We start from the raw sequence: 64,133 nt of genomic DNA, 5'->3' as shown, positions 1-64,133 counted from the left end.
CAAGAGTTATCTCCCTTGTCTGAGCAGACGGCTTCCTGTGTTGACATGGCAGATCTAGAATTTACAGCAAGAGAGAAAAGAAAGCTCATTCTAGATGATTTTGAAAGGGGTGAGGCTGATGCTAAAGTGTTAGCTTGTAGACATGGTATTCCTCTGTCTACAGTATACAGAACTTTGAAGAATATTCAAACAGGAACCGGGATAGAGCACCAAGCAGGGGCAGGTCGGCCTAGGAATTCAGTGTTGTGGATCGCCGAAGACTTGGGCAGATTGTGAGTAGGGGCAAATTCAAAAGTGTTGAGAACATCAGAAATAAAATGATTAGCAGAGGAAGTCCTCAGGTATGCAATGAAACAGTTAGGCAGGAATTACAGAGACTTAATTGGGTGAAAAAACGTGGAATTCCCTCGCCGTTGATGAAAGATGCACAAAAGGAAAAACGTTTAAACTGGTGTCGGGCTCATGAAAATCAAGATTGGGATAATGTTTTCTTTTCGGACGAAAGTTCTGTTTGGCTTTTCCCTAATTGTGTGAAAATTTGGACCAAAGATACTGTCAAACCTATCTACCAGCGACCAAAACATAGCCCGAAGTTTCACATGTGGGGTGGCATATCGGCTCGCGGAGTGACGCCATTGTGTGTTTTCACGTGAAACTTGACAAAAGAAAGATACGTTGACATTCTAAATGGTCACCTTCTTCCGACAGCACAAACATTGTATGAAGATGATTGGATTTTCCAGCATGATAATGACCCAAAACACACTGCGCGCTACACAAAACAGTGGTTGTCGGGCGAAAATGTTCAAGTTTTAGACTGGCCCAGTTACAGCCCAGACCTAAACCGAATTGAGAATGTGTGGGGAGTCATGAAGGACAGAATAAAACAAAAGGGACTGAGAAATATTGAAGATATGAAGGCCGAGGTGGTCCAATATTGGGATACCCTGTCACACGATTACCTACAAACTTTGATGGGTAGTGTGCCTAGGCGTATTCAGGCATGCATTGCTGAGCGAGGAGGTCTAACAAAGTACTAAAACAAGACTGAGACTGTAAAAGGATGATGTTTTAACATGTTTATGTAAGTAAAATGCCAGAAGTTAATAAACGTAATGAGTTACATGACGCAACATGATTCTCAATAATTTCTGGGAATACTATATATAGTTCAGTTGCCCTGTAACGTACTGCTGAACACACACATGTACGTGAAGGCTATACTGTCAGACAGTGACACGCACGTGTGAATTATGAAATGAGTGAGTGAGTTTAGTTTAACGCCGCACTCAACGATATCCTTGCTATAATCAGTAATCAACAACATGAGCATTGATCTAATTAGGCAACTGAGAACTGATGTCATATGTCAATTATATCAGTGAGTCTGACCATCTCGATCCCGTTAGTCGGTTCTTACGACAAGCATGGGTTACTGAAGGCCAACATTCCAACACGGATCTTCATTGGTGAATCATGAAGTTCATAAGCTAACAGGAAAGGCTGTTCAGGGGAAAGCTTTTGGGGGAGGTGTGTGCGTGCGTGTGTGTGTGTGTGTGTGTGTGTGTCTGTGTGCGTCTCCCTCCGGATCCTGTGACTATAATATCACAATAAATTTTAACATTTCTTTGTAAGCGACCCAGAGAGCAGAGATTAAGTCTAACAGATTAGATAGATGAGTGAGTGAGTGAGTGAGTAAATCTGAGTATTAAAAAACCCGAAAGACCAGAAATTCCGGCCGAAGTGGAACACGAAATTTCATGTATGGTTCCTGTATGATTTATGTTTGTTTGGGTTTTTTTTATAAACAAAATAGTTCAGAAATGTTTTCTTCTTTGTTTTTGATGGTATTTTACCTCTTTGTATACATTTGCTTACTTTCTGAATAACTTTGCGGGCTGGTAAGTTTTAGGCATAGCTATCCGGACTGGCTAGCAAAATGTGGAAACTATTTCGCACACTGCACGGGGACAGCAAACAGTAGAGGCCCGTGTTCCGTTCTTGAATCCAGTTTACAGGAAGGAAGACATGTCTTCACTTCCAGATGGGGATCCTGTGCACAGTGTGGAATTAGATTCATATAAGAGAAGTTATCCTATTCCAGCAATCAGATCATGGTTTCAACTGCAGTAGTGGAGGACTTTCACTGTTTGGTGCGTACAGTTGAAATGGAGGAGGCTCTGTTTTATATCCGAATGTTCCTTTCTTGTTACGGGGCAGTGGAGAAGTAGTTAACGCGTTCGATTGTCACGCGGAAGACCCCGGTTCTAATCCCATTTATAGCCTGATGGGTACAATGTGCGAAGCCTGTTTCAGTTATGTACGTAACTGGGACGTTGCTTAAAACGGCATAAAAACTCATTCACTTACTCATAACCTCTAAGGGTGACATGCACGGGCCATCAGGTTTTCCATGTTTTTTAACTGGCATATAGAAGTTCGTATCTAATGGGTATTATCGCCTAGTAGTTTAAGAGCTGGCTAGTTCCTCTGAGGACCCTTGAGTGGGTGAGCGAGTATGGTTGGTTGGATACAAACTATTTTACCTTAGTACCTGTCTGCATGGACTAATACCGATCTTTAGCAACTCATAACGGACGGGGACGGATATCAGACTGGCAGATTTGGCGAAATTGCGGAGATTCATGTTCATGATATCAATCACTGGATTTTCTGATCCAGACTGAATACTAACCAAACAGACGACTGGATGTATTGAAGCCCTTTAAATCAACAATTTAATTTTAGGTTTTGCTCATCAACACGGTCTGAGATTGTACAACTGTAGTTTTGGGTATTTCCACTTTCCCTTTGTACGACGTGTTGTCGTTTAAATGTAAGTTATGAATGCTCGTGTGTTGAAAGGAAATCACCAATATCGCCATGTTCCGGAAACTTTAATGCACCGGATGTAAATGATATACAGCATGCACTGACATGTCTGACTGTTGCTTAACGCCTCAGCCGCTCACATTAATATTCCAGCTATATCGAGGCGGTCTGTAAATGATAGAATCTAGACCAGACAATTAAGTGATAAAACGCATGAGGACGTTCTTTGAGACGGGGATAAGCTAATGTGTCAACCAAGGCAGCAAGCCTGACCACCCGATCCCGTTAGTTGTCTTTACGATAAGCATGGGTGCTGAAGACCAATTCTAACCCGGAATTTCACGGGTTTAATAAACAACAATGGGAATAAACATTAAGAAATCACTGGGACAGGAAAGGATGGCGTTTCCAGGTCCTCGCACAAATGTAGACTAACAGTCTCTCTATATATATTTGGTAGAAACAAACAATTCCTTCTTAACTGAAAAAAAGTCGTGAAGAGATAGGAGTTAGAACCAGAGGACACCTAAACTATGGTTATAGCGTTGCAGAAGGGTTTGGGTGGAAGGGGAAATAGTGCTGACTGTGAGAGAGACTTACCTTTATCAACAGCCAAACCCAGCGGCTTGGTGACACGTCAAAAGAACAGCGCGTCAGTTAGCCCTGTGCGAGGATTCTTAATTTCGGTCACAGACACCGTCGTTTGTTTTCTGCCATAGATTAATCGAAATTGGGCTTAGAAATTATTAAATACGGCATCTTAGAAAAGAAATACAGTTCGTTCTACCACCATGTATATTGTAATAAAGCACACTTTTGCCCTGAACTATTATCCGAGTGCTTTAACGCTATAATAGTTCAGGGCGAAAGTGTCCTTGTGCCTTAACTATAATACATCAGGGCGAAAGTGTGCTTTACACTATATATGGTGGTAGAACGAACTGTATTTCTTAAGTAAAGGGTGTGCTGTAAAGGATATGTTTGATTCCGTGAGCGGGCTTTGTGTAATCGCTGCAATCGTTATAATTTCTTGCATGTATGCTTGTAAAGTCTTGTCAAGTATATCAGCTGCCGGTTTGATTTGATACAATGCTTTGAAATCCTAAAGTTAGCTTAGATATTAACATTATGTACGGACTCCTGCATATCCGGAGTAGATTAGGTGTTCTGCAACAGATGCTTGCCATAAAAGGCGAATGTGTGTTGTCAGTGGCGACAAACAAGACCAGGTGGTTACGCTTGGTTGACACGTCATCGGCTCCCAGTTGTGCAGATCGATGTTCATGATATTGACCACTGGATGTATGGTCCAGTCTTGATTATTTACCGACCGCGTCCATATAGCTGGAACGTTGCGTCGTAAAAGTGTACACACTAACCTAATCTGTACGACTGCCTTAGTCTGCCACAAACTAGAAAATATCTTTCGTTAAGCCCATTCATTCATTCATTGTATGTTGTAAGCGTTTCAATTAACGTGTAATATGTTTTGCCTCTCTTCATTGTACATTACAAGTACTTTTTTCATGTATTTTTCGTGAGCATTCTTAATTAAAGGTCACATGCAACGTAAAATACAACTTTGCAGATTCTGATACCTTTCGGTATGCACTTACCGAAAAAAATCATGAAAAATGCAAGTTCAACGTATAAAGTTGAAAAAAAACGCGATGACCCCCCCCCCCCCCCCCCCCCCGCGAAATCAGAGTTCAAACGATTCACAAAATTTCCCCCAGCGCTGGGGGGAAAAGTGGTTTATACAGCTGTGCTGCGCTCGTAACGCATGCGCAGTGAATAGGTTAGCGGAGCTTGACACAGTATGCTTGCCCGGATGAGCGATGTGCAGTATTCTAATCTTGGTTGTGTACACAAACAAGTAAATAATCTACACGTTACATAGAAAAACTTGTTGACTGTGGTAAGCTGCTTCTGTCACAGAGAAAGCTTAATGTCTTTCTGTACACACAATGAGCTTTCAGCGTATCAGCAAATGAACCAGCCAATCGGAAGCCGTCGTTACACTTTGGAGCACAGCCACCCGCTATGACTGGGCTCGGTCTCCCGAGGTCTTCGTTTCGAGGGAAGTAAGCCCACGTATAAAATATTGCACCTTTGAATCGCGATTGTACGCTTATAATTTTGTTTATTTGATTTTTACAAGCAGCTAAGTATATTATATGTCATGGATGAGTGATAATTGTGTTTTAATTATATTTGATTTTTTGGTTGCATGTGACCTTAAATTAAGTTGAATACTGTAAAATCATTTATTTTCGCGCGGCTTAATTTTCGCGGAAACAGAAAAAATGACTAATTCGCGCGGTTTAATTTTCGCGCATCATCAAAGTACAGATGGTGACGACTCTGGACTGTGTGGTAGAAAATCCCAAAGTAATGGAGATCTTAGATGGATATGGTCCAGTTAAACCTTGAAACAGTCAGTGATTCGATCCGCTTTTACACGTTTCCGGTAACTGTCATCTGAGCGTGTTTGTTTACCTTGGATGTCCGGAGGTAACTCTAGAACGATCATTTTTGGCAGAAGGTCTATTGAATGAGGAAAAGCCGACATAAAAGACCGCTCGTTCCACTGCTATTGTTAAGGGAGTGGTATTTTAGAGAGAAAGGTTATATATAGAGACTTCAAAATAGACAGGCAAAGAAGTGTCTATGATATAAAGTCCAATTCAAAATTCATTGTTTTTAAGAAACTGTAAGTACATTGGAAGTGATAAACATATACACGCACACTATAACAAAATTTGGTGAATTCTCGTATCAAGTCGTGACTGGGGAGGAAATCCCGAAGTAATGCAGAACCTTAGGAGGCTATGGTCTTTGGAAACCTCGAATCATTATCAGTGGGACCTGCGATTCTACCCACAATTATGAGCGTCCAGTATATCTAACACAGCTCAACGAATTCCCCTCATTTCGGGGCAGTGGGTAGTCTAGTGGTGATCGTCACGCTGAGGTATTGCTAGAATATTGCTAACTGCGGTGTAAAACTAAACTCACTCACTTCTCGCATTCACGGTTATAGTATGGTAGTTGTATGTTTCAGAAATAAGTGTGCGAAGGTGTGGATTTAGGCCCCTTTTAACAATATTCCAGCAGAAGCAGGGCAGGGACACCAGAAATGACCTTCACATATTGTACCCATGTAGGGAATCGAACCTCTTTAACCACCAAGATACTCCAACATCCTTTTGAGAAAGGGATTAAGACGACTTCAATGTAGATGTACAAAATATTGGTCGCAATGACACAAATTCTCATTCAATGTTCTTATTCGTTTCAACAAAGTACAAAGTACACCACACATATACACACATGAAGATATAACATGTACACACTATCAATTTTCTTTAACAATGGCACTCTCCATTAAAAATAATATACAACACAGAAATATCAACAAGACCAGAAACATTCCAAATGTTTTTTTCAATGTAACCAGCTTACAAGAAAGTAACATTTCTATGTTACACATAGAATCCATATTTATCTCGAATAACTGTGTCACTATGATGTATGGAAATGTTTTGGGAATTCACGTCATCTGTTGTTGTAGGTACTGGGTAATTGCCTAACTCTAGTACTCATTACTATGTTCCGATATTGAGCTTCTACTAACAGTTCCATATTGACATTGAGGTGCTCGGTAAGATCTATACGTTGTTCACTGGTCCCCCGGGAACCATGGGTTGATGAATCGCCTCTGCTTATCTACAACAATTCATACCACAATCGTGCTCAGTGACCTAGTTATAATACATGTACCATATATGAGAAGTAGATGACTCTGTTGATTGTTTTACACATGGTAAAATTTATACCTGATTTCTGTTGAAACGTAAAATTTATTAAATTATTAAAAAAAAGCCAAAGAGAAACATATCGATAACATATCAAGTGAGAGTGTTGAAATTGTACAGAGGATAATGAATAGCCTGACACCGAACAGCCAGGTGACAATGGATTTTAAACGCAACGTATACGAGGTAGTTTAATTGTAAAAATAAATGCTTTTTCAATCAAACTAGCAATGATCTTGACAATCAACATCCAAACTTGTCCCCCAAAATCATGTCAAAATAACAGTGATTTACCTCATCATATTATTCATTGAATGAATAAAATATTCCGTTGCGTTATCTATAACCACCGGTATATAACAATACATGCATGTTGTCAATACGCACATTCATTCACACCAATCTACATGGATGTCGTTGAATATCAACAACATGGTAATCACATCAATACTGAGCTGATTCTATGTAACTGCATCAGTATGAGCTGATTCTGTGTAATTATATCGATAATGAGCTGATCCTATGAAGGTGACCTCTCTGGGATGAAGACCAATATCAGCTGACTAGGTTGGCATCTTTGGCCAGACCATAAAACACCCCGGCCTTATCTTCCAGCAGAACCGCGGGTGAATCAAACTCCACGATCTGCCCTGCTGCCAACACCATTATTCTGAAAATGTGAAAAAAACCCGTTAGATTAAGTATGTTTTGTGATAGTGAGATACGGCACAGTACAGACATCTTCAGAAATGAGTCCCATCTAAATTGGCCCTCGATTTCTGGACAAGGATGATTGCGGCTTTGTCTGATTATACAGTATTTTAAATGACACCATCTACTGTAACAAACAGTTTCTCTTGTATATGAAATGTGTTTCTAAAATGCAAGATGCTATACACTTTTTTCAGGATTTGAATCATGAATTTTGAACTCTGACCCAAAATGAACTGTGACCAACCGTCCCAAGAACATTTGCTCCAGCAACGGTGACCTAGAACATGAGCTGCACCACCTACAATGTGTCTTCTGAGCCTCAACCAGTATCCCACCAGCTACTACCAATGATAATAGGGTCGGTAGACTGGCCTTGTTTTTACAGCATTCGCTGAAGACCTGGGTTCAATTCCCCACACTGATACACTGTGTGGAGTCCGTTTTGGTGACGCAGTGATATTGCTGAAATTTCGCTAAATGCAGGGTAAAGTTATACTCACTCACAATGATGATAAGAGTAATTCATTCCTGACTTTGTGGTTCGTTGATCACACTATCAACCCCTGGTCTGTCTGATCCAGACCTGATCCCTGCTGCATAACTCACCTGTCGTAGTCCATGATGGTGTTGAGTCTGTGGGCTATGGTGAGGACGGTGCAGTCATGGAAGGCAGAGCGGATAGTCTTCTGGATGAGCTCGTCAGTTTCCATGTCAACGGCGGCCGTGGCTTCATCAAGAACCAGTATCTTCGTCTTCCTAAGCAAACTGCGGGCCAGACAGACCAGCTGACGCTGTCCAACACTAGGACAAAAATAAATATATTTATCACAGGCTTTTCTCTGACTCTGTCTACTACTGTCATCTTTGACCGTTGGATTTGGAGTGCTAAAATCCCTTGATCCTTGTTCAAATCTAAGGCTGGCTCTGTGAATACACTCTATGTTACCGCAGGTTCTGTGCATATGCTCTATGTTACCACAAGTTCTATGGATATGCTTTGTTACCACAGGTTCTATCGATATGCTGTTACCACAGGTTGTGTGTATATGCTCTGTATTACCACAGATTCTATGGATATGCTCTGTTACCACAGGCTGTGTGTACAAGCTGTGTTACCACAGGTTCTGTCGGTTTGCTCTGTGTTACCACAGGTTCTGTGCATCTGCTCTGCGTTACCACAGGTTCTGTGAGTATGCTCTGCGTTACCACAGGTTCTGTGAGTATGCTCTGTGCTACATCAGGTTCTCTGAGGTTTTGTGTTACCTAAGGTTCTGTCCTCCCTCCTCACATTCATGTTGAAGGCCCTTTGGTACTGAAGACACAAACTCCTTCAGATGAGCTCTCTCTAGGGCAACCCACAGCTCACTGTCAGTGTGCTCCTGGAATGGGTCAAGGTTCAACCTCATTGTGCCGGAAAATAGCACCGGATCCTGTAAAAGAAGCATCACTGTTATCAGTTGTTTAAGAAAGATGTCACCTTGCGTATCCCAGCTGCATAGACAGAACAAGTCGTGTTGACTACAGCAACAGTCTGATGTATGTTTTGAGTCACATAGTGGTGAACAGACTCCAAAAGGTCCTGAACGTGGCAGCTCGCATTGTGAGTCACGAACGAAAAAGATGCCACATAACACCAGTATTGATGTCACTACACTGGTTACCAACAGAAGCGTCAAGCCTGGATCCACGACACAATCTAATATTTTTCAAATCAGGGTGTGAATGGTACAGGTCCAAGCTATCTATGAGAACTTATTGCACCATACTGGCCCCTACGACGTCTAGGGTCTGAAAAGCAATGGCTCCTTGCAGTACCAAACTCAAGGCTAAAATCCTAGAGCAACACATCGTTTCATGTAGCAGCTTCTCAGTTATGGAACTCACTCTCAAATCCCTTGAAATATTTAAAACCAATCTAAAAGCTGTTCTCTTCAGAAAGTTCTATTCCCAGCAACATATTTCTTCCGGTATCACTCTTGTAGCACCATAAGCATGCATCTTTGTGGATGCAACCCAGCCCAATCCTATTACTATTATTATTATGTTTTACAGATTAAGACAGAAATGCAGCAGAGAGGGTTTGGGTGATCCCTAGCACAGTCAGGCTGGTAAAGCTCATCATCAGCTCAGGGCCCTCGCCCCCTCTACACGCAGCCCAGACAGCGAATGGGACTTCTCTTGGGAAACACTGCCTAGTCGAATCCACCAAGAACTTTCCGGAGAATATGAAGGCTCCCCAACACTGCAGCCTTCTGCATTATCCAGATTGTCAGAGGGGCTGTTCTCCTGAAGGAGAACCTGGGTACCAAACCAAGGGCACTGAGAACAATGGGGAGCCTGACGTCAGTGTACTTGGGATGCAAGTGAGACATTTCAAAGGCGAGGTCTGCATATTTATCATGCTTTTCCTGAATCTTGCCAATCACACTGCTGTCAAAAGGGACAGAAAATTCAATGATATAAATAATTTCATTGGCTCTATCAAAAAGAAGATGATCAGGTTTGTTAGTTGGAATTCATCTCAGACTGTATATTGGCCTATTCCAGAGAAGTTTGAAAGCATCATTTTCCAGGACATGTTCAGGGTCGTACCATGGATGGACCTCGGGGTCAAAGCCACAGGCATGGCGGAGACGACAGTAAAAGCAGCAAGCCATTATTATTATTATTATTGATGCTCATACTGTTGATCCCTGGATCGTCAGGTCCAGACTTGAATATTTAGAGACAGCAGCCATATAGCTGAGGGCAGTGTTAAACAGCAAACAAACAAACTTTATGGGATATAAAACAAACTTTTTGCTTTCTCAGTATGCTATATCATATCTTTTTCTATCATAAACTATCAGGAATTCTGTGAATATGTCTCCCCACGTGTGCATAAAGTATGAAGCCCATTTCTGAGGTCCCCCGCCGTGACATTGCTGAAATCCCGCAAAAAGCGGCGTAAAACTAAACTCACGCACAGTAACAGTATGACCACTTCGCCACCAAACCGCATCTTAAATGCAAAATCTAAAATGCACACTTTCTTTCCCAAATATAGACAAGATTGGCCAGATTCTAAGTAAACTTATCCTCAGTGCTTTTCATTACACTTCACTACTGAGTCCAACAAAACCTTATGGGAGGTTGCGTCAGATAACCTTTGAGATTGACCAATCAGAACACAGCTTACCAAATTGCGAAAGTGGACATTCGCACATACTGTTTGAACTTTTTATCTCAAAACTTTTCGTACCCAAACAATTCCGAATGCTATTTAGCACATGCTCGCTTCCGGGTGATGCACACGGCACATGTTACAACCACAACAACGGTGAGTAAATGTTAATAAAATTACCATAGAGCGAAATGAAGCAAGTTTCATAAAATATTGATCCAAACGAACGATGTTTGAAAAGGCACCTAAATACATATTTTAAAAATTCGCTTTATACAATAATTCAAAATGTCTGATCACGTTTTTTCAAGAAAAAAACAAACACTCGAGTGAAATCTTGTTGATATAGTAACGTGAATATCATAAATAGTTAATGGCCGTATTATCAAACAAAACACATGTTTAATTTGGGGTTTGGTTAATTTTGAATACTGATTATTTGTAGGCTCTATAGTGGAGATTCATCGGACCCTGGAGATATCGAGGATGATTTCATATACGTCATTTATATATGGTAAATGGCGACACATCTGTGCTTCCACAGCACATGTTTTTACGTCGAGGCAGGGAATGTCACCTACACTTTGCACGTGCCATGTCGCTACACAGCCTTGTTGATAACACTTGTAAGTCAATTACTGACAAGAAAACGTGATACATGTGCAGAATATGCAAATCGTGACACCTGGCCTCTGTTAGAGTGAGGACAAAGAAATATGTATCGATTTTGCATCTCAATTGTTGGCGGCAGATTCCTGATAATGTTATGTATGTCCCAGATATTTTAGGTATGATGACAACGGTATATTCAAATTTGTTTCCAATTGTATTTGATACTGTAACCATTTTATTCTTATAACAATAATTCTAGTTTGATAAAATATTTGACATTGGCATAAGATTAGAGCCGTAAGGTATATGCAAATTGCTGACTCTACCTACCTTATTTATGTTATCTAAGAAAACAAAATAGAGACTAACTTTCCATGAGCTGACCCAGAAATTTTGAAGGCGAGGGTGTAGGGTCGGGAGGGTGGGGAAGAGATCCAATCTCTCTCTCTCTCTCTCTCTCACACACACACACACACACTACACACACACACTACACACACACTACACACACACACACACACACGTGTGAATCTGTTACCCATGCATTTAATTTTATTGTAACACAGAAAATCTGCATTTCGGTTTCCATACAGAATCTGAAATACAAATTAATTACTCTCCGAATTTAAGTTACTTAAAAATTCTGAAGGACGTCTTACCATTTTGTCATAAATGCCTAAATCACATGTCTGATGCACAGGACATAAATGTCTAACCCACACGAAAACTGTCTCATAACATGACTCATTTGTCTGACCCATTTGACAAAGACACAGACCAAATCACTGACCATCTTGACATATCAGGTTGACTGCATTAAACATATTTTTAGCAATATCACAATGAGGAACACAGAAATGGACACACAGTACCCATGTGGGGGAATCAATCCCAGGTCTTCAGTGTTAAAAGCGAACACTTTCACCTCTAGCCTACCCCACAGCCCCCATGACACATGTGGGACATATTCGGATAGATCTCATGAATAATGAGGAAACACAGATACCGCATTCACGATTACTAGAAGAATTGAATGCCTTAATATGCACAGAGGATGTGATAACTGCACAAGTACATGCTCTGGTTTAAACAACTTGGTGATTTATACCCATATGTGTTATAACTGTTTCTACGCACCTGTGGAAGAATTGTAAGTCGGCTTCTGAGATCATGAAGTCCCATGTCGGCGATGTTGTGACCATCAATTAATATCTTGCCGCTGGCGGTTTCCACAATGCGAAACAAAGCCAGAGTCAGGGACGACTTCCCGGCTCCAGTGCGTCCTACAACGCCTATCTGTAAAATAGAGGTCATACTGAGTGAGTGAATTTAGCTTTATGCTGCTTTTCTCATCCCTAACAGACACAAGGTCGAGTGATACGTGGGGCGGGTCTTATTCCATATAACAGTATTTCAGTCTCGGATTTAAGAGATGCAACGTTGCAAGTGTCTGTCTCACATATTTACATTTTAGTGAAAAGAGCAAGGTCTGGAAGGATAAGAGTGAATCTTCCATTTCAACCCATGACCATAGGATTGTGACATTTCGAAGGGAAGTAACTCTGCACCACAGATTCCTACTTCTAAACGCCTCCGCTTTACTTGTTGATGGATATTGTGTTTATTACTTACAAAGAAACCTTTTCTAATGAAACACCTGCAGTCCACTGCCCAAACGTCCTGACTTACATTCATTTTAGAATAATAATTGATTGAACATTGACCAGAATATGGTGTTTCCTGACACACAAAGTTTCTAAATTTCTTTGCCAAAAGGCTATAACAAGGCTGTTTATCATAAAAATGTTTGACATATTTCATTCTATAAAAAATAAACAAATGCGTTGAAAAATGTTCACATAAGAAAAATTACAACAATATTGACTATTACAGTAATACCTTTAATGACTGAATCGAAAAACAGAATTTATCAGAAACTAATGCTATCTTGCTATCTTTGAAAGGCTTCTATGCTTGAGATAAGGAACAGATTTGTAATGATGTACCTTTTCGCCTGGCTTAATTTTGCAGTTGATACCCTTCAGAACAAGGTCAAGTTCAGGTCGGTACCTGACCTGAAGGTCATCAAACTTGACTTCCCCTTCAGTTGGCCAATCAGAAGGCGGCTTCTTATCAGGGACAGTCCACGCCGCCTGGGGGATGGAGACGCATGTTAATGCTTGTGCAAGCTATTATACAATAGTTATCGTGAATAGGTCTGGTGAAAATCTGAAACTTTAAACGGGCATTCCAGAAATATCCAGCTGATAGTTTGTGCCAATGTTTGGCATCAATATAACTTCATTGTAACTGTATTTTCTGAAAATGTAATTTTCTGAATAAAATTGACACTTTATATATATCCTGACTCATGCTTAATTGCCTATCTCCTCTTCCCTGGCGAAGGTAGTTGAATACCTGAAATCCCTTGAAGTTCCCTTCTAAAAGAAGTGGTCATAAAATACACTCACCCACGAGTACGCTCCCCTTTCCAAAGCAAACGGTCAGCTGACCGACCATGCTTGTTACTCTATCCTTGCAAATCGCCTGCCGCGAGAATTATTAGATTTCAGCGTGCGGGTGAGGGATTGCTGGGAGGGCTTTCGTGATGGGTCAGGATAAGTATAAAATATCAATTTTATTCAGAAAATTAGAAATTTTTCCTTATCCTGTCTCATGTTTAATTGCTTACAGAATCAGACGGAAACGCCAGTGGGTCAGGCCATGCTGCATTCTGCTGGCTGTCAAAATTACATCCAATAATTTACCCCCTTAATGGGAACTTGTAACAGCGATAATTCTGTCCTGTTCTTCTAATATTCATTGGAAATTCTGGGGGGACCACATCCAGTTGAACTTGTCTTCTGAACAAGGCTTCATTGACTGGAACGTGATGATAATATAGTGTCCTGCTAGTGTCTGAAGCAACTGAACGTCAAAATATTCCCATCAGGACTAGTTGCGACCCTTCTTCATGTACAAGTATCTTCATTACAAGTACAGGGTCATGCTAGTCCGTTCAAGGTGTGCGCATGGACTCTCTACCATTATACTCCACAGAGCGTTTGACTTCCACAAGTCACGCAACAAATTGGATGAGTGAAGTCAGCGCCTTCGGGGGACTGTTAGTTGCTGCGCAACTACAAGAGGCCTAAATTGGAGAATGCCAGTGACGTCCTCCATGGCTATGTCTTGTAGGTAATGGGTGGCAAACACTGTGTTTGATTTCCAAAAGCAGCCCCCCATTATAGTTGATAGCGAGCAATTCCCATGTAGTGCTAGTGTAGAGGCCAAGGCTCTGATTTCATGTGGGTTGGAGGATGCATATACATAAACCAAATACCGCATACAACATAAGGTTAGTTAAAGGACCGAAATAGTTCAAAAACTTATCGCCAAAATCGGGACCCCAGGTGCCTCCAGCCGCCCTTGTCGGGCGATAAGGAGAGAGCGACAAGCATGGTCGGTCAGCTGACTGTTGCGTAGGAAAGGGGAGGTTACCCGTGGGTGAGTGTATTTTATGTCCACTTCTTTTAGAAGGGAACTTCAAAGGATAAGCAATTAAGCACAAGTCAGGATAAGGAAAAATAAACGATAAGCATTAATGTCAAAAGTGTTTTCAAAAACATATGTCTTACATTCTACACAAGGAATTGAATATATGAGGCAATGTCTTAAAGACATAGGACATACATAGGAATTACCCATGTATTTTGACAAATGTTTAAGTTTGACTTTAAAGATGTTGTATTTCGTGATCATGTCATCATATTTTTGGTAGACATGAAAAATAAATACTGCAAGTCACAAAATCTTAGTTCAAATCATAATGGCACGATTTGTAATCACTATTCTAATATGTGACAATCTGATGTTACATATTGCAGTTTTGACAATATTTTGCTGAATTAGGTATCTGCAGGATTTATCTGACAAAACCATTCAAGTGTCTAGTACACAGTATCCATTTTGTTCCTGAGCGTGCACTCTGTCAAGTGATAATGAAACGCAACCGATAATCCAGTATCACCTGAGCAGAGTTACAGTCCACTTTAGGTAATATTTCGGAGAACACTAGAAATGGTCAATGTACCCATGTGTGAAGTTAAACATAAAACTTTGGTGGAACAAGCGAATGCTCTAACCACTGCCCCACCTCCTATGTTAAAACAAATGTACCTACCTCGCCAGGAATCTCACTGTACTCTACCATCCTCTCGACAGACACCACGTTGGTCTCCAGCTCGGTAGTAATCTGCACCATGGTGATCAGTGTCCCCGTCATCTGGACATAACATGTCAACATGAATTGTTTTTGGCTTGGTTTGTTGTTGTACGCCGCACTCAGCAATATTCCAGCTATAGGGCGGTAGTCTGTAAATAGTCGAATCTGGGCCATAAAATCCTGTGATCAACGAAATGTGTGTCGATCTATGCAATTGGGATACAATGACATGTGTCAACCTTATTAATGAGACTGACCAACTGATCCTGTTAGTTGCTTTTCACGACAAGCATTACTAGCTGAAGATCTTCATGAGTCCAACACAAATGCTAGGGCTAAACAAAAAGTAAATAAATCATTATATGCTTCGCTGTCAACAGAGAGTTTAGTACTACACCACTTTCCATAAAACTCAAGCTTAAATCAGGGTGGGTGATGACAGAAACATCAATCGCACCTTGAAATAAAACCAGAATCAAAACCGCGTGGAACAAGGCAGCGAATGGTCGAATTGCTGCCTAGTCAAATCGCCCCCTCTACATGCAGCCCAGACAGCAAATGGGACTTCTCCCAGGAAACACTGCCTACTTGAACCCATGAAACACTGCCTAGTTGAACCCACCAAGAACTTTCCAGAGAGTATGGAGGCTCCCCAACATTGTGGCCTTCTGCATTACCCAGAGTGTCAGAAGGGCTGTGTTCATGGTGAAGAAATAGGACACGCTCCTGACCTGCTCCAAGAGTTCAGGAGCTACCAAGCCAAGGGCTCCGAGAGAGATAGGGAGCCTGACAATAGTGTACTTGGGATGCAAGAGAGATATTTCATATTTCATCATTACTGATATTACCTGTAGGGCATAAGTGACAGACAGGCCGACTATTCCGCCTGAGAGTCCTGGCGTGATGACGGCGAAAATGGCGGCACTGAGGATGATGATGTTTCCAAGAAATTCTAGTCGCACTTTCATCCACCTGGAACAGTCCTTGTTATCTTGTCATGCAGGCAGATAATATGTGATTGATGTCAATAATATTTTTTCAGTATATCTGATATGGCGGACAGCATTTTTGTATGCATTATCTTCCACTGAGCAATAAATTAATGAATGTATATGACTGGGAGCTGTCTAAATAAACAAATACGTCTTGTACCTCATTGCTGCAATCGAAGCATAGTGAAAGATGTGGTTTCTGTCCACTAGCTTCAAGGACTCTTCACAGAAACGGTCCACGCCGTCATAAGCTCTGATGGAGCTGGCGCCGGTGATGGTCTCGGTGAAGTGGGAGTAGATGGGGGAGCGGGTGGTGGAGTGGTAACGCCGGAGCTGCCGGGATGTAGGGATGTACATCCTCTGTAACAAAATAGTGCGTGAGTCACTGAGTTTGGTTTTACGCCACTTTTAGCAATATTCCAACAATATCATGGCAGGACAAGATATGGGCTTCACACATTGCACCCATGTGGTGAGTCGAACCTTGGTCTTTGGCGTGATAAACGAATGCTCTATCAATAGGCTAGCCCACCGGCTACTTAAAGCATGTAAACATTGACATGATTGAGCATGTTAAAAAATCGAATAACATTTTTTAGGTCAAAATGAAATATCCCTGCCATCAGATGTAGACACCTATTTCTTCACAGGGTTGTGTTCTCAGATTTCAAACATCATATTTCATGATCACTCACATAAAATATATTTATTCCAACATTTTAAGCACCGCTCGTGGCATATCAAATCATTTCTTGTCTTCATTACCGTTGCCAGCTTCCGAATGGATTGGACGCAGTGGTCACTGGAACCACCAACGTTGCGTTCTCCAAGTCATGGGGCTACCCACCCTTTATGGAGGTGATCCTGACTTGTACTCATGCCAATACTGGTTGTCACACCCAGTCCTACTAGTAAAGTTGAAGGAGGGTGACAACCACTATCGGTATGAGTTCTGGGTACTTCTGAAGACTGTGTCAAGCTTACCTGCACGAAGAAGTACACCAGCAATGTCGGGATAGCCGCGGCCAAGAACAAGGGCGTGCTGTAAGCGATGACTATGAGGACACTGAAGACGTTGAACAGTGTTGCCAACCATTGTCGAGTTATACGGGGAAGGTGATTATCCACGACATCGACGTCTCGAGTAAAGCGGTTCAGTGTTCGACCCGTTGGCGTGGTGTCAAAGAAGGTCATCGACTGCCTGAGGATGTTGTCAAGGAGATCTCTGTGCATGATGCTCGCAGCACGGACCATCTTCCGGTACGTCACCATAACGTACAACATGACGAGGAATGCTACAGGGACATAAATATTTTTGACATTTTGCATGATTGATTGTTCGAGCAGTTGAACTGGAACTGTCACATACACATTATATGTTTCAGACATTCCGACTTAGTCTTCAGCAACCGATGCTTGTTGTAAGAGAAGACTAAGAGGATTGGGTGGCCAGGTTCGCTTACTTGGTTGACAAATGTCATTGCATCTCAATTTCGTAGATCGATGCTCGTGCTGTTGATCACTGGACTGTCTTGTCCAGACTTGATTATTTACACCATATAGCTAGAAGACTGGTGAGTGCCGGGTAAACTAAACTCACCCCCTCCCTTACCCAATAGACTAACTTTTGTGTTCTATGATTCTAGCTATATTATTTATGAAAATGCATTGGCAAAATACAAAATATAAGCCAAATGGACCAACAACAATGCCTAATTTAGACTGGGTGTCCTGGATCTGGACACTGGCACCCATATCTTCATATACAAATCCGTATTGTCTTGATTGATGGGTCATCTGTGATATAAATGTCAAGTCATAAATCTATAATTCTACCATGACTTCAGTAAATACTGGATTGTGATTGGTTAATCAAAGTAATTCAGAGGCATATAATCATGTTATATACCTCTGATTTTCCAACACTTTATGTGTTTGTTTAAAATCTGAATAACATGGGTATGGTAGAATGGGAGATAAACGTAATGTGTTGGAAAATCAGACGCGACGCGTTTGGTTTTAAATCAAATTTATAATTATTATTATATATTATATATATTATATATATTGTTATAATTTCGTTATATACCACTGATTTTCCAACACAGTATGTATATCTCCTAATTGTCTGACGTACGTCTCCTTGTCTTGACAGATCCATCTCATTGGTATGACAAATCCATCTTATTTTTATCACTCACCCATCGCACTGTCATGTCACATCTATCCTATTGGTGTGATGCATCCATCTTATTGGTATGACACATCTACCCCATTGTTACTATTGGTAACAGTCCTGGAACTGAGATACGCAATGCACTGAATAACTGAGAATGCTTACTTCCGAATAATTTATGCTTCACAATTCATATCGTGAATTACCTTGAGCCAATGAGAGGAAGCAATAGATCCCTAGATAATAGTACGAGAGCGCTGATAGGTCGGCATGTGTGGCGTTGGTGGAGAAGGAGATGTTTCTCAAACTGCGGTCATCGGTCCAGATGCTGAGCCAAACATTGGTAAGGATGCCGCTGATTTCGAAGATGAAGAAGAGGAAGAAGATAAGGACGGCTGCAGGCACACCCAGAGCCCGGAAGTAGGATTTGAGGACTGAGAACTTTGCCTGCAACGAGGACATTGCTGTGAACAATGGTTGATATGAGCTGAAAGAGACTGTTAATTTGTTTTCGTAATAAGCCTACGTTCGTAATGTGCATTTCGACTAAAATATACAGATGTGGCCGAGACCAAAAACACCAGTTCATTCTATCCATCAGTTTGTTATGGGTGTGTCTGTTGTAAATGAGGTTTACTCTCTCTGTATTTCATTTACGACATCTCTCTGAAAGAACAGCTCACTGCCAGCTTGCAGTTTGAAATAAGCGAATTTACACATAGCCCAAGCCAGCGAAGTGGTCTTCTGTAACCAGGGCTTGGCTAAGGGGGATCAGGTAGTCAGATTCGCTAACTGGGTTGACACATCATTGCGAAGCTCATGCTTTTGATCACTGGATTGTTTGGTCCACACTTATTTATTGACCTCCGCCAAATAGCTGGACTATTGCTGAGGGTGGATTTAAACAACAAACCAACTAATTAAACAAGAGTCATGAGAAGATGACATATCACCCCGGCCCCCAACATGTTCGAAAGGACAAATCACCTCACTGTTACTCAATGTTCTTTTAGAATACGTTTAGACTTAGACTGAATTGTTTCCATGGAATTCATGAAAATTATAAATGCCATATATCTGTAATCGGCATAGTCACAATTTCAAGCCCATCCCTCCATTTTGAGACTAAGTCTGAAACGTTTCCATGGAAACCAAGAAAATAAGAAATCACAAAAACCTTTAAAAACCAAAAGGCACCACTTTGGGGTCTGCCACACATATCTGCCAAGTTTTACCAACAGATATTAAGAAATTTTGAGTTCTGCTAAGGAAACGAAACACACCTCTCACTTTTGAGAGTAAGTCAAAAACGTGAAACTGAGCAAATAATACATCACTAAAACCTGTAAATACCAACAGGCACCACTATAGGTTCAGACTCATATATCTACCAAGTATTGCAGAAAAATATTGAAAGGTTTTTGAGTTATACTCTGGAAACGAAGCCCAACTCATTTTGAGACTATGTCTGAAATGTTTCCATGGAAACCAAGAAAATAAGAAATCACAAAAACCTGTATATAGCAAAAGGCACCACTTCAGGTTCTGAATGATACATCTACTAAGTTTTGCAGAAAAATATTGAATGGTTTTTGAGTTTCGCTCCGACGCCCACCCTGCCATTAGACTAACACCAAAATGTTCCATGGAAAAACAAAAAAATTATAAGTGCCAAATCTGTAAATAGCAAAAGTCACAACCATAGGCTGAGATTACTTTATCTATCAAGTTTGGTCTAAAAATATGGAGTTATGCTCTAGCAACAAAATGATTGGGAATGGACAGACGGACGAGGCGTCGACTATATCCCCCCCATTACATGCCGGGGGAAAAAACTTACAAACCAACCAACACAACGCCTGCACGAAACAATCTTATCCAATATTACGACTATATTAAATGTATATTTAGCCTTGGATGACACTGACCCTGCCTAGCTCGTATTTTTCATCATCTGTGAGTCTGTGCTCCTCTTTATCATCCTCCTTCTCATCAGCAACAGACGCCGCCTGCTCCTCATTCGGGCCGTCGTTTTCTTCAGTGAGGACGCTAAAATATATCCAAATTGTGACTGTAATACAACTGAGGTGAGGTAGGGTGAAATGGTGAGGTGAGAACATGTGAGATGAAATAAGGTTTCTGGTCTTGTCAGGGAAGGCGCTATACAGGTAGAAAACAGAACTACAATATCAAGCACATCCTCCTCCTGGGGTGGTGGGGAGGCCTACTGGTTAAACCGTTCTCTTCTCATGTTGAAAACCTGGGTTCAATTCCCCACATTGGTACAATGTGTGAAGCCCATTTCTGGTGTCCTCAGCCGTGACATTACTGGAATACTGCTAAAAGCGGTGTAAAACTAAACTCACTCACTCGCTCCTCTTCCTCATCGAACACACATTTGTTTCTTTCATGACTAGTCAAAGGTTGGTGTGTATGTCATGGAAACTTCATAGAAACTCAAGAAACATAGACAGGCCCCCCTAAGTAATTGAAGAAAATACAGCAAATTTGAAGGAATTGCATCTCAAATATAACGCAGCCCACTCGCGAAACAATTGCAGCGATATCGGCAGTTTAGCGGTAATAACAGAAACTTATCGTCCCTATCGGAAGCAATATCGGTAATACTGGAAACACGATCGGCCATCTTCGGAGGTTTTTCGGTCGCGAGCGGAAACTCACGCAGCAAAACATGGCGTCATTGGAAGAAGCATCCGTTGCGGTGAGTTTTGTTTTTAGTTCCTGATTTTACAGTTTTATACTTATCCATCTTTGACCACGCATGTTGAATGCGTTTAGGTATGAGGTGTTGTCTCGGCAATAGCATATGCTTTTAGGAAAAGATTGTCACTGCAGAAGAGTGCCACAAGTCATGCCCCTGGAGGTTGTTTACATCTGAACATGGAAGTCGTGCCGATGATTACGAACGTGTGCCAGATATAACATCATTTTTTTGTAAAGTGTGTTTAAATTTGTCAATTGCACTTCATAGGAAGAAAAATTTTGGCTCATAAACTTCTTCATGGCACACGGCACACGTTCATAATCTTCGGCATGACTTCGATGTTCAGATGTAAACAACCTCCAGGGCCGATGATTACGAACATCAGGAACGTGTGCCATGAAGAAGCATTTTGAGAGAAAGTCGCTGATTGCACAACTAAATCAGATGGCAACCAATCACGAATCTTGAACACTCGCACCATGAAAGAACCATATTAGAACAGAGGTTTGTAGGAAGATATGACAAGTAACCCCTGTGGAAAGAGAATAGGATGGATGCTGACTTCCAAAGGCTCGTATCAGCAGGGATGACGAGAAATGAAATTCACACACTGTATGCATCTAGGGAATCGAAACCGGTTCTAAGCTTGATGTGACCTTTAACCACTTGACTAACCCAGATATGCCAACCTCTACGATTTTATCGTAGTCGCTATGAATTTTCACATCAAACTACACAAATACGATTCAACTAGAAATCCTACAAAATTTGAAAAAAAAATGCATTAAAATTCAGATATAAGACAAGAACATATATTTTCAACGATGAAATACATTTTCGGACTTCACATACCTTCCATTCATCATATATAATGACATATTTGAAATGGAATGACTGCAAGTAACAAATGTGAGCTGATTTCAATACCATGTGCCCATAATATCATCCATTTTTCTCTCATGATTTTGTTTATTTAATTGACTAGTAATTTTATGGTCAAACTACGAATTTTGAACGCTGAAACTACTATTTGCAACACTTTTGGATTGGTATCTCTGCTAACCAACCGCCCATGGCCACGACAAACGATTCCAAGTTGATTTGAGGCATTTCACAGTGGGTTCTTCATCACTGGGCAAGTCTCTGAGGCTCTTATGATTTTATGTTTGAAGACTATGCGTCCCTTATCTCTTACCTTGTAGACCTTTCTCTGTCCAGCGAATTTGGCAGTGACGACATGGAAGGAGAGTTGAGACTGGATGCCAGCGGGCTGAAGTGAGGCGACAGGGTCAAAGGTGATTTTCCTATCGAGGTCACGGAGTCGACTCTCTCGAGTATCTTTGCCCGGATCCTTTGTACTGGGAGGTATAATAAGACCTTCACTACATGTGTACTGTTTGAATTGTTTATTACAATGTATCTGTATCTTCCAGAATATTCTACTGGTGTTCATGAAAACATAAGTAATATTCAGACTTAATCCCCCAAGTAATTATTTAACTCACACACCATTCTACATGCTGGACATGTAGTAAGCTTAGTCGTGAAGGGTCCCGCTCACTATGTGTAGTAATGTCCCTTATGCAAACATGGATCCTATGGCCGTTCGCTTGTACCCCAGATTCGTCTTTAATGAGTTTCCAAAGTCAGCACCCTATCCCAATCAAAGGTCTTATGGAAGTGGTTATTGTCTAAAAATGTAACATTTTCATGGTTTCCTCCAAATTTGAGTTTATAACACCACCGAAATCCAAAGCTTAGTTAATGCAAACCTCCATTCAGTTTCAATCATTTTCAGTGAATGAGTACTTAACCTATGTTTTAATCTCTATCTCTGAGACAGATGTTTCCTATCACTGCTTTAAAACATATCATTATTTTACCATGAAGCGTTACATTTTGTTATAACATATTTCTAATGGCATATTCATTATTAAAACAGTTTTCACATGTTAATCATCCCATCATACATACATTCATCGTCCTCCCCGACATCTTGGGTTCCCTCCAATAGATATGCTTTAAGGAACTGGGCGAAAGCACCATCGTGGTCCAAAAGTTCCTCATATGAGCCAACCTCGCTTATCTCCCCTTGATCCATGACAACTATGACGTCAACCACAGGCAACCAATGAATTCCGTGGGTTATCAGTACCCTAGTCTGCAGAAGAGGATTTCATAGTGTTACATAATCTGCATGAAACTGTTCCTGATTGTTTTTAATGTTGAACGCGAAAACGCAACAAATGCACGAACATGGAAACCTCCAAGAAAAATATGATCACAGGACGCACTACCTTGTCTTTCAAGATTCCTTCGTTACCGATGACGTTTCTGAAGATGTGTTTACCGACGTGGGAATCAACGGCACTGAGTGGGTCGTCAAGGAGGTAGATGTCTCTGTCACTGTAGACTGCTCTCGCAAGAGACACTCTCTGCTTCTGACCTCCGCTAAGATTGATACCCTAATAATAATGATATCGATGGTATAAATATTATCAATGGTGAGTCTAAGCTGGTCTTCATAAAATTCAATCAACTGACATCAGTTTGCACGAGGCCATCTGCCGACCATCAGGTTTGGACGCTAGCAAATAGAACCGACGTTCATTTGTTTTATCCAGAAATTACGGCATTGAATTATTTACCTCTTAGTTCGCTACGGAAGGATAATCCAGCTATCTATAACTCTCTATAATGCTGTTGTTTTGACGAGCAATCTCTCTAAGAATCAATGGAGCACCTTTTCTCCTATTTCCGTGTTCTCTCCTCCTGGAAGTACTTCAAGGTCAGCCTCCAGTGAGCAGGCGTGGATGATATGTCTGTATTTGGCCTCCTCGTATGGATTTCCGAACAAAATGTTCTTCCGCAAGGAGAGGTTCTGCATCCATGCTTGTTGTGGAACATATGCGACAGAACCCTATAAACAGAGCAGGCTTAGGTCATGCTTGTAAAACAGAACACAGCGAACAGAACATGCCATCAATGACCTGAATACATTATATTAACGGGTGTTATCAGGTATGTACGTACATATGACATAAATACACTCAGGGTAAAGGAGGTCGATAGAACCATAAAATCTAAGGCCTATACAATTCACTCACGTATTCTGTGACTCAAGGTCATTATTCGCGACCACTAGAATCGAATATATATGATCGGGATATATAAAGGAGTGTTTTACTTGAACTGGAATATTAATGTACATGTCATTTGGTGATGTGTGGCCCTGTGCATAGCGCGCAGCTTACAAATCACTTGTATGGTCACTGTCCTACAGCAATGTTGTTCAGCAATAATTCAGATATTTAGCGGCGGTCTGTAAATAATCAAGTCTGGGCCAGACAATTCATGGGCATTGATCATCGCAATTGGGATAGGATGACATGTGATTGCAACCACCAAATAAACATACAAACAAAAATACAAACCAATAAACAAGTCGCCTCTTATGACATGAAGTGAGTGTAGTGTTACGCCACTTATTCCAATATATTCCAGCCAATACTATACCGACTGAAGACGTCAAATCCCGAAGCTCAACCAGTAGGTTACAAATGAGACTGACATATCAGTCGTTAAGGCACGTCAAATATAACAGTTTACCTTCATACAGACATCGCCATGGATTTTCTCCATCTCCCCCAGTACCGCCGACAAGAGGGACGACTTCCCTGCTCCGACCTGACCCACAACAGCGATCAGTTGACCTTTCTTAACATTGAAGCAAATGCTGCAAATACAGAAATGAGTCAACCAATAAACGGAATAAAATCATACAAACATGAGTGAGTATGGTTTTATGCCGCTTTTAGCAATATTCTGACAATATCACGGCGGTGGATACAAGAAATGGGCTTCACACACTGTACCCATGTATCATCTGCGTGATGAGCGGACGTTTTAACGACTAGGCTACCCCACCACCCCATAAATATATGAACAAATGTAGTTCTCAGAAATATAATATGATGGCGAACTAATTAAACGAGATAAACACAAAATAAATATAGATGGTTAGAAATAATTAGAATAGATGAATGAACAGAATAATGGCACGGCGGTAGACAAAGACAAACACACATAATAATTTGATAAGAAATGATAAAATAGGTAAAGGCAGGCAAAGAAACACACAGAGATTACTATAGTGATTCGAAACAATTAAAAAACAAATGAGAGAACTGAATAAAGAGATAAAGGCAGACAAAGGGTTGGTTGGTTTGTTGTTTAACACCGCACTCAGCAATATTCAAACAAACCTGTAGAGGTTGCAGATTCTTTGAATAGAGTCCTCCTGGCCCCTGGCCTCGTGACAGCCAAGAGCAGGTAACTCTTAACCTATATCGCAAGCCAAACACTTCTGTTCTGTAACCAATACAGACAGAATGTGGGGAGGTGGGTGGCCTTACCCCAAGGAGGACTCTATTCAAAGAATCTGCAACCTCTACAAGTTTGTTCAATTCTTTTTCATAGAGATCCTCCTTGGGGTACTTATAAGCATAAGACAGACTCCTAAAGACTGATCTTAGGGAGAGGCATTCTGTCTGCTTGTGAACCTGACATAAGATGATAACCTTTATTACAAAACGAAGGTAACAAGGAATCACACTTACCTGGTCATGTCACCGTATGTGCCTTGCGGTGGGGGCGCGGACCAGGGCCAGGCTAATACATGGTCTAACCCTACTATTTCTCTCTGGAAGATATCCGTAGGGTGCCTAAAAAAAAATTGCCCCCCCCCTACCCCCTTTTCTCGTACTGAAAGACGGGAGCCAGGACAGGCGACCGATATTACTGAGTTCCATTCTTAGGCACCAGCCAAGGTGCTAGGGAAAGACTCAAACAGTCTAGGTAAGTAAGCAAAAAAATACCACCACCATAATAGAGCCCATCACCGGGATAAAAGATGGAAAGTATACAGTAAGACACCACCACCAGTGTATTTGTTGCAGCTACAACGTCAAATGATCGTTCTCAATTTGCGAGGTTAGCTCAATCGGCTTGGGCGCTCATACCCTGCTCACTGGTGAGAACTGACTAGCCAAACCGAGCACGCTCGCTTGACAGTCTGTCTAACTGGTAATGACGAATGAACATGCTCGGTCGGCTCCAAATAGAAGCTGAGCAGATCTCTTCAATGGGCAAGGCGGACACGTATGCCTTCGATGTCGCCACAGCCCTAACCGAATGAGCTTTCAAACCCTCGGGGGTATACGACCTGCTTGTCTGCTTGTTCGCCGGAAGGCCAGCCTTGCCACTACCATAACAGCAGAACAATTGATCATTCTTCCTAATGTCTTTTGTTCGTTTGATATAAGTGTTAAGGGTCTTACGGACATCTAAGACATCTAAGAGAGGTACCGAGCGCCGAAGGCTGCGTGAAAGCAGGGAACTCAATAGGCGCCGTTACGTGAAAGGTGCTATCTCTCTAAGGACGGTAAGTATCTGGCAATTGAATGCTCACTCTGTCTTTGTGAAACACCGTTAATTTTGGGTGGGCGGACATAGCATGCATGTCTCCTACCCGCCTGCTAGAAGTTACCGCCACAAGAAAAGCAGTCTTCCATGTCAACAGCTGGAGGGAAAGAGCTGATAGGTTGTGAAAAAGAGGACCAGACAACCAATCAAGAACGACTGGCAAGTCCCACAGGGGACTAATCCGCCGGACAGACGAACGGATTCTGTCCACGCCTGCAAGGAAGCGCTGAACTAGAGGGTGCTGCCCCAATAATGCACTGTCAACAGGAATGTGGAAGGCAGAGATTGCTGGGGAGTAACCGCTAACTGTAGAAGCGGTCAGACCGGCTTCCAGCTTAGATTGTAGTAACTCCAAAATAGATACTAGATTGATAAGGGATCAAGAATCCCCGTCAACACACCAGCGTGCATAACAGGCTCATCTATCCTCATGCTGAACGTTTGTCGAATCCCTCCGCGAAGTCAGAGTTGTGTCTGCAACTGATGCAGGAATTCCTCTCTCATGGACGCGACTCTGGACAGCGGCCAAGTCACCCACTGAATCCTGTGATTGGGGTGTGGCGTTCCGTTCTGGGATAGTAAGTCCGGTCGAAAGGGTATAGTACAGGTGGCTGAGCCAGAAACCTGAGAATTACCAGAAGCCAGCTTTGAGCCGACCAAACTGGTGCCAGAAGCACAAGTAGTCGAACCGGTTGTACGGCCAGCTGTGAGAGGAGTCGTGAGATCAGAGGAACTGGTGGGAACGCCCACAGCACTCTGTCTGTCCAATCGAGCAGAAAAGCGTCGTTGGCTATCACTCTCGGATGCGGTATCCTTCAGCAAAACACAGGAATCTGATTTGTCGCCCCAGAGGCAAACAGATCTACCTGGAACGACCCGAACAACTGGGAAATGATCCCGAATATCCCCCGATGCAGCATCCACTCGTGTGGGACTAGTATACGTCTCGAGAGCGCATCCACACAAACGTTGTCTATGCCCGGGAGAAAGACGGGAAGTACTCGAATGTCGAACTGGTCACACCACAGCAGAAACTGCCATGCCTCCTGAAGAAGGGACGGAGACACTGTGCCGCCTTGCTTCAGGATATACGTCATAGCGGTCTGGTTGTCCATCTCTAGGCGAACCACTTGACCCCGCACTGACTCCAAGAAGCTCTCGAACACCCGGCGGATTGCTCTCAATTCCAACACATTGATGTGTAGGGTGACTTTGTCCTCGGCCCAATGGCCCGAGACTGATAGTTCGCCCAGGACGCAGCCCCAGCCTGTGAGGGAGGCGTCCGTCTGAAGCGAGAGGGAAGGGGTCGGCGTCTCTAAGGGGATCCCCCTGGACAGATTTCCGACTTCTGTCCACCACCGCAGGTGAGGAACCAACCAAGCGGGAGTCTCCAGAACAGTCTTGTAGCTCTCCGAATGGGACCACAACTGGGCTAATGCCTGTTGAATGGGTTGCATCCTCAACCTTGCACGCCAGACCACGTCCACTGTAGCCGCCATAGTGCCCAGCAAATGAAGCCAAGTTCTTGCTGTGGCCCTGGGGGACTTGAGACACTGAAGTACAGTCCTCTGAACTTTGACGATACGGTCTGGGTCCAGGGAAACAATCCCTTGTGCCGTATTGAACCGTGCCCCCAAGGACACCAGATCCTGCATGGGGGTCACGTCTGATTTCTTGAGATTGATAATCCAGCCGAGCTTCAACAGGATGTCCATCACTTGCTGTGTGGCATCATGTGATAACCAAAGCCCGAAGGCCCTCAAAAGCCAATCGTCCAGGTACGGATGACAACACCTGCCCTGTGACCTGGCTACCTGAGCTGGGATCAACATAAGTATGGTGAACACCCTCAGTGCAGTGGAGATGCTGAAGGGTAGAACCCGAAACTGATAACACTTCCCGTCGAAGGAAAACCGAAGGTATTTCTTGAACTCGGAGTATATCGGGAAATGGAGGTAAGCGTCCTTGAGATCAATTGATGTGAGCCAATCCCCTGTCTCCACGGAAGAGATCACTGAATGCAGTGTCTCCATCCTGAAGGACGGAACCTCTATGAGCTTGTTCAGCCCCTTGAGATTCAAGATAGGTCTGAACCCTCCATTCTTCTTGGTCACAAGGAAGTACATGGAATAAAACCCGTCTTCTTGTTTACCTTCCGGAACCATCTCGATGGCTGCCTTGTCCAGTAACGACTGGAACTCGGCACGGAGGACCTCTGCTTTTTCCCGGGAGAACAGCACTGGAGCGTGCCGAATCCCCGGGAGAGTGGAGGTTTTCGCTTCCACTGTGGCATATGGCCATCCCTGACTGTGGACAGGACCCAGGGATTTGAAGTGGCTGCCTGCCATTTCGAGAGGAATACAGACAGCCTGCCGCCTACAGGGACTTCTGGCGCAAGGCAATGTACCCCCCCAGTCGGCAGTTCTCCGCCTGCTTGTGCGCGGGACACCAAAGGCTCTGGACAAATGTTTAACGGGAAGCCGGGACAGGCTTCTCTTTGCCCTGAAAAGGCTGCTGTTGCTGCAGTTGCGGCAACACAGGACCTTTGCCTTTGCCCTTCGCCCTCTTGCTTCGTTCGTGCTGCAATGGAGCAGTCCACTTAGCACCCTCCTTTGCCGGCGCCGAAGGGTACGCTGACAACAAATTGTAGCAGATCGTCAGTCGTGGGATACGTCAACAGTGGAGACATAGCATCAATACGCAGTAACAGCAGCGTCAGCTGTCAATTAAACATGGCTAGGGTGGCAGGACACTGTCCACTGGTGAGAACACGGCTCTTTCACGTGAGTGCATATCAAACCAGTAATGTTTGGGCAGTGCCGATGCAAATGCTTTGGAAGCAGCGACTTCCCTGACTGAGTGCTGCTGCCGAGGCTCCCCCGAGGGTGACCAAAGTGAAAACAAACGCATCCATGACCGATACCAGGAAAAGCGAGTCATCCCTCAGCTGGTAACGCCGAACAAGCTCTGGCAAATCAAAGTGAGGGCGAGTACCAACAAGGAGGAGATCCATCACATCCTGCACCAAGGAAGGGAGAATGCACAGTTGCGTCTGCGAGGGTTGCCTAGGAGCAAATGCTTCCCCCTCCTCCCCCCGGCAGCGGAACTCAGCTGAGTCTGGGCGGCATGTTGGGACTGCAGTCTGGAGAATATCTAGTGCGATAAGCTGACGCACCTCCCTCAAGACCTAGGAAAAGCGGAAAGCCCCCTCAGACTCCATAACTTTCCCGACATCCATAGCCTTGATCTCCAATCCCGAGGCTGAGCCCGAATCCTCTCTGAAAGAGGACCCACATCCAGACCCAGTGGACGACTGAGCCACAGCACCTTCCACTCCAGTCACCGATAGACTACACAAACCCAAGACGCTGGAGGAAGCTCGGACGGAACTGAGTCCTCCGCTCACCGTTGAGGATTCCTGGGGTTCCTGTCCATGCGCCAGAACTGAGAACTTAGAGAGGGACTGGGAGCGAACCTTCCCTCTCGGGTCACCGAGGCATCCGGACCCAAGGCCAAAGGCAAGGGATCGACAGCAACATCCAGGCTAGCTGAGCGAGCAGAGCCTGGCGATCCGCCCCCAGCCCAGAGTGAGTGAGGAACTCCTGCCAGACACCTCCAACCGACTCATGGATAAGGGACTTCACTGAGTCCATGTGCTGTTGAAACAACTGTGTAATCAGAGACATGTCAAAACCATGACTAGACTGAGAAGAAGAGGGCTGAAGACTTAGGTTTTCTGCAGCACACGTGTCTTTACAGTACGGTGACAGCAGAAGGAATGATGATACAGGCTGGGATGCTTACCTGGTTGCCTGCGTATGCACGGCATAGGGGTAACTCCATGTGGTGAGGGGGCTTATAATGAACAAAAAAGATTTTTTGTTTATTGTACAATATTTGATTAAAACATCGATAACAACTGTCATGTGACATTTTCCAGCAGCAGAAAATGTATCCCAGGGACGATCTCTATGAAAAAGAATAAGAACAGTTGAAATCCACAGACAAGACATGTATGGCGTAAATGACGTGATAACTGACGTAATACATCAAGGCCATTATGGAATGTTTCACTTACTTCTTCAGTGTTTTGTCCGAATCTCGGTCCCAGCTAAACTGACCGTGTTCAATGCTTATCACATTATCTGAAAACAAAATTCAAAATAAATCTTAGTTCGTTTTAATGTACACTGTAAAGAATTTATATAAAACGTAGAATAGATCTGATAGCAAATCCAGGATCATGTAAGGGATGCTACTCTGTAACCCATAAAATAACCTGTTACTCATCCAGCAATGCAGTAGCAGTAGATGTCTTCTTTACTAAAATTCCGAACCCAAAACTATACTTTTTGTCCTGTTATAAAACACAGTAATAACAACTTGCATGCATTTAAAAGAATATTCACCGAACCATACAGACGGTTCCTGGGGAGTCTCTTTTCAGCATAAATATCGACAATACATTCCTGTATTAATAAGGCACCAGTCCATTCATATGTTTAGCCAAATGGGAAATACTATCAACCTTTAACACAACGTCGAGCGAAAATCACACTGCATGTGCATGTTGAATGGAGTCGCTTTCAAGTTCAACAAATTTACACAATCTGACGGTTTTATAATACTGATACCATCTGAATCTAGTATTGATCATGGTTTTAACTGCAATATGTCAACAGTTTCATTGTGACGCTCTAATAATTCCACGTGCAGCATGTGGTGACAAAACCGGTTTACACTGATATTTATTTTAATACAACATCAGACATTTTAAGAATTTGTTCTGCTTAGGGATCTTTTATTTCTTGATAAATGATTCATTTTCACGTCCTTAAATATGATGCAGATTTCAAGTGAATTATGAGTCGTTCATGTCGGGTTCATTTTTCTGCATCAGAAGCAGTGTCATTGATTTTAAGTAACTCGTATGCATCGTGTATGTGTTTGTTTGTTTGATGTTGCAGAGAGCAAAATTCAACCTTTATTTTCAGGAACATTCTTTCAAGTGACTGATATCATGAGTATTGACATGGCATACGTCAACATACAGTGACGTCAACCCGATCAACCCGATCCTGACCACCTGATCCCGTTAGTCACCTCTTACTACAAACCGAATGTAACCTGGATGTTTCGGGCCAGTTAACATGTTTAATGGCACATATACTGAGGGAGATAAATAATGGATTACATGACACTACAACCAAGTTACACTTGTACTTAAATGTGATCCCTTATTTTGTACCCTCAGTATATATATAGGTTTGTTGCAGCAATGGCAAGTAAGCGTATGATAAATCAACCTGAATTTACACTAAACAAGGTTGTCAAACCTCAAGCAAAACACAGGACTGAGAAACTGAACAGGATGTAATAATATGATATACATGTACTAAAGATTGTGGATGTGAAACGCTTTCTGGATGTGATCACTGATGATGCAATATCTCTGTTTACCTCACTCACACACTCACTCACTAATGTAGCAGCCTTCCTTCAGACAATTGCAAGGAAGTGATTAATTGGCTATATAATAGATCCGGTCTTGCACGTCTAAATTGAGGTACAACGGGGATGGTTGGAGGTACAATCCAGTGATCAACACTATGAGCATCATTCTACGCATCTGGGACACGATGACACGTCAATACGACACAACACCCGATCCTTGACACTATGAGGAAATACTGTGTAAGCTATATTCACCTTTTTCTGTGGTGTGTTTGACCGTCTCTGGGTCCAGGTCTGGACTGGAGAGGTACTTTGCCAGTCTGTCCAACGAGACGGCGGCCTGTAAGATGAGGATCAGATTACTGACTGCTAGTCTGTATGTTGTTCTACGAGTCTGACAGGAAGCTGGATCTATGCTATTGAGATACAATGGCATGTGTCAAGTTTGTTGTTTAACCCCGCAATCAGCAAAGAATCCAGCAATACAGCTATATTCGAGTCTGGAGAGGACAATCCAGTGATCACAAGAGAGAGCTTCAATCTTCGCAGTTAGGTTACGACGACGTGTGAACCAAGTTTTTGAGCTTGACCACCCGATCCAGTTATTCACCTATGACGACATGCATAGGGTGCTGAAGACCAATTCTAGTCTTTTCGGAGTAAATACACCGCTTACTGTTATTGGTGGGGGAGGGATGTGCAGGGAGGGAGGTAGGGTTGTTATTTGGCCAGATGGCCTGGTTACTTATGGTACGTCACATTGTGACGATATGTGACCTACTGAGAGCCCATAGTGATATAATACATGAAGTCGCCTTGCCACTGACATGACTGATAAAGAATACTTGATATGCATTGTATATCGAGATATAAAATGATGTATCAAGCATCCCTGCAAGCTAAATGGTTAGACATGATAACCTATGATAACCTGTGTAACTAGGCAGGGAGTTCGCAATCTTGTACATTACCAGTGAGGCCATTTTAAACAAAAAGTGCATTATTTTTATATACAGATATTCCACATGTATTATCTTAAATTCTCATACAAAATGATATTTGTACACGAGCCATCATAATCTGGAGATTCTTGTGTCATATCATAATCTGAACATACTTGTGCCAGTCATGACCTGCACATAGTTGTGTCAATCATGATCTGCACATAGTTGTGTCAATCATGGTCTGGATATAGTTGTGTCAGTCATGATCTGGACATAGTTGTGTCAATCATGATCTGGACATAGTTGTGTCAATCATGATCTGGACATAGTTGTGTCAGTCATGATCTGGACATAGTTGTGTCAATCATGATCTGGACATAGTTGTGTCAATCATGATCTGGACATAGTTGTGTCAATCATGATCTGGATGTACCGATGTGGGACATTGAACCTGTGATCTGCACAGTTGTGTCAGTTATGATCTGAATGTACCGATAAGAGGAACTGAACCCGGGCCTTTTGAGTGTAGAGTGAACTCTTCAACAAATCTACTGCACACATTTAAAGACCCTGATGTTATATTGTCACCAGGAGATTTACTTTAGTCTGCATGACCAATAGACCTACTTGCACCATGTTGTTAAAAACATTAGGAAGCGAGTTCATTGGTTCGCGGAGAATGTTGAAAAGCGCCAACGCCACAAAGCCAGTCTGAGAGTCCAGGAAGTGGTGTTCTGACGTCAACACATACGTCACAAAACTAGCCAGCGTCACCTGTTGGAGAGATGGTGAAATAAAACAACCGTCAAGGAGAAGCTTGGAAAACTACCACCCATTGAGCTGATCTCTTATACGTCTACAAGGTTTCATTTTAAAAAATTTAAGTTCGCTGGTGATACTCAAGACATCTAGACCACCGACAGTAAATTTGTGATTCAGTTAGAATGACGTATGAAACACAGCAGCAATTGTGTGATTTCACAGCAAATATTACAAGTAACAAAGAGATTCTTTATTGCAAATATACCCGTTCATGTTCATCATACAGTATGAATTCACACTTAAAATGGGTGTTCAAGGCTTTGAACAAGACTCAAGACTGCCAGTTGTCCAGATGGTATTGTACCTTAAAAAAGCACAAAGCTGTTAAACCCAACAGCTCGCGCACTTACCAATGTTGGAGCGCCGACCCAGCAGAATACGTTAAGGGCGTTCATGATGGCCAGTTTCTTGATGAGTGCGATCTCTCTGCTTCTAACAGCCATTACCTTGTCTCTAAACGAGGATTCCCATGCATACAGCTTTAACACCTGCAACAAAGGAGTGAGTGAGGGAGTGTGTGAATAAGTGTGTGTGTGGGGGTGGGTGGGGGTGAGTGAGTGAATGAGCCAGCGACTGAGTTATAAATGAGTGACCGGGTGGGTGGGTGCGTGAGTGAGTAAGTTTTGGGTGTTTGGGTTGGTGGGTGAGAGTGTTATGTCGTTCTCTCACAATAGCGAGAAACCGAACAATTTCATGATTGTGTGACTGTATACTGAAATCTGATCACTTAGTGCCCCTTATCAGAGTCATGAAATCATCTGGACAGCTCACTGACAAACAGATAACTTCAAATTTTTTGTTGTCTTGTTGCATATTTGAAAAAAAAGTAAGGTCACAACATTCATAAAAAAATGATTACATCACAAAAGAAATATGTTATAGGTTCTTTCTCTCAGTTCTACACACTGGCAGCTTCTGGTGTCCTCACTGATATTTGTTTATTGGTCTGTCATTTATTTGTTAGCGTATACTGAAAATCATATTTTGACATATACAACATATGAACATAAGTACATTTTTCTACGGAAATCGACAAAACAGTTTCTCTAATCAAATCATTTGGACAAAGATCCGTATTATTGAAGTTCCCGTGTGTAAACAAATACCTTAATTCCATTCAGTATTTCGTTCATGTTCTTCAGTCTCTCATCCTTGATACTGAGCTGCTTGTTGTGGAGTTTCTTCATATAGAAGACCAGCTTGTAGTTGAGCGGCGTCATGACGACCATCACTGCTACGCCGGCAAACATGGAGACTCCGATCACCTGATACAGGAAGCAGAAGCCCAGCACCAGACTAAGAGGAGCTGACCAGAGCTGAAAGAGCTGACAGACACATCCTTCCAACCTGCTGCAGTCAACGGACATGAGGTTGACGATGGCTCCAGTCGTGAAGAGCTTTCTGGATTCGTTATTCATCGTCAGGGACTAGAGGAATGAACAAGTAAAAGGAAGGGACAGGTTGAATATCTGAAACATTGACTATGACTGGTGCTTCAGTTGCTACTGCTGCTACTACTACTACTACTGGTGCTGGTGCCACTACTGCTTCAGTTACTACTACTGCTGCTACTACTACTACTGGTGCTACTACTGCTTCAGTTACTACTGCTACTACTACTAAGACTACTGTTACTGGTGCCACTACTGCTTCAGTTACTACTGATGCTATTACTACGACTACTGCTACTGATGCCACTACTGCTTCAGTTACTACTGCTGCTTCTACTGCGACTACTGCTACCACAACTGCTTCAGTTACTACTGCTGCTTCTACTGCGACTACTGCTACTGATGCCACTACTGCTTCAGTTACTACTGCTGCTTCTGTGACTACTGCTACTGATGCCACTACTGCTTCAGTTACTACTGCTGCTACTACTACGACTACCGCTACTGATGTCACTACTGCTTCAGTTACTACTGCTGCTACTACTACGACTACTGCCACTACTGCTTCAGTTACTACTGCTGCTACTACTAGGACTACTGCTACTGATGCCACTACTGCTTCAGTTACTACTGCTACTACTACTAAGACTACCGCTACTGATGCCACTACTGCTTCAGTTACTACTGCTACTACTACTACGACTACCGCTACTGATGCCACTACTGATGCTCCTACTATGACTACTGCTACTGATGCCACTACTGCTTCAGTTACTACTGCTGCTACTACTACGACTACTGCTACTGATGCCACTACTGCTTCAGTTACTACTGCTGCTTCTACTGCGACTGATGCCATTACCGCTTCAGTTACTACTACTACTACTAAGACTACCGCTACTGATGCCACTACTGCTTCAGTTACTACTGCTGCTTCTACTGCGACTACTGCCATTACCGCTTCAGTTACTACTGCTACTACTACTAAGACTACCGCTACTGATGTCACTACTGCTTCAATTACTACTGCTACTACTACTACGACTACCACTACTGATGCCACTACTGCTTCAGTTACTACTGCTGCTCCTACTACGACTACTGATGCCACTACTGCTTCAGTTACTACTGCTGCTTCTACTGCGACTGATGCCATTACCGCTTCAGTTACTACTACTACTAAGACTACCGCTACTGGTGCCACTACTGCTTCAGTTACTACTGCTGCTACTACTACGACTACAGCTACTGATGCCATTACTGCTTCAGTTACTACTGCTGCTGCTGCTACGACTACTGCTACCACAACTGCTGCTGTTACTACTAATGCTGCTACTACTACTACTACTACTACTGCTGCTGCTGCTGCTGCTGCTGCTACTACTACTACTGCTGCTGTTACTACTGACGCTACTACTAAGATTGCGTACTGCTGTTACTGTTACTACAACTATTACTAATATTGTCGTAGCTACCATTTCTTGCAGCGCAATAATAGCTACTGCTGCTGCTGCTGCTATTGCTACTACTACTAGGGGCAGTGGGTTATCCCGGGTTTGATTCCCCACACAGGTACAATGTATGAAGCCTATTCCTGGAGCCCACTGGAATATTGCTATAATCGGTGTAAAACCATGGTCGCTCACGCTTCTACTCCTACCAGTTCTTCACGTACTGCGCTGCTGACCTGGACCATCACTAAGATTACTGCTACTGGTTCCACACCAACGGCAGGGACATCAATAATATCTAATTCCTTTGCGTCACTATGCCACTTTATTAACCAACTACACAAACACTTGGTCTCTTCACGCTGTCCTTTGAGGGTCAGTCCAGCACAATGGTCACTCACCTTTTTGTACACCGCAGCAACCAGACCTGTCCTGACCTTCAGGGAGGTGTTGTGGCTGATGTAGAAGGCCTGGGCATTGAGCAGTGAGACGGAGACGGACACCAGAAAGAAACACACCGAGAGACCATAACCCTTCCACATCGTCTCGGTCTGTTTGTTTTCGATGAACCCGATCATTAACCTGTTAAAAATATTTTAATCAACTTATTCTAATATAAAAGCATTTAGTAATTCTGTACCAGTAGCACCTGCTACTTGCTGCTACTACTACTGTGTCTTCTTCTACTACTACTGTGCTGCTGTCACTACTACAGTTACTACTGCTGCAGCTACTACAACTACTAGCTACTATGCTGCAGCCACAACAAGCACTGCTATTGCTGCTGCAGCTACATCAACAACGGCCACTAGAGTGACTGCAGCTTCAGCAACTACTGCTGCTAACAACATTACTGCTCCTGCTATTACTATTACTGTTGCTGCTACCACTACTGCTACCACTACTGCTACTACTACTGCTGCTGCTTCAACCACCATCACCACTACTACTACAACTGCTACTACTACTACTACTACAAATACTACTACTTCTTCAACCACGACTACTACCACTACTACTACTGCTACTGCTACCACACCTACTCATACTATAACTGCTACAACTACTGCTTCAACAACTATAGAGCCGTCTCCTATTCCCGCGGGTTTCCTATTCTCGCAGTAAACACATTTTCTGCCGAGGTCACCGATGCGTGATACCTAGCGGTTGTTTACATCACTGACCAGTATTTAGGAAGTGGCCCAAGTCTGTGAATTATCAAAATTTTTCAGAGTAACGAATATTTGTGAGTTTTAACCAATTTGGAAAAATCATAACTTTCCCACGCCCTTCCCGATAAGATTCCCCTACCTTACACCCAATAACGTTACTTTCTCGTTATACCACGAGAATAGGAGACGCCTCGAAAAGTCAGTGGTGGACGACCATGTTTTTCATCGAGCTCAAGTGAGATAATACACTTTATGGATCAAGCAGTTGATAGATGCAGATGTTAGAGGTGGAATCTCTTCATTTAAAAACAACAAGCATACATACAAAAAGAACTGTTCATATTATTTTTTCAGCTGATATTTGTAAGTACTGCGAGAATAGGAGACGTCAGTATACTACTGCTGTAGATATCATAAAAACTACTTTCTTTGGAGCAGTATAAGAGTGTGTAAGTAGAAGCTTACTTGAGTAACACTGGATTCAGGAATCGTATAATGTCACAAGCAAGTTTGAATATGTGTGCCCTGCTCAGATCCGGTCCGTATGTCTTCAACAGAGCCTTGAGCACCTGAAAAGTGCTGACTTTCCCCGACGCTGTGATGTCATCAACCTGGGACGTCTTGTATATGACGTCAGGGAGATCATCCTTCTTGGGACGGGTGTTTCCTGGTCCCTGTGATATGTGCTGAAGCTCCAGGAGGCTCTGTTTCTCGGGGATCTTCGGAACATGAGTGGCTCCGTCTGGGATGTTTCTGAGTGAGTGAGATTTAGTAGGTTTACAAGTGACTTTTTGTAGTGAGCGATTGGTAAGTAATCAAATGTACATTAAACAATGCAGTGATCAACAGCATGAGCAATTGGGATACGATGGCATGTGTCAAGCAAGTAAGCGATACAATGACGTTGTCATGGATAAGATCAATAACTGGTTTCTAATGGCTTGATGAGGGAGTGAGAGGGCTGAAAAATAAGTGAGTCGTCGAAAACAAGTGAATGAAATATTTCAATCCAAATAAAACAAATTGTGTTATTTTACTTCCCTAAACACACATGAAAAAATGTCTCGGAGTGCACACACAAATTTACAGATAAATCCTCATAAATTTTCTATTTGTTTTCTTTATTGTTCACAGAAAAGTATTTTTTGTATTTTTCTGGGATATGTACAGTGAGTGAATGAATTTAGTTTTGTGCCGCTTTCACTATTGTCACATAGCTTGAGTGTACCGATGTTAGAAATATAGTTGATGTTCACTTTTTGATATGCTTTCATAAAGAAATAATACTTCAGTAAACATACGGCAAATTGTCGTCTTCATTTGGCGAATATGTGAAAATGCGGACCGTGAAAACATGCGTATCAAATTGATTGATTAGTATTGTGTCACTGAGTTTCTGTGTCTTAAAATGCAACCTATCATCAACGCCAAATTATTAAAATCTAAATATTTTACATATTTAAATACTTACCTTACCGTAGGTCTTATGCGTATTACCTCAAGCTTCGCTAGAAGAGATCAGACAGTTGCTGATTCGCCATTCCCTAGATGGCTACCTCATGTAATCTAAGAATGTAATCACTGAAGTCACGTGATCTCCCCACTCGTGCAAGCGCGAACAATTCAAAAGTACTGGCAACAGGAAGGTCCGAACAGTCCAGAGTGGGGAAGAGCATCCAGCGTTGGGAGGGAGTCACCGCCCTATGGTAAGGTAAGTATTTAAATATCTAAAATATTTACATTTTTTTTTATTTTTACCTTACCTTACCATAGGTCTTATGCATATGGCTTCAACAGATGGCTGGAGGTGTGGACTCCAGAGGACCATCCCTCAGCAACCAGTGCACATGCATTAGGAGACCCAGGAGACCCATGCCAACAGTCGTAGGACAAACCTGGAAACAGGGCAAAGAGTAACCCAAAGGAACTCCAAAGAAAAACCGATGCAGCCTGAGGGTGAGGTTAATTTCAAGACCAACGGTAAGCAAAAGCGTTATTACCTAATGGGCGGCCGGCCAGCCGGGTAAGTTGCTGGGCAACCACCAACGGACCTAAAGACTGTTACCTCTCCATGTCCTCAACCGCTAAGTCCCTCTTGTAGTGGGGACCGAAGACGGTTGACGACTTTCAAAAGCAGCCCTCCATAATGCGGCACTGTACAATTGGCTGTCCAGGGAGCTGGTTCTTGGCTACAAAATCCCACATGAGACCCAAGTGGGCTCGTCCATGCCTCAAACTGAACCTGCGTCAGGGCATGAATTTCACTAACTCTAGCTGCAGTAGCCAAGGCTAGTAGAAAGACCGTCTTTTAAGACAAAAGTTTGAAAGAGGCTTCCTCTAAAGGCTCATATGGAGGTCCTCTTAGATGTTGCAGGACGATGTTGAGGTCCCAAGCTGGAGGACGAAGCTTGACTTTCTGGTCCTCCAACTTGAAGGCCTTAAGTAGCACAATAAGCTCTGGTACCTTGGAAATCTGTTTATCCACTTTAATCGCCAAGACGGAGTTCAGAGCCAACAAGGTACTGCCTCTAAGATGCTTTGAGTTGTGGAGGAACAGGAGGAAGTTTGCCACAAACTAAGGAGAGGCTGTCATCGGGGCTTGAGATCTTTGAGCACAAAACCTCTCAAAAGAACGCCACTTATCGTCGTATAAGGACCTGGCGGATACTCATTGCGCACGAGCTATGACACTTGCCACGTGCAAGGAGTAGCCCTTATCTCTTAGAGTCTTCTGTAAAAGACGCAGCCATGCAGTTAAAACCTCAGCAGGTCTGGATGAAGCTGCCGGCTGTGCCGATGTCGGAGCAGATGTGGCCAGACTGGGAGCTGGAACAGCTCTCCGCTAGCGAGATGTCGTAGGTCGGGAAACCACGGCCTGGCTGGCCACCAAGGAGCAACCAAAAGCAGTCTCAGGCTCTATGTCTCCTTGATTTTGGCAACCACATCTGAGAGAATGACTGGTGGTGGGAATGCGTAAGCGTCCAGACCTTCCCACGACAGGGACACTGCGTCGATCGCCCACGCCTGCGGGACCATAAAGTTACTGAGTGGAAACCCTGTGCTCCCGGGCGATTATCTTCGCCACTTGAGATGAGTACCCCTTGGCCCTCAAGTCTTAAACAGATGGTCCAGGTGCATAGATAAAACCATGCCAGATCCAGGTGCAGTGTCCGATTGTGGGGATGGTGCAGCAATTGGTCCCATTCTGGAAGCCAATTATTTTAAACGTCTCTCGACACAACATATACTCTGTTGGTGATAGACGTAGAGGGCGAGATAAAGCGTCTGCCATGAAGTTGCAGGCTCCTGGTATGCGAGATACTTTTATTTGGAGAAACAGACTGACAATCACGTCGAAGGGTAGAAACGTCAGGTGTAGTAGAGGTTGAGGCCTCGTTGACCCTTGTTTACCTAGGAGGCTACTATTGAGTTGTCCGTATGGATCATCAGTAGCTTGTCTCTTGGTGTTGTCGACAGTGATAGACATGCATCACCACTTTCGTCTCCAACTGGCTGATGTGAAGAGCTAGATCTTCACTCTTCCAGAATCCTACTGCAACCTTGTTGCTTAGATGGGCACTCAATCCTTGGAGGGAGAGATGTGTCTACCTAAAGATGGTTGTTGAATGACGGTTCTAATATGTAAGTTCCTGTGCAAACATTGACAGGCCAGTCTACCATAACAGGTGTGGTCTCAAGACATCCAATGTCGTAAACCTGTCCGGAAATGAAATCATGACCCAGAAACCGCTGTCATAAACGTAATAGTAGATGTCTACGTCTGATCATATCCTGAGGTGACGTGAGCAAATCAAGTAGATATTATCACTGAAATAGTGATAACGGACAGAGTACAACTTGTTTTAAGCATCGTCTTGAATTTCGACCCCCCGAAACTCGGACGGCGATGTGATGAATCAAATCCTGCGGAGTTAGATTCTCAAGTCATCCAAGCTGAGTTAACAGCCTGACAGTGAAGTCCAACTGTAAACTGAGTTGACCTCTTTCAAGATAAGCTTGTATACCGTGAAGATGCATCATTCTTCGACTTCAGATCAACCACGCTGTTCATTATGAAAGTGCTGACATTCCAAGGAAGTCTATTTATATCTGGCTGGCTGTCCGATCAGAAAACTGCCATTCATTGCTGCACGCCTCCTGATAGGCAGCGTTAACCATGCTGTTTGGCGAGCACGTGTCTAGATGAGTAAAGCGCGCGAAAACCCTTCCACCGCTTGAAACTGACGTAGACAAATTATTTTTCAGGTAGATGCGAGTCGAACTTTCCCCGAAGATAAATACCGTCCTCTCTTGTAATCGGAGGTGTATTTAGAAGTGGTACTTTGTTGTTGTCTCGAAAATCTTTGTGACAAGATGAGTAAAGCACGCGAAAGAAACTTTCTCCACTTGAGGCTAATGTAGACAAATTGTAACGTAAGGATCTTCGAGGATGTGACCAGTCCCTCCAAAAGATACCCAGTCTCCCACCTACCGGTGTTGGAATACCCGGTAAGGTGATTGATCCTCGAGACGTTGTCTTCAGACAAGACCCAGACCATCGCCGCCGCCGCTGAGGTAGCTGACGCCAGCGCAGATATCGGCTTAAGTATCTGCTTGAGTTCAGCATTGATGGCCGCCAGCTTAGAATCCTGCACTCTGTAAGAGGACTGCGAGGAGCCGATAACCGCTTCAGATATTCATCCTGGACAGCCCTGTTGTCCGCGAAATCCAGGGTGTGTACTAGTATCTTGTAATCTGACTGCCTGGACTCAGACGCTTGATAGTCGGATTTAATGACAATTTCGCAAAGTCCGCATCTAATAAAGCCATGGTGTCCGCCACCATAGGATGAGGCGGGATGAGTAGCTCCGGGGATAAATGAATTGCTGCAGGGTTGCTGGAATCAGCCGAAGGCAAAGGGCAGTCAGGTACCCTGTCAGCAATCCACTTGAAGAGGGCCGATAAAGGTAGGTAAGTGCCATCACCATCGCAGTTGTTTCCTGCCTCCTCGCCGTAGTCCGGGCAAAAAGCCTGTTCCTCCAGGACACTGAAGTCGAATCACGCCGCTGTGTAGAAGATGAAATCGATGCGCGAGCAGCAGATTCCTTGGACGAGATCCGAGGTGGCTCCGGCGACTGCAAACGCCGAGTTCTAGAGGAGCACCGAGGTGATCTGGACCAGGAGCGCAAGCGACTTCTACCTCTGGTAGTAGAGTGAGAGTCTTCATCCAAAGATCATTGCGGGGACCGTGAGCTAGACCAAGAGCGCCGGCGATGACTACGGTGCGGGGTACGGGATCGCCGACTCCTAGGGGACCTGGAGCGCTCTGCCTCCAAGCGCCGGCTAAACCTCTTCCCTGGACAACGATGCGACACCCTAGGTACACGGTAAGGCACAGGCACAGGGTCCGTCGTCGGAATAGGTGCTGGTGTCGGGATATGTGCTGGCATAGGCATAGGTGCTGGTGTCTGCAGCAGCGCCGGGTGTCAGGAGGGAACGCAGGAGCCTCTGGACTTCCTGATGAGACAGATCCACGAAGGAATCCGAGCAAGGTGGTTCCGGAGACGAGCGTACAGACGTCACGGAGGAGCGCCCCATCCCAGGAGTCGGCACAGGCGTTGACGGCGGTTGTAAGTCAGGGTCGTCCGCCAGAGATCCTGACAAAGACGCTGGAGATGATATCCTTCTCTTCCGCTGTGCAAAATGCTTCCTCTTAGCCACAATTAAAGTCTGAAATCCGCCACTGATAACGCCTCGCAGTACTGGCAGCGTCCGTCAATAGAGCAGGCTAGAGACGCACAATCCGGGCACCAGGGGTGGGGATCCTTAGCCCCTTTCTACCCTTTGCATACACAGTTAACTGTAACAGACAAAAACCTCAACAACCACACCCCCGCACTTAAGTAGGCACACCCGTAAGTGCGGGACAGCGAAGGATAAACAACCAAAATGGCTGCCTGCACAACAAAGCAACGTGGCACGAAAACATAAATGCAGTGAAACATAGCCAGTGATAACAAACGACATGGAAAACCACATGGAGGAAGAACAAACAGCAAGTTATAATACCCCCACAAATGCCATGCCACACTCACACATGACGCGGTCGAAACCACGCCGGAGTAGGAGAAAAAATAACACGAGGTAGCAAGGTAAGTGCAGTTAAATAATTCTTTACCTGACATGCACACTTAAGGGATACAAACCATACCTACCCATCAGGAAACAATTTTATTGAACCACAAAGTAGGTAAACTTAAAGCGAACCAAACACGTCTGAACAGACGAACGCTAGAAGTAAAAGTGATTTTTGGATTGTTCGCGCTTGCGCGAGTGGGGAGATGACGTCACTTCTGTGACTACATTCGGAGATTACATGAGGTAGCCATCTAGGGAATGGCGAATCAACCACTGTCTGATCTCTTCTAGTGAAGCTTGAGGTAATATGCATAAGACCTATGGTAAGGTAAGTTAAAAATTTTGTTATTGTTTTCAACGTCCCCATAGTGTATGTTTAAGACATTGCACAAAAAAGACGCTTCTCTTAAAGTAATAGGGCAGTGGCGATTGGTGTCAAAAATTTAAACACTGCCGAATTGCTCTGACCTTCACCTTTGACCTCAATGTGATAGGTACATTAAATGCTTTATCAAAAATCCCAATTTATAGTGAAGATATATTTCTTTATACACAGCAAACATTTTCTCTGAAAAATAGCATGGATATAATGGAAACGCCCAGAAATTACATGCTGCCCAACACTCGTAAGTCTGGCAACAATGGATTTGGAAAACTGGAGATTCCAAGCTTCATAACAATGCCAAATACACCTCACTATAACTTCACTATAACTTAAAATATAAATGGTTTTCAGATGAACTAATCAATACGTACGTGCGGGACCTGAAAAGGTATTTTTCGAGATTCTTGAAGAACCTCGGGGCAACTTGTTTACATTTCATATGAGGGGGGAGGTCCCAGAGATCCTCTTCCATCAGCGGACGGCGCCAACCCGTCCAGATGATGCTGTGGAGAGAAGGTAAAGCAATCTGTGAGACTGGCCATGACAGTAATTCGAATTTTGAAAATTGGTGAATAAATGAGCCTGGACCTGGAGACAATCATAGACATGGAGACATGGTAGAGTGAGTGAGTGGGTGAGTTTAGTTTTACGTCACACTCAGCAATATTCCAGCTATATGGCGGCGGTCTGTAAATAATGGACTCTGAACCTGACAATCCAGACGTGTGAACCAAGTCAGCAAGCCTGACCACACGATCTGGTTAGTTGCCTCTTACAACAAGCATAGCCGCCTTTTATGGCAAGTATGGGTTGCTGAAGGCCTTCACGGGTCATTGGTAAAGTAATGAGCCTGGACAAATAACATTCCCAAAGAAGGTTCGTGAGTTCGTGAGTGAGTGAGAGAGTGGAGTTTATGCTGAATGGGTGGGTTAGTGAGTTTGACCACAGGAAAATCAGATTAAGAGGTTTGAATCCCAGACAATTACTTTGGCTTGTCTGTACCATACTCACACTGGACAGATAATCTAAGATGAAAATCTGATCTTCATAACATCTCCATACCTAATTTGCCTGTACTTTGTCATTTAACAATAAGTTGATACTCAACATATTATTATGAACATATATTGTTACAAGAGCATATTTTCTGTAAATTGTATTGTTAATTGAGCAATAATTATTGTAGGGCCACAATGTTAAGTGTTTTAAATGATAATTACTATGGGTCACATTTCGTTTCATAAATGTTTAGTGCTATTTGTAATTTATCAGCAGGCTTTTCAGTTAGTTCTCTAGAGTTACCTCCCTTTGATGATGTTTTGAAGTGAACAAGAGGCTGGATGAGAGAATTCTACGTTAGTGGCAATGGTTGCAAGTGCTCGAAAGTTCTTGAATCAATGACTGTATATGAAAAGGTCAACGCTTGACCTACATAACTGCTGCCCGACTGCTCACTGTGTTATATTCAGTAAGCTGTTTCTCACTCTCACACCAAGACTTCGGTGAGTTTACATTATATTTGTGACCCATTACTTTAGATTTGACTTAGCTGCACTGTACATGAAACCTCTGTTGTGAATCTTTTGTATCTTGCTGTTTTTTTTGCAGAATACAAAATATTGAAAATTTCAGACTTCTCAGTGTTATTTTCTCACACATTTTGTCACAGCGATATTTAACCGTAACAATATGTTAATATGTATCCCAACACAGAAGTATCAAACATCTACAAACACAATTAACCATGAGTGAGTGAGTTAGTGAGTGGGTTAAGTTTAATGCCGATCACGTGTCGATTACATATTGGATATATATCAAAATGAAGTTGTCAGTGTGAGAAGTTGAATGCCACAGGCGGATCCAGATGGGGATGCAGGGGTGTGCCCTACACAACCCACCCCATCCCTCCCTCTTCTTTAGAGTGTTCCCCTGACTTATACCTGCGCATCCAACCAAATGTGACCTTCTCCGGGAAAGAAGACATGGTTTCGGGACATGGGATCTGTACAAAAGAAATGCACCGCAACTTATAACAACTGACATACAATATTGACATAAACCTTAATCAGTATACCAAAGACACTAACCTTGGCACCAGCTGTTTCTTTGGAGTGAATGTTGTTTAACGCTGGTTTTAGTAATATTACAGCAATAGTTAGTGAGTGAGTGACAGTGAGAGAGAGAGAGAGAGAGAGAGAGAGAGAGAGAGAGAGAGAGAGAGAGAGAGAGAGAGAGAGAGAGAGAGAGAGAGAGAGAGAGAGAGAGAGAGAGAGAGAGAGAGAGAGAGAGAGAGAGTGTGTGAGTGAGTGAGAGAGTTGAGTTTTACACTGCTTTTAGCAACATTCGCACAATATTACAGCGGGGGACACCAGAAATGGGCTTCACACATTGTACCTATACGGGGAATTGAACCCAGGTGTTCAGCGTGACGACCGAACTCTTTAACCCAAGGCTACCCCTGATCCTGCTTTTAGCACAAACAAAGATTAAAGGTTGATTAGGATACATTATTTCAGTGTATTGTGGCCTTGTTTAAACAGGTCAGCTGAACAATGGGCAAAATTGACAAATATTCAATTTCCGAAATCAACTGTTTTACTGTAACCACGAGATCTTAAACAATCTCTTGGACCATACATCCTCCTTTCGCTTCCTACAGCTCACCTGGGTTGATGAGTGTTGGCAGCGAACAACCTACAAAAGCGTATGTAATGTATCCTACCCTCTTTTCATCGGCTCCTCTGGTAAGTATGATTTGATCACTGTCGGCTATCCAGAACAACGAGAACTCCACCAGAATCACAGCGTACTGGAAGTAGAACACCGCCAGGTCAGAAGCAGGCCGCTCATTCTGGAAAAACAAATGAAACATCCTATGTACACATACACCTGAAAATATGCCAACTGGTCTTCAGCAACTCATGTTTGTATAAGCTGAATAATGGGATCGGGTGGTCAGTTGATGTTCATGCTGTTGACCACATACCCTTCAGTCAACATGGATGGCAAAATCGATGACTGAAACATTGACTATGCAACGCTAAATTTCGTCGCTCTCCTTCAAGCAATATTCCAATATCACGATGTGAGACACAAGAAATTAACTTCACAAAGTGTAACATATCCTGTGATATTCCTTAAATATTGCTAAATGCGTCTCAAAACCTGAGTGAGTCACTCACTACTACGTGCAATTAATGCGTTTTTTATTGTGCAAGACGGTAATGGATACAAACCCACTGCATTGCTCTGGTGTAGAAAGGAACGATGTCACAAAGCAGCCAGAGAAACCAGAACAGGAAGAGCAGGCACGGACTGTATAGCCCCTTCCGTCGTGACATCATTGTCAGACACATGGACAGACACTGTACAGAGATAGGTAAGGTGAAATAAAGTGAGTGAATGAGGTTGACTTACGCCACTCTTAGCAATATTCCAGCAATATCACGACAGGGGGCCTGGAATGGGCTTCACACATTGTACCCATGTGGGAATTCAACCTGTTATCGGCGTGACGAGCAAACGCTTAATACTAAGCAACCCCAAGGTGGAATAAGGGAAACGGGGCATTTAATTAAGGAGCGCCCATGTGACCAAGCGGTTAACTGCAACACTAATGAACTGACAAGTTAAGCATATCATCTATGGGATGACCCCACTCCCTGCTACCGAAACTTACTGACTAAGCACCAGTTTAACATTGATACCCTACTGAGACAAAGTAATACGACTCATGAGCAGTCCTTGAATTGCCCCCCCAAAAATTCAGGCAGGGTAAAACCAAGTACCACAATTTAATGTCGCTTGTAAGACACAAATCTGATCATTAACAGGTTAAAGGATTTTGTTTAACACAGCTACACAAATGATATTCAGGCAGCATAAAACCAAGTACCACAATTTAATGTCGTTTGAAAGACACAAATCTAATCATCAACAGGTTAAAGGATTTTGTTTAACACACATACACAAATGATACGATAAACGTTTCTCTTACGCTGCCCCAACTGTATCAATCCCTGCCTTCCTTATAGGAGTCTTTAAAAATTGACCTATAGACTGAATCAGCTTTTACGGATGTGGCAGTATTTCATAGGATTGGTTCTTGTGTTATTTCAATATTCCAAGTAGACCAACAACCTCTCAGACAAATTGTCCGCCGGCGGTTATGGAACAACAGATGGAACAGCTGATTGATGGAGCTGAGTCTACCTACCAGTGTGGCAAGTCGTATACCAGCTGCTGTGTAGGAGGCCGGGGTCTTTGATATGCTGTACGGCTCCAGATGCCCTGATACCACACTGGCTATTGCCAGCCCCACTAACACCACCTGGACTACCTGAAACAAACACAGGGTGTGCATGCATACAACAAAAGCAAAAACATTCAGTACAATATCAAATACACAATTTCTTACTTCCTTCCGAGGATTCAGGGACAAAATATATCTACAATATCCAAGGCTTGAGACGAGTTGACTTGAGTTTTACGTCACACCGGCATTATATAGTTATATAGTTTTGAGATCAAGTCTTACTGCAGAAGCATTTTAAGTTCAAGTCCATCTCTAAAAACATATATTCATTACATTATTATTTAAAGACAGAGAATGTCCTAAAACCAAATTCAAAAGCAGACAATTGGTGAAAATTTCTCAAGGCAATAATCTACTTGTCTCTCAAGGAATGCGGTGCTGTAGGGGTAGCCTAGTGGTTTGAGAGTTCGCTCGTGACGCCAAAGACCTGAGTTCGTGTTGTGTTTCTGAACTTACCATTTTGGCGATGCAGAGTTTTGACAAGGGATAGTGCTGGTTGATACGATGGAGGTAACGCAGGAAGACGGGGAGGGTTGCCCAGAGCCAAACACATGGCACCCATGTCAGAACTGTAGTCTGGAAACATGGTGTGAACTCTGGATAGGTGTTGTTGGTCAACAAGTCCAGATCCTGAAAGACGAAGCAGCATATTACCAAACAACCCGTCAATAAAACAGAAATTCTCATAGCTCTCGCTGTTGCCTTCCTTGGTCATGTCAGGATTCGCTGGTCATGGTTAAACTCCACATTAAACATGACTACTATATTTGTCTTGTCTTGAAGTATATTCAACAATCAGTACTGATATGAACTCATGTGTAGTGAACTTGGACCTGAAACCACCCATACTACAGGGGGTGCCAACATTAAAAAATGGTGGGGTTCAGACTCCATAATGAAGGGGAATTCAAATTCCCTAATAATGGTTTGCTAGCTTCAATTCCACATTGCAGGAGGTGCTTACATTCCATGATGCAAAGAGTCCTCAGATACGGATGAGTATAAATCATGTATTGCAATGGGTGCTTAAATTCTATAATGCAGGAGGAGCCTAAATCCAATAGGTGCTTGTAGGATGTTCTTTATTCCATAGTACAAGGGGTAGTACATGGATTAATTATGCGGGGGTTCTTATATTCCATGGGGCGCCTCAGTTCCATCAAGCAAGGGTGCTTATATTCCATAATGCAGTGAGTGCTTTAAATTCTTTCATGCAATGGGTGCTTGGATTCCACATTGTAGGTAATTGATTCCCATATTGCAGGATGTGCTTGATTTCCATGATGCAGAGGGTATTTATACGAAGGGGAAAATTAAGGGACCCCATAAAATGCCATGTGTTCTTTTATCTTTTTCAGGTTTCCTCACAGGTTTTGTACCTTATGGCTTGTGACAAAACCTGGGAACACTTGTGCTTTAATGCGATCCCTTACTTTGTTCCTGCAGTATATATTCCATAATGCCAGGGTGCTTATATTTCATACATCTGAGGGTGCTTAAATTCCATAATGCAAGGGGTGCCCAGGTTCAAAATGCAAGGGGTGCTTAAATTGCTAATATGGGATGTGATCATGGACTCGATTCTCAAATTAATGCCAGCACCATGCCCGTGACTGTGACTTTCATCAAAGTCGTACACTTGTATTATGTCTGTCTTTTCTCTTCCAAGATGTTTCATTAAACCCAACCCACTCACTCGCACAATCACCTTGTGCTCAGTTCTCTTCCAATTGTTCTCTGTTTATCTTGACTGATTCAGCTTTGTCGGGTTTCTTTTGGCCTCGGTCTACATTCTATAGTACTGGGTGCCGTTGTACAAAGCGCTTAGCGCTAATGTGACCAAAACTCCCATAATTTAACATATGCTTAAGGCAGTCTCAGCATTAATGTGACCCAAATCTTAACACAGACTTTAGGTAGTCTTCATGCAAAGGTGACTGTAACTGACATACCTTAACATATACTTAAGGTAGTCTTAGTGCCAAGGTGACTGTAACTGACATACCTTCACATAGACTTGAAGGTCACATGCCACGTAAAACACAACTTTGCAGATTCTGATATCTTTCGGTATGCACTTACCAAAACAAATCATCAAACATGCCAATTCAACCTGTAAAGTTGTAAGTTGTAAAAAGCGCGATGAAAAAAGGCAGCAAAATCAGAGTTCAAACAATTTACTAAAATTCCCTCTTCGCTGGGGAAAAAGTGGTTTCAACAGCTGTACTGCACGGCACCCATAACGCATGTGCAGTGAATAGGTTCGCGGAGCTAGAAAAAGAATGCATGTCTGGAGTATGAGGTCGTGAGCAGTAGTCTAATCTTGGTTGTGTACACAACCATAAACAAAATAAATTGATTTATGACTCTTGCACCCGAATCCTGTCTCTGCCACATTATGTAATTAAACAGATGTGATACTTGTACACATGACATGTTTTTATGTCTGTGGGTTGCAAACAAACTACATCCATTTTTCTCAGATGACTGGATCTGGCGGAAACTGGTGCAAACTCTTGTCAGTTTCAAGTCCTGTTTTGTACTTGGACGAATGACAGCTTAGAGCCACGCAGTAGTTCACCATCTCTACTGGGATAATTTCGATTGGATTGAACGCAAATTCAGAGAACATGTATTTACAAAACCCAACATCACTATATATGTTCTTTATGGCTAACAACTTCTTCTGTAGTGTATATGACTTTGTTGGACAACGGTATATGAATCCATAGGCATCCATCCACACACATTAAGTACAATAAAAGAAGTTGTTATCCATAAAGAACCTTACTTTCTTGTGACTCGTCATGCTTTTAAAATGCCCGTCAAAAAGATCATCTTTCTGTACACACAATAAGCACTCAGCGTATCAGCAAATGAACCAGCCAGTCAGAAGCTGTCATTACACTTGAGTGCACAGCCTCCCGCTACGACTTGGTTCGGTCTCCCGAGGTCCTCGTTTCAAGGGAAGTAAGCCCAAGTACATGATATTGCACTTTTGAATTGCGATTGTACGCTCATAATATTGTTTATTTGTTTTCTCACAAGCAGCAATGTATATTATATGTCATGAATAAGTGATAAATATGTTTTAATTATGTTTGATTTTTTGTTGCATGTGACCTTTAACCATAGTCTTAGTGCAAAGGTGACGGACTGTAACTGGCATACCTTAACATAGACTTAACATAGTCTTAACACTAAGGTGACTGTAACTGCCACACCTCAATGTAGGCTTAAAGTAGTCTTAGAGCTATTGCTGTTTAAAACAATACCCAGGTCGATAGGGTAGTACGTTCTTAAAATATTCACTCATCCCATTGTACATCACGGTTTGATTCCTAACAGGTCTACATTGAATGAAACCCGTTTCTCACCTGCCTCGACAGAATATTGCAAAAACACAGAGTAAAGTGATATGCCTTCTCTATATTAGGTTGTGTGTGTGAACATGACACTCGATACATAACAAGACCTCTCACTTGACAATTTTCTGGCGAATTTGAGGTGGTGTCGTGTTGTTCCTCTTACAGTCACTTCCTTACACGACACACATGCTGCCCGATCTATTAATAGCTGATATGAATATAACAAATATATGTATGGCATATGTTTATTCAGATGCCTCCATGTGGCAGCTTTAGTATCAAAAAGTTTAATGTCAAATACTTAGTCTGTAGAATGTCGCATGTGAATCAATGATTCACTCTTTCCTGAGATGAATAAAAGTTAAAGCCTGTACATAATCCCTATCTATCAGTATCATTCACTCTTTCATGGGAGGAATTAAAGATAATCCCTGTATATGATCCATAAATATAATGAGCGAAAATATAAGGGAACACCACTTCATGGCAGTGTTTATTTATATATTTCCAGATTTCCTCCAACGTCATCTACCATTCGAGTATCTGTTACCATTGTTTAAATTCGGATAATACTTGGCTTATATACTAGAGGTTGATGAATATTAAGAAAAGAATGTAACGTTATGGATAACAACATCTGTATTATATAAAGGTGCAACTACTTGGTATATGTTCTTACACTGTTGTCAATCAAGAATGCAATAGCACAGCAATGAACAGAAATATATGTGTAAATCTAACTGGGATTAATTTGACTTAAGACAATATGAAGGTATTTACGGGATACAAGAACAAGAACACACATGACAATGTATATTGGTTATAATGCAGAATGTACTGTAAGCTGTAATGATGTATCAAACTATTGATGGATTGCAATTATGGAATCTCCGACAGCAATTAAGTGACGATAGAAACGAAAAATTATAGACGCATTGATAGTGTGTGTTATTATCAATAGTTCAGTAACTGACCCCTGCTGATAAATGTGATACGGAAGTACCTGATTCGTTTACGGTGATTTAGAGTTATCCACTCCTGCTACCTCTTAAACTTGATTTTTTGCCCCTTATTATAATATTAGAAGAGACTGATACATTGGACACAATGGACTATGGCTATGGCAACAGTATGTTGAAATAGACTATCACTATCTCAATAAGCCACTGACCCACTAAACTAAAAGTCGAGTAGCAGAACAAGAGATGATTTTGGTTGTATTGGGCCACCCTGGCCAACCACATCGGCCTCTCTTTGTTATTCATAGCTTCAGCTTAGCACGATAACTTTCTACTTGGGAGGTCATAGGTCGGCATGCACGGTTACAATGCGTGACATGACCTTCACATCCAGGCACGATGACGACAGCAAAAATAGAGACAAGAACATATTTAATTGTCATTTGTTATTCTAACATTATAATACAACTGTTCATCAACTAAATTTATACCATTGTCCATTTCTTCTTCTTGTACAAGTTTGGCGACCAAACTTTTTCAGACAGAGGGGAAGTTATCATGAAGTACTAATTCATACTAAAATTCATTATAACCAGTACAAGCAAAACATTAGCATTCAGATATTATGAAAATATAAATACAGAATATTAGTTTCATAATGAACCAACAATAGCCTAAAGAAAGACACCAGTCAAAAGTATTAACCTCATTTCACAGACATACTATTGAAAAGGGTATAAGTTATGACTACACAGTTTCACAGATGTTCTAGTTAAAATCCTTGCATGAGGTAATCAGAACTCCACTATAAGACAAACCATTCACTAAGATTCAGGTTATGTCTAGACAGTTTAATAAACTGCTTTGATGAGGTAAACATGACATCACCTACAGTAAAATAACATTATGCAAACACATTGGCTATTGTAGGTTACTCCCAATTTTGTATCTGTCAGCAAATCATAATCTTTGCATTGTTTCAATTTTAGTTAAATAGTCTCAACCTCCATTTGTCCATCAGTAGGGTTTGAACTCCCAACACAGGTCAGTTCTAGCCCTCAGCCCAGAGGGTTGTACCGACCCTGTGTGGCCACTGTTGTATTCTATTTCTTGTAAATAAAATTGTAATTAGCTTCTTGTAACTTCAGAGTCTTTGCTGAGTTAATTCCCCCAAGCAGAACAGCATGCCAGTTAGATAAGGGATTTCACTGGAACCGTCACTTGGACCCAAGACCCTTATCATAACATATGCATAAAATAAAACAACAATACAATATTCATAAGGAATAATAATTGAATACCACCTATACAACTGAAGACCAGAAAACTCAAGATATCAAAATGCAAGTAAATGTCTCAGATAGGATTTGTATAAGAAATGTCTCTCTGCTTCTTATACATGAAATCTCATATGCACGGGCATGTTCCTCCGTGACTTTCTCATAACAGTTCCCTTCTATTGGCAACTGACCATCTATGTCATGACTGTCCATCTACCTCATTGTGTAAAGTCACCTGATAATCATGTAGAGTCACGACAGTTAATCAAGCCTAACAACTCTCAGAAATTTCTGCGGGAAGTGAATCAAGTTGAAGTCGGTTACAAAGTACTTTAATAACCATTCAATATTTTCTCATTAAAACAGCAGATGCAGACCTTTGAGCAAAAACATGGTAAATTAAATTACAGGTCAAAATTTTTGTTTGGATCATGAACCTTTTTTTTCTTCACAATCACAATAATTTTACAACACCAACTTCTACATCCAGATTATAAACTCATAAAGCATGCAACACCATAACACAACATGGAATCACTTATACATAAGGACACCAGTATGTGTGAGTTCATACATGCTGTTATGAGTGAGTTTATTCTGAGCCACACTGACTCTTAAACTGAAGTCATTGCACTGTCCTCCTGTTTGGGAAGAAATTAACTATATATATTGCTTGAGTTACTGTTGTACAAGGTGGTGGAGCACAACGTCTGCCTGACTCAGTATTGGATTATTCTTCATGTCTGTGTATCAGTGAAACTGACATGAATTAAATAATGAGTCCAAATAAGCGTCCATATATAAGATATGAAGTTTATAATAGCCATAACATTTACCCCTATCCAAGTCCAGTTTTTTATAAAGACAGTATCAGTTGGGTCTGGGTAAATTATTTTTTCTCTATTGGTGCTTTTATGTCATCAAAGACTGATACTCTCCCTTGAATGACTTAACATAATAAAGTTGAGTGTTTCTGTCACTGTATATAGTTAGGCAATTCTGATACCAATGTACGATACGGTGTCTGTTCATAGATACAGATAATTCCCCTTTGTCCAAAGGCAGTATCCAAATGAAAATTATAGGTATGTAAGATGCATTGTGTCAGTGGTACTTAGTTCTGTTTCGTCAGTAATGTCATCGTCACTTAAAGTGTAAAGCTGAATGGTCCCCAACATCTAAATAAACTCATGCATATGATTCCACTCTGAAACACTCTCCTGTCTGTTCCTCTACTATTAATCAAGTCAATATCTCTCCTAAGTGAAGGAATATTCAAGTCCCAACTGTTCGTCACCAATATACCATAAAACATATCACTTTCCGACAAGGGATGTTTACTACATCAAACAGGCTGCAGAACAGCGCGCATTGCTCATACCGTCTCTGTTAGTCTTTAGACTGTCCTCATTGTTCAGAAACCGGAGGTAGATGTCTATCTACCCCACACTAGAGAGTGTCAGTCATCTCTAGACTCTTTTGAGCTTTTATTTATCATTAATGCAAGCATGTCCCTCTGCTTCGTATTTATCAATTCTCATAAATGCAGGAATGTCCCCTGCTTCATATATATTAATTCTCATAAATGCAGGAATGTCCCTCTGCTTTTTATACATGAAATCTCATATGCATGGGCATGTCCCTCTGTGACTTTCTCATAACAGTTCCTTTATATTGGCAACTGACAATCTATGTCACGAATGTCCATCTACGTCATTGTACAAAGTCACCTGATAATCATGTAGAGTCACGACAGTTAATCAAGTCTAACAACTCTCAGAAATTGTTGCTCTGCAAGGCAAGTGAACCCATTTGAAATCGGTTATTTAGTACTTTCCAAGTACTTCGACCTTTCCCAATTTGATTTCAAATTTTCCTTAAATATTTTTCAAATGTATTCTAAGTTTCCAATTTTAAATATCCCAGTTAAATATCCCGGTTATAAAAATATACTTAAATCATTCAGACATCACACAGTATTTTGTTCGTTCACACTTTCCACAAAGATGCCATTTTACAAATATAGTAACAAAGTACTTTTATCAGTGGCCTGGAAATGGTATTCTTTCTTAAGATGATTTGTTTTGTATGTTGTTTAACAGTGAACTCATCAATATCCCAGCAATATGACCCCGGTCGGTAAACAATCGAGTCTGGGTTATCCAGTGATCAACAGAATGAGTATCGATCTAAGCAACTGTGTCAACCAAGTCTGCGAGTCTGAACCCCCGATCCTGTTAGTCGCCACTAACGCAGAGTGAGAAATAGTTTTCAAATTTTAAAATTTCAGTCGGGGTAGCAATAGCTGAAAATCACTAGCCCACAAAATAACTCTCTAGTCTGACACTTGAGTGTAGAGACAAGTTTCATGATGATGCCACTACTATGATCAAGATTTATCAGGCTTTTATCTTACGAGATTTAAAAGAATGTTATAACTTAACAAGTGCAAGAGAACTTGTTTGAGTGGCATTTTAGAAGTTGAGGTGTGCAAATAGGACAGATTGTATGGATAACAACTTCTTTATTGCGTGATAGCGACGTTTCGGTGCAGATTCTTGTACCGTTGTCAAGCATGAATGAGGCATGAAATCCAGAACTTGTATATATATATACTAATACAAACAATGGGATAACATGGTATACAAAGAAAACACAATTGATAACCGGAGCAACATAATGCCATAATTGGGGAAACAGAAAGCTGGAGAAGCCAGTAGTAGACAAAGGATAGTGAATGGAAGCCAGACATGTACAAATAAAGGGGGGTTACAATGAAGGAGGATGAGATGTTTATACAATAGATTGGGCTTGGTAGAGGAGTGCATCATAAGCAGATGGAATGAAGTATCCTTTGTCACGGTTGAAGGTGGGATACTTCATTCCATCTGCTTATGATGCACTCCTCTACCAAGCCCAATCTACTGTATAAACATCTCATCCTCCTTCATTGTAACCCCACTTTATTCGTACATGTCTGGCTTCCATTCACTATCCTTTGTCTACTACTGGCTTCTCCAGCTTTCTGTTTCCCCTATTATGGCATTATGTTGCTCCGGTTATCAATTGTGTTTTCTTTGTATACTATGTTATCCCATTGTTTGTATTAGTATATATATATACAAGTTCTGGATTTCATGCCTCATTCATGCTTGACAACGGTACAAGAATCTGCACCGAAACATCGCTATCACGCAATAAAGAAGTTGTTATCCATACAATCTGTCCTAAGTGCAAGAGAAGGATATATTAACAAAATGATCCCATGAAACTTGACTAGTCAGTCAGACCAGTGACTGTAGAGATTTACTGGCCCGAATGGATCTTTACTAGCAATGGGTAACTGGGCCAGAGGCTTGTCAGGACAAGCATGGGTCGCCTGAGACCAATTCTAAACCACATGTCATGTAGACAAGATGTCTGAAGTTCCACATTGTATGACACAGTGTATGACAGATATGATGAACACATATTTCACTGGATTTTTTAACTACTGAAACATAGGGGGAAAAGACAATTAATGATTGAATGCAATTTCTTGTCATCGCTTGGGAGTACCAAAAGACCCTGTCTTCTCAAAAAAAAAAACAGAAACAAAAATGTTCAGTCTGAGACGAAAACCTTCGTTCCAAATACAAATGTGCCTGTTTGAATTTGTCCAATTCAAAAAAGCCCCTTTTTCCCCAGTCGCCCAAGGTATGATGCTCACTGTATCAGTCACTAGTCGTCACAAATCACCAATAGCGATACGTATGAAACAACAAACAGAACTTCCTCACAACAATGCAATAACCAGCACACGTTTATGCCTTTAGAAAGTATAATGGTAAATGGGTCGACGTAAAAAAACGACATCTGGGTTTGTTACGGGAAGTATGTTTAATAATACATGTTCAGGGACAGGAAGTGTTACTATACAGTTATGGACTATAACCATGAGCGACAACAGAAACAATAATATGTAAACTTCGCAGGGCGAATGTATGCGACACATTTTCTAAATAATTAAAAAACAATCCAAAAAGCAAACAAAATGTATTATCCATCCTTGCATAAATATACCATAAATGAAATATATATAAGTAAAATAAAAAGTAAAAGAACAACCCCCAAAACAAACAAAATACATAATCCATACTTGGTTAAATATACCATAAATGAAATACATAAAAGCAAATTAAAAAAATAATAATAAAATAAAAAATGTAAATTAATAAAAAATATTAACAATATTAATAGTTTTTTTCTTCTAATATCATGCTTTAGTAATGATAGGTTTAACTACAATTAGATTTTGATGTGTATGCTACCATAAATAGGCTACACGTGGGAATATGTGGAATGAACACTAAGTGGTATAGGAGAAATATGAATACTATCATTGTTGCTCTTGATCATTTTACATGTGAAACAATCCCATGCCTAATCTCTGTCTAACTTTGTACTTTCAACTGAGCATGAAATTAAACAGACCATTCTGAAATCGCCCACCAAATATTGCAGTGTGGATCCACTACCCACATGCCTGTTCAAAGAATGTATTGATGAAACTGTGCCAGTAGTCACACACATTGTGAACCAACCCCTTGAACAGTCTACTGTTCCTAAGGACATGAAGCAAGAACTAGTAACGCCTTTGATAAAGAAGGCTAACCTAGATGCAGAAGTTCTTCGCAACTACAGGCCTATTTCCAGTTTGGCATTTGTATCCAAAGTATTGGAGCGATTCGTAGCACCAAGGCTAAACCAACACATTATGGCCACTGGCAATGCTGAAGTCATGCAGTCGGCGTATCAATGCCAGCACAGTACTGAAACTGTGTTTTGTTAGAGTACAGAATGACATTTTGGAAGCTGTTGATACCAGTGGAGCTGCCATTCTTGTATTACTTGATCTAAAGACTACATTCGACACCATTGACCAGGCCATCCCATTGCAGACCCTAAACCAAAGATTTGGTGTTGACGGCTCTGCTTATGACTGGCTTAAATCATATCTATCAAGGCGCACTTAGGCCGTGAAGATGTAAAATAGTGTGTCCAGGAAGGTACAAGTTCGCTTTGGTGTACCTCAGGAATCTGTCTTAGGGCCAATCTTATTCTCCATATATACTTCACCTTTGGGACATATAACCCACTGCCATGGTCAGTCCATACATCTCTGCGCAGATGACACGCAGCTATATCTTGCATTCAAAGCCATTGACCAGATATCTCTCAGCTCGGCTTTCAGTCAAATGACATTCTGTGCAGAGGACATTAAACAATGGATGGCTTGCCACTTCTTAAAACTGAACAGCAAGAAAACAGAACTTGTGATCTTCTGTCCCAAGCCTGCACGACAGAAGTTGAGTCTTCCATCATTACACATTGGAGGCCATGTCATAAAAGCAGCTCTGAAGGCAAGGAATCTTGGCTTTGTCTTTGAATCAACTCTTTCACCTGAATCACACATCTACAAAATATGCCTCAGGGCTTATGCCAACATACGCAATATCAGTCAGATAAGGAGGTTCCATGACTACCAAAGCTGCTATTTTACTCGTCCAGGCATGTGTGCTCTCGCATCTAGACTATTGCAACACTCTGCTGTATGGACAACCCAAGACCCTCATCAACAAGTTGCAGCAAGTACAGAACACAGCAGCCAGAGTGGCGATGAGAACACGAAATCTGACAGCGTAACACCTGTTCTTAAGCGCCTTCATTGGTAGAAAGTTGAACAAAGGGTGAAATACAAAGTACTGATGCTTGTGTTTAAATTAAAACAAAAACTCGCTCCACCCTATCTTCAAGAGCTGATCACAAGTTATCAACCAGGCAGAGCCTTATGGTCAGCTAGTCAGAATCTGCTTGATCGCCCATCTTCAACATCAGCAACCTATGGTGTCCATAGATTTGCAGCAGCAGGCCCGGCACTGTGGAACTCACTTCCCGAAAACATACTATCTATGTCATATGTGGATGATTTCATCATGAAGTCATCAAGACTGACTTGTTCAAGGAGGCTTAATTCCTAGTATTGTGTACATCCAGTGGGTTGTTACACTCGAAGGGCACTTTTGGGCAGCTGTGCTCAGCTGGTAAAAGCGCTATTTAATCATACTGGCTAGAGACCAGTTATTGACATTTTTTAGTTTTTTTTAACAATTTGCTACATTATTTCTTAACAGAATGAAATAAAATTTGTCTTGATGATAGATCAGCTTTTAACCGATGTTTTCTGCTTGTTTACAGTTACCGATCGTGTTTCTCCAAAACACAGGAAGTGTGGTAGTGTATATTGTGCTTTCCCAACAACTAACAAGACAAATTATTGCCATTTCTGAATTTTTTATGTTATTCATCTAATTTGACATAAACATGGTAATAAAACTTTTGTGTTTCAAACCTTGATATATAGAAGAAATTTCATAATTGGTATTTGTTTAAAAAAAGAACCTTAAAAGAACAAAACTCGCTCACCACAGGGTTGAACTTATGAAAGTTGACATTTCAAGTAGTAGTTTGCAATTTTGGAAATGTTTGTTTTCTTGAGGAATAGCGAAAAGATAAAGATGAAAACTGACAGTTATATTTTGTCAGTATCGTCTGCATGGTATCTCAGAGTCCATCAAACGGAGATGGAAATTTGGGTCAATTCAAAGTTAAGTGATTGAATGTTTACATTATGGGTATTTCAGACAAATTAAAATCTGTACTTTTTATGGACTGAATTGTCAAGTCATAGATTCACAACACAGCCTGGATAATTTTCATTCAATTCCCATCGTTTATGAAATTTCATGTCAACACACTAACGGTCACTTGACATACCCTGGCGTGTTTGGGTCTCGTTTTCTGAGGGATTCATATTTGTAAAGTCTACAACAAAAAATACTCACACAGTGTTCACGAAAGGTGTTTCATAGTAACAGGTCATTGGGTCCTGTAAGTTTCAGATGTCTATCTGACTCACTGAAAATTCAGAGGACCCATAGAATAACACACACTTCAGATTTAACATTTCTTAAAAGTGGCAATGAAATTATTAACATAATGTAATAACAAACATTTATAATTATAATCAGCAAACAAGTGTTACATATCACAAATAACAACTTCAGACAAAGTCATTGTGAAATATTCAGACACTGGGGCCGGCAGGTTGCTGACTTCTACCTGACCATTGGTGAATCTGCTGGATTTGTCAGAGGGTCAGACGCTCTTCGTGAACACTGCTCACGTTAATTTAACTCTCGTGACCTATCGTTCTTTGGATGTGTCAATGTGTGAAATGCCACGGAAGTACAAGTAAAACTCTCTGCACAAGCGCTACAACCAGGTGTTGGCGATAATTGGTACGCGGTATTGACCTGTGCCTGTCGCCCTAAATTTAAAAAAAAACATACAGAGAGAATGGTATAAAACTAACAAACTACATGACTAACACAAGTACACATGTTCACTGTTAAAAATCCATACCCAAATTCGATCGTTGCCACAAAACCCGTTAAACATCGTGAGGTGTGCGGTTGTCCAACACGAGATTCTACGCCTATTGTCAGCTGATCGCAATCGTTCCTGGCGGTTTTCTCGTCTTTGTTTGCCTACTACGTTGTGCCTTCTTCGAGGTGTTATCCATACAATTGTTGTCCTCTGTTAAAACGCACATGTACCGATGTCAAGGGAAATCCCACAAATGAACCCACGAAGAATCCATCCTGAAAACTCCATGGTCAGCACTGCCGGTGCTACGCTTTTGTCTTTCTGCTGCGAAAACCCCTGGTGGCGAAACTATTTTAAGAACAAGCCATGCGACGTCACTCTCGTGCTTCAGCCAAGCAAGAGCCGGTGAAATCACACATAACTTAGGCGCTCTTGCGTTGGTCAGACTTCCAAGAAACCTGGCGCGATAAACCGCGAAGTATATCCCTTTTCGTCCTATCTCCAAACGTAATGTTAGCACGCTATAATATCTGTAACATTAAACAAGTGCCGAAGTAGTTTCCATCATTTCCTTATCACGTGACATTGAATCTGCGTTGGACTGCGTGGCTGATAGGCAGACTGAAGAATTTTCACGTTTGAGACAGTAAGTTAGGTTCGAATCTCATCTGAGCTAAAAACACAGTTGTTATTTTTTTCAAAGTACAATTATTTTTTAGGATCATTTACAAATAATGCAGTGAAATACCCGCTTTAAATTTAGCTAATGTTGCCATTATTTTATAGTTTTGAATACCGAACTATTTCGGTGGTGTTATCAATTATGTATGGGGGAGGAGGGTTGATCACATTGCCTTTGAGCATAGCATGCGAGGTTGGGGTAGGAAGGTTGGGGCGGATGTATGGGAGTATGTGGGTATGTTTGGGGGCAGGTGGCATTAACTTGCATCCATAAATTACGAAAGACCCCTAAACAGAGAAAGACATTTTGAGTTACCTCATCTTTGTTACGATAGGGCTGCAAATCGTTGTTTAAAAATCTTCCAAAAATAGTTTCCATACGTTTTATCTTCAGCTTTTTACAAATAATTTGCTTATACTAGTAGCAACATTAAATGAGTCCTGCTTATGTCACATAATATTGTTTCAAAACAAAGTCGGTGTGAGTTCGATGTTATACATGCTAGTGTTATAAGATGTTATACAGCTTATGTGAAAAAAAGTCATGCTTCAGTATTTATTTCAATATACATCTAAAAGGATATTCTAGAGAATAAATCAAGTGAATTCAAACTTACATCTGGACACGTTTCATGATGAAATAATAACATTCCTCAATCACGATAAAGACGGGTTTGATGTTTCTCAAAAGATGATGAAATACGTCGAAATCGGTCGCAGTTATCGAACAAATATATAGCGCGATTTGATGATAAGTGTTATATTAACAGTAGATATTCTCTAATACAAATTCAAAAGTGTAGATGACTGAGACAGCGTGCTAAAATAGGTTTTAAATCTTGCAAGCCTGTCGGGCTCACTAAGCCGGAAACTAGCCTAGAAAACAACCCACTAACCCAAAATTTGAATGAGCTAAACAAAACATTACAAACATTGATGAGAGTACGATATTGTCCGCACGACACTGGTTTCATCATTAAGTTGTTTAATTTTGTATTTGGGAGAGCTACAACATTACCCCTTGTGAATTCACCAGCCGGTGACTGTGGAGATTTACTGACCCTGCTGGATTTGTACTAGCCACGGTATAACGGGCCAGTGTCTATTTTGCACACTGGACTAGGGTGACTATGTTGATGTCCATGCAAGGTATCGACGTAATGGGGTGTGGTGTTGCTGATAGAGGGAGTAAGTGAGTTTAGTTTTACGCCACACTCAGCAATATTCCCGCTATATGGCGGTGGTCTGTAACAAAATCGAGTCTGGACCAGACAGCACAATGATCAACATCATAAGCATCGATCTATTCAACTGGGAACCGATGACATGTGTCAACCAAGTCAGCGAGACTCACCGCCGGGACCCGTTGGTCGCCTCTTACGGCAAGCATGGGTAACTGAAGACCAATTGTAACCCCGATGTTCACGGGTGGGCTGATAAATACTAGACAGGATAGGGTGTGGCTGATGGATAGTAAGGTATGTGCCCGCAGTGTTTTATGTGAGCTGAGTTGAAATTTTGAATGAAGGAAAATCTGAAGCATTGCTTGATTGCTTGTTGCGAGCTCACAACTTCGTTCTCGAGTCACGGAAACTGCAATGTTA

At 42.0% G+C, this 64,133-nt stretch overlaps 1 protein-coding gene across 1 annotated transcript; it reads right to left on the bottom strand.

Moving 5' to 3' along the window:
* Positions 1–6,104: 6,104 nt before the first annotated feature.
* Positions 6,105–62,364, bottom strand: LOC137291662 (multidrug resistance-associated protein 1-like). The gene is made up of 30 exons (XM_067823092.1): positions 61,885–62,364; positions 49,270–49,443; positions 48,715–48,837; positions 47,735–47,863; positions 47,221–47,349; positions 46,439–46,500; positions 44,870–45,001; positions 38,441–38,728; positions 37,205–37,385; positions 35,068–35,388; positions 34,312–34,449; positions 33,767–33,913; positions 32,451–32,535; positions 30,820–30,886; positions 24,867–24,993; positions 24,001–24,177; positions 23,555–23,722; positions 23,232–23,418; positions 22,453–22,615; positions 20,461–20,581; positions 18,739–18,979; positions 17,341–17,651; positions 16,517–16,716; positions 16,213–16,336; positions 15,323–15,424; positions 13,146–13,292; positions 12,277–12,435; positions 8,628–8,794; positions 7,971–8,165; positions 6,105–7,320 (listed from the first exon to the last, which is right to left on the bottom strand). Exons 1-30 carry the CDS (start codon positions 61,918–61,920, stop codon positions 7,206–7,208), a joined length of 4,716 nt encoding a protein of 1,571 aa, XP_067679193.1. The 5' UTR covers positions 61,921–62,364; the 3' UTR covers positions 6,105–7,205.
* Positions 62,365–64,133: the final 1,769 nt, after the last annotated feature.

The sequence above is a fragment of the Haliotis asinina genome, chromosome 1 (genome assembly GCF_037392515.1).
Source record: "Haliotis asinina isolate JCU_RB_2024 chromosome 1, JCU_Hal_asi_v2, whole genome shotgun sequence".
Classification (NCBI taxonomy): domain Eukaryota; kingdom Metazoa; phylum Mollusca; class Gastropoda; order Lepetellida; family Haliotidae; genus Haliotis; species Haliotis asinina.
This window is presented reverse-complemented; position numbering and strand designations above follow the sequence as displayed.

Bases quoted from the DNA above. Each gene is read 5' to 3' on its own strand.
- LOC137291662 (XM_067823092.1), bottom strand. From the start codon at position 61,920: ATGTTTAACGGGTTTTGTGGCAACGATCGAATTTGG. The intron at 24,994-30,819 runs GTAAGTGAAACA...CTGTATTTGCAG, and splicing joins TCGGACAAAACACTGAAGAA to CATTTGCTTCAATGTTAAGA. The intron at 18,980-20,460 runs GTCAGTGTCATC...TCCTCGTTGCAG, and splicing joins AAAAATACGAGCTAGGCAGG to GCAAAGTTCTCAGTCCTCAA.